We start from the raw sequence: 72089 nt of genomic DNA on the forward strand, positions 1-72089 counted from the left end.
TTCGAGGTCTGTAACACCTTTACATTTTTAGTTCGAGGTCTGTAACACTTTTACATTTTTAGTTCGAGGTCTGTAACACCTTTACATTTTTAGTTCGAGGTCTGTAACACTTTTACATTTTTAGTTCGAGGTCTGTAACACCTTTACATTTTTAGTTCGAGGTCTGTAACACTTTTACATTTTTAGTTCGAGGTCTGTAACACCTTTACATTTTTAGTTCGAGGTCTGTAACACTTTTACATTTTTAGTTCGAGGTCTGTAACACCTTTACATTTTTAGTTCGAGGTCTGTAACACTTTTACATTTTTAGTTCGAGGTCTGTAACACCTTTACATTTTTAGTTCGAGGTCTGTAACACCTTTACATTTTTAGTTCGAGGTCTGTAACACTTTTACATTTTTAGTTCGAGGTCTGTAACACCTTTACATTTTTAGTTCGAGGTCTGTAACACCTTTACATTTTTAGTTCGAGGTCTGTAACACTTTTACATTTTTAGTTCGAGGTCTGTAACACCTTTACATTTTTAGTTCGAGGTCTGTAACACCTTTACATTTTTAGTTCGAGGTCTGTAACACTTTTACATTTTTAGTTCGAGGTCTGTAACACCTTTACATTTTTAGTTCGAGGTCTGTAACACCTTTACATTTTTAGTTCGAGGTCTGTAACACTTTTACATTTTTAGTTCGAGGTTTGTAACACCTTTACATTTATAGTTCGAGGTCTGTAACACTTTTACATTTTTAGTTCTAGGTCTGTAACACCTTAACATTTTTAGTTCGAGGTCTGTAACACCTTTACATTTTTAGTTCGAGGTCTGTAACACTTTTACATTTTTAGTTCGAGGTCTGTAACACCTTTACATTTTTAGTTCGAGGTCTGTAACACCTTTACATTTTTAGTTCGAGGTCTGTAACACTTTTACATTTTTAGTTCGAGGTCTGTAACTCTTTCTATTCAAAGAACGAGATATGTTACAGATAAACAGACCGATCACATGACATCGCTCCTCCGAACCGCACAAGCTAGTCATACAATCAGATCTGATATTGAGTTTTAATAAGTAGAACCAAGGCAATATGTACAGGGATACCCTTAAAGAAGTCAACAGGGACTAAAAAATGTGTTCAGCTAATAGAGGACACGGGGAGCAATAGCTCAGGGATAAATTTCCAGAAACGTCAATGCCTGCAAATCGCAGATCGAAACATAAAAAAATAAAGCAATCAGTAATAAGCTTCTACAATCGAAACATGCTAAGGTTAAGTCATTGACTTATCACACATACTAGACAGTGTCCTGCGGGTCAAATGTGATGTACGCCCGATCACTTGTGCCACGTGCCAAATGCCTTGTAGGACCCTCACAACTAAATCAGTCAATCAGCAAGTGTTTCATACGTTTGTAGTTCCTATATAAAATCAGATAAATTACTGGGCCATTGATAGAGTTTAATGATGAACTGATGACAGAGTTTTAGATGAATGAAATGTACAGGTATTTAACTTTTGAAAAATGTTTACTATTGATATATTTCCATGTCTGTGTGCGGTTTTCCACAGGGGCAAAATGAAATGTCTGGGGGCGTTTCTGTTTTGTGTCATCGGTTTTGCTTGTAAACGTCAGGTTGTCAACTTCTTGACGCTATGACACTCCAATATGTAACTTAACCTACCCAAAAAGTCACTGTGCAGTCCTTTAGGGTATGCATCTATGAATATAGACAGTTGTCACTGGTGATGAACTTCAAATGTTAAAGTTATTAGGTGAACTAATAACCATATCGCCGCATATTCTCACGATTTGCAGTTACAGTTGCTTCACCGAGCAAAGTTCTAAATGCCAGGAGAAGGACTCTTTCAACAAGAAATGCCATGGACGAAAGATGGTCCCTCCAGATTTCATTCCCGACTGGATCTGCTATGTTTTTGTACACCTCATCAATATCGTTCACTGCTTCTCTTGAAAAGTTGCATTATTGCGTTTCAAGCTAAATGAAGTTGCTGCTTTTTATTATATTTTTTTACTTTAATTATGATTAACTTATTAGTTTCGTTTGCCATTATCAATAGCTATTGCCCATTGTCGGTGTTTTTGATAATTATTCATTGGTCATTAAGGTTACATTGGACTAATTTCCAGGGACGACTAAAACGAGTGAATTATCTAATTCTCTGTGAACGTATTTCTATGTGGACGATTCTTCATCGCCAACTCGACCGTGTTTTATCATGTCAAATTCTTTGATAGTTGATCGCAATGACAGACTGATTTATGTTCATTACCAGTATTTTTATTTTAACGATTAATTATCATAAAATTCCATTTTGCACTATCTTTGTATTGTTTTAGCAACTGTTTGAACGTTAGGTCACCTCCTGCCCGTTCTAGTTATGCCGCGGCCCTGGTTTTGTGAAGTTAAAATATCGTTCCAATACCATCAAAAATACCGCAATCACAGTCGTTATCTTGCTGCTATTTTTTCCGTTGTTGTACCTATCTTTGAAAGAAAGCTAGGCCCTACAGGTTAAAGCTGCAATGCTAAGTTTGAATAATAGTCAATTAGTTTACTCTATATTAATTTATATTTATTTTGATGTTTATTTTTATGTCATGTACTTATTTTCTGATGTTTGTGTCTTGATATGATGGTAAATGTTCTCGGAGGTTTGATTAAGAGTTTAACAACATGTATCTTGTCCGCACTGTCGGTATTAATCTCTTTTTATGACTTATATTGGAAACACAATATAATAGATGGCCGGAAATAATTTCAAATCATTAGATAGCATGCTCATCCACGTCTTTATTTTCTGTAACCGTGGTCTTATGCTTAAGGCTGGATGGAGATACTTAACGACATTCGAAGCAAAATGTTAGTGAGTATTTCTTTATCAAACACGAGTAAGTCAACCATCTCAAATCGTTATAAATTGTAGCCGCAAGGCCACTCCGATGACGGGCATAATCAATTAAATTGATGTTTTGTCTTTCAAGTGTTCCACGAGATGCACCTTCGAGTAACATACCAAAGTTCGCGTGCTTTCATATTGGAACTTGAGAAGAATTGGGTCGTGAAGGAATATTATGTGACAATTGAGAAGCATATTACAAGAACTACAACATATCGCTACTGCTATGACTTAACCAAATGGTAAACATATACAGTAGGCTAAAATCATTGAAATTTAGTCGTAAAACAGTACATCCTCGTCCGAAGGTGACATTTGAATTTGCGCTTATATAAGCGTAAGCAAAATCATTCCCTGAGGCCAAAAATGAAAAATGAAAATATCGCTTTTACGACAAACCACGCTTTAGTGTCATTCTGGAGAGATAGTTGAGACAACAAGTAGGCGGTAAGTCGTACATTTAATAGTGGTTTATTTCTATGTACTGTTAAGAAGGTCAATATCGTGTGTTTGGCTGAAACATCGACCAATTGATGGACAGACTTTCTTCAAGGTAGTTTCATAGCGACTATAATGGTTTACGTTATTAATGTTATGTTTCAATGATAACGTTTAAATATGCGTCTTCGTCTGCTCAGGAAGGTCATTGCGCGGTCATGGCGTCAGATGTATTGCAATAGAATGAATGGTCACTGTTTTGTTGTAATAGCTACAGACAATGACTGTTGTCAATTCAGATGTTTTCTGTATATTGTAATCCGTTCAAAAACTTTGCTGATCTTAAAGATATAGGGTAGTTAAAGCATGCGCAGATTATACTTTCATTGACTTTGAACATTGTAAAGTGAAGGTAAATATCGAAGTTAGCGTACATTATCTACACAGTATGGATTACAATCATTTCAGGGTATCGATACAATATTCATGTATGTATGAAGTTAAAGAATTTCATTTGCAGACAGTAAAGAAAAAACAAAACAAAAAACAAAAGATAATACTGAATTGTCAACAAAACCTTAATCGATCTCAAATTTGATTAAACTAGGGTGAGCTATGAACAAAGGAACGATAACATCAGACAAATATAAGTTGAGTCAGACCAGGTGTTCCGGAAGGTAAGTGCGCAAGGGTAGATTTATATATTTGCGACAGAAGAAAACCCAGAATTAACTATACATGTAATTCTTTAACTGACATATGAACATATCAGACGGTTGTACCGATATACTGATTGATCTATGGGTCTGCTGGGTTGCTGTTCGGGTGAAAGTATGTTTCAGACGAAGTGAACATTTCAAAAAGTTACAATAAGTCATAAATTCCAATCTCTTTATAAATTATAGATTCCTGCTTGTACCATAAACGAAGAATGTATATCATAGCATATCATCTACACTGAAACAAATATATAAAGGGAAGCAGTCAACAGCGACTCAATTCAAAAGGAAAATAAAGACATACATACACAATGCTATGTAATCCTATGGTGTACACTGTGTTATCACGCACAATGTGCGTACACAATCCAATCACGTGCATTGTGTTATCACGCACAATGTGCGTACACAATCCAATCACGTGCATTGTGTATGTTCATCATGTTATCACATCTCTAATCATATATGTACACTAGGTAATCTCATATGTACACAATTTTGTCAAATATGTGCAAAATAAGAATCACATATGTACACAATCCATTTACGTATGTATATAATATAATCACATACGCACACACTCTTATAACAAATGTACAGAATCTAATAAAAAAATGTTTACTATGTAATCTCATATGCATACAATCTTATCACATATGTACACAATTGTATCGCATATGTTCACCATGTCATCACATATGTACCTAGGCAATAACAAATATAACTAAATATAACTCAAATCCATTACGTATCCAGAATTGTAACCTATTATTACCTCTTTATCAACATTATGATAACATAAGTAATGGTGTTGGCCTTTCCATCGCTGACGTTAAAAGATACTACATTGTACATTAAAAGATGAGTTCACTTGACTATTTATGGAATCGTTATTATAATACTTCGAGATAAGTAATTAGCTCCGGAGTCGAGAATATTAACAAATTTCTGTTTCTATTAAAGATCCGGAATCAGGAGTGGACTGGCAGACGTCACGAGACAAACAATGACCGGCGCTGTGTGACAGCTTCTTCCGTTTTCTTCAAACTTTCCCGACTGACGCATCAACACACAGGACAGTTATCGATCGCCATTTTCATAGCGTCTTCTATTAATAGCAAATATTTAATCATGATTTTATAGAAAAAAACACATAGATAAGACAGGCGGTATTATAAAAGTAACCTACTTTTATATTAAATATAGATACGATATATAATAAATTAAAATACTTGGATTTTCATCTAATCATGATAATGAAAAATAGCAGGGTCTCCCCTTTTCTAAACGCCGTTTCTGGTAAGACCAGGCATATTTTTGCTAACACAACTTATTGAAGTTCTAATATATAAAATTTAGTTACTTTCTCAACAGCTCACTGAATACCTATATAAGATTCAGATCGAATATTTGGTCTAGCTTGTATAAAACTGGAACGCAAGCTAATTGATGAAAAAGGTTGAAGTTGGTGATATTGCCAGATATCTTTATATTATTACAGCGGCTAGAATATCAACAGTTAATAAATTCATTATATACAATGATACAAACTACAATTTCAGCGTTCCTCTATGAATATACACATATGATATACACATTGCCAGCTGCATGTTTGTACAAGATTGTATGTTACCTAATATAACAATAATCATTTTGAATAGAGTTTTTCTGGTTTCTTTATGCTTTAGAGTTTGATTATTTGAGGCTGAATTTGTCTCGTGTTAAGGATTAAGGTGCATTTATCTTCTGCTTGATATTTTGAATATGTAATTGTCAGGGGTTTTTGGCTCTTAGCTTTATGTTTGTTTCTCAAGTCTCGGAGTTTGTATATTTCTTGCACATAGATTGTTGAGCGTGGGTTTGTCTTGTGTGATTTGTTTTTGTTTTTAATATGAACATTTCTCTTGTGCTAAGGTTCAAAGTATTGCCATTTCCCTTTTGATCTTAGTTTCCGAAGTTTGTATTCGTTGCTTAGGATTCGGAGTGTTTATTTGTCGGGCCCAGTTTTTTTTTTTTTTTTGCCTGATACTTAGTTACCGAAGTTTGTAGTTCGGTCCTATTGGTTTGGGGTGTGTTTTCTTCTAGACCATAAGTTTTGGAGATTTTCATTCTATTGTGCTAATTCGTTGGGATGTGCATAAGTATGGTGCTAATGTCCTGGGGATTGCATTTATCTGCTTCTTTTATATGGATTTTGTGATTGTCCGGTGCTTATATTTTTAAGGAATGATTTTCATTTTTTCAACATTTATGAGGTCATAACAACAATGGGTTTATGGACATATTGAATGAATCGCGTTAGCGATTCATGTAAAATATGTCCAAAAACCCATTGTTGTTATGACCTCATAAATGTTGAAAAAATAAATATCATTCCTTATATTTACATTGACGAATCCTTTCAGTGGATCGATATAACAACGAATAAAACAAATAAACAGGGTTTGTTCCTGCTTATACACGGGTGCAACGCAGTGGCGAGAACAGTGTTTTTTCGCGGGGAAATGTGACACTATCGTGAGAGATCTTAGCAACCGTCAACAACAATAACACAACAAAATGTAGTTCCATATTCAATGTTTATTTGTAGCACAGGACACGTGAATACGTGGATATTTCACAAAGCACAGTTCAATAATATTTTAAGATGTAAGAATTAAGCATCTAGGTCGGTCGTTCCGAGTGAGTAGTTTTTGTAGTGTATTACTACGCAGTGTGATCAGGTTACTATCAGTTCCCACGTGCTGAGATTCTATGAACACCTGTGTTATGCATTTATGAATGTAATTTTTGTCAATGGGTCTAAGCACACAGAATGTAAATATTTTGGAATGTGCGCTTTGTTACCTGTTTCGTTACAATTACAACCATCAACCCGCGGCTTTTCACATCTTCTACACAAAACGGGACTTCAGAATTCCCAAGCAAGACCTAATTCGTGATAGTATCGTGGTGGAAAATATGCGTCGCGGTGTCTATATTATGAAAAATATAAGCATGTCGTATCGTCATTTGGAAGATTCAGCATACGACGGTTCATACAAATAACTGCGATCTAGTACATAAGAATATTGACCTTCGTGACATGATCGATGGCTTTGAATGTATCTGGAATTTCAGAGTAACCTTCCGAGCAACCTTCAAAAGCACCACTTAAAGTACCATCGATCTGTCCCCAGGGGACACAAAACGGGCTGTCCAGTAACCAATAATGAAAAAGCCAATTCATAACTTATTTAGATCTAAATCCAGCTAAAAGCCATAGCATGTGTCGGTAACAGGCCGTATGAGGTTAAACAGCGTATGACACACGGAAACGCGTATTTTGACACTGGACGGTAAACATCCATATTGAATGTATTTAACTCAACGCAGATCGCAGCAACCAACTGCGATATCAACAACATTTACAAGGCCCCTGCATATTCGGGGCATACATATATAGCCCTACATACTGTAACTCATAATAAGCAGGGAATACAAACCACCAGTTTACGGACTTTGATATGTCCGGCCTGAGGACAGAACTCATTGCTTTCCTCACTTAGGCGAACGTTCAACATTAGCCAAAAGAGAGGTATTGCAAGAGAAAGTAAAGGTAGGTAGAAGTAATGAGAAATATAAAGATTCCAAATATCTCAATGGGTGCAGCATGTTTATTGTGGTTACTTTTGTTTCACCAAGTAGATGGTACAAAAGCAAATCCCCAATTCTGCAGGGGTTCAACTCATTAGTCACCTCCTAATTCTGCAGGGGTTCAACTCATTAGTCACCTCCTCCGATATATGTATTGGATAGCAGCAGGCGTATTCTTTCCATTTCTCGAACCCCAACCTGCCGGTGTGTTGTTCTTAGGGATAAAACGTTGATTTGTTTCCACTGTTTCAACACCAGGAATATAGATAAATTTTCTAACGACCTTATTGCGAGAACATGGAACTCTGAACAAGCAAATGAATTCAGGTTGACTTTGTGAGTTATTATTGTGCAAGTATAGATATTTAAAATACATACATTCACATATACAGAAGAAATATTGACGTTTACATTCTCAGAATACAAATTTATTGTGTAACAGTTTTCATTGTTGTGTATTTATTTATTCTCAGATGCATTTAGATCAATCCTTTGTCCAGGTTTTTTTCTCTCTTTTTAAACATTTTAAAACGTGCTCTTTACATTTTGTAAAACTCAAAAATAGAATATGACAGCACGGTATTGGTTTTGATTAACTAATGTGCTGCGATTTGGGCATGGCCGTGCTCAAGTTCTTTATTAACTTTAAGTCTTGCGACTTATCAGTGTAAACATATATTAAACAGGATATTTACATATGTACAAAAAGCCACATTGACTCGCACATTTAACGGTCTGGTATTTCAACTAATGAGGTTTCGGAACTTCAAAGTAGATGGCATGTCTGCACTGAGTGAGTCAACAAAATATCTTGGTTTATAACCAAAGGCAGAACACGTCTTCAAACATAACAGAACACGGACCACAGCAGTTATTATATACATGTAACAAAACAAATAATACCTTTTTAAGTTGACGAAAAACGATAAAAAAAAACCCATCACAAGGCAAAGAAAACAGCCGACGGGGATTTCTAGTAGTTTGTAAATTAAAGAACAAAGATCTGTACATGATAATTTCCTTTACTCATTTTATAGATATGTCAGCAGATCGTGTAATCATTCAAACGAATGTATGGGTGCATGTAAGCATAACACTAACGATAAGGGAATGTATAGGTGAATGTAAGCATAACACTTACGATAAGGGAATGTATGGGTGCATGTAAGCATAATACTAACGATATGGAAATGTATGGGTGCATGTAACACTAACGATAAGGGAATGTATGGGTGCATGTAATCATAACACTAACGATAAGGGATATGTGGGTTGATGTAAGCATAACATTAACGATAAGGGAATGTATGGGTGGATGTAAGCATAACACTAACGACAAGGGATATGTGGGTTGCTGTAAGCATAACATTAACGATACGGGAATGTATGGGTGCAAAGCATTACACTAACGATAAGGGATATCATGTAAGCATTACACTGACGATAAGGGAATGTATTGTTGCATGTAAGCTTAACATCAACGATAAGGGAATGAATGCATTACACTAACAATAAGGGAAGTTATGGGTGCATGTAACACTAACGTTAAGGGAATGCATGGGTGCATGTAAGCATAACAGTTGATGTAAGCATAACACTAACGGTAAGGGAATGTATGGGTTCATGCAACACTAACGATAAGGGACTGTATGGGTGCATGTAAGAATAACACTAACGATAAGTGAATGTATTAACATTAACGATAAGGGTATGTATGGGTGGATGTAAGCATTACACTAACGATAAGGGATATCATGTAAGCATTACACTAACGATAAGGGAATTACTAACGATATGGAAATGTATGGGTGCATGTAAGCCTAACAATAACGATAAGGGAATGTCTGGGTGCATGTAAGCATTACAATAACGATAAGGGAATGTCTGGGTGCATGTAAGCATTACAATAACGATAAGGGAATGCATGGGTGCTGGGTGCATGTAAGCATGACACTAACGATAAGGGATATCATGTAAGCATTACACTAACAATAAGGGAACGTCTGGGTGCATGTAACCCTAACGATACGGGAATGCATGGGTGCATGTAATCATAACACTAACGATAAGTGAATGTATTAACATTAACGATAAGGGTATGTATGGGTGGATGTAAGCATTACACTAACGATAAGGGATATCATGTAAGCATTACACTGACGATAAGGGAATGTATAGGTGAATGTAAGCATAACAATCACGATAAGGGAATGGATGGGTGCATGTAACACAAACGATAAGGAATATGTGGGTTGATGTAGGTTGATGTAAGCATAACATATGTGGGTTGATGTAGGTTGATGTAAGCATAACACTAACGGTAAGGGAATGTATGGGTTCATGCAACACTAACGATAAGGGAGTGTATGGGTGCATGTAATCATAACACTAACGATAAGAGAATGTATGGGTGGATGTAAGCATAACACTATCGATAAGGGAATGTATGAGTGCATGTTAGCATTACATTAACGATAAGGTAATGATGGGTGCATGTAAGCATTACAATAACGATAAGGGAATGTGTGGGTGCATGTAACACAAACGATAAGGGATATGTGTGTTGATGTAAGCATAACACTATCGATAAGGGAATGTAGGGGTGCATGTAACACTAATGTATGGGTGCATGTTAGCATTACGTTAACGATAAGGGAATGTCTGGGTGCATGTAAGCATAACAGTTGATGTAAGCATAACACTATCGATAAGGGAATGTAGGGGTGCATGTAACACTAATGTATGGGTGCATGTAACATGTATGGGTGCATGTAATCATCACACTAACGATAAGGGATATCATGTAAGCATTACACTGACGATAAGGGAATGTATGTGTGCATGTAACACTAACGATTAGGGAATATATGGGTGGATGTAAGCATTACACTAACGATAAGGGAAAATATGGGTGGATGTAAGCATTACACTAACGATAAGGGAGTGTATGGGTGCATGTAAGCCTAACAATAACGATAAGGGAATGCATGGTTGCATGTTAGCATTACATTAACGATAATGGAATGATGGTTGCATGTAAGCATAACACTCACGATAAGGGAATGTATTAACATTAACGATAAGGGAATGTCTGGGTTGATGTAAGCATAAAATTAACGATAAGGGAATATATGGGTGGATGTAAGCATAACCCTAACGATAAGGTAATGTATGGGCGCATTTAAGCATAGCACTAACGATAAGGGAATTACTAACGATATGGAAATGTATGGGTGCATGTTAGCATTACGTTAACGATAAGGGAATGGATGGGTGCATGTAAGCATGACACTAACGATAAGGGACTGTATGGGTGCATGTAAGAATAACACTAACGATAAGAGATATGTGGGTTGATGTAGGTTGATGTAAGCATAAAATTAACGATAAGGGAATGAATGCATTACACTAACAATAAGGGAACGTCTGGGTGCATGTAACCCTAACGATACGGGAATGTATGGGGGCATGTAACACTAACGATTAGGGAATGTATGGGTGCAAAGCATTACACTAACGATAAGGGAGTGTATGGGGGCATGTAACACAAACGATAAGGAATATGTGGGTTGATGTAATCATAACACTAGCGATAAGGGAATGTATGTGTGCATGTAAGCATAACACCAACGATAAGGGAATGCATGGTTGCATGTTAGCATTACATTAACGATAATGGAATGATGGTTGCATGTAAGCATAACATTAACGATACGGGAATGTATGGGGGCATGTAAGCATTACACTGACGATAAGGGAATGTATGGCTGCATGTAAGCATAACACCAACGATAAGGGAATGAATGGGCGGATGTAAGCATAACACTAGCGATAAGGGAATGTATGAGTGCATGTTAGCATTACATTAACGATAATGGAATGATGGTTGCATGTAAGCATAACATTAACGATAAGGGTATGTATGGGTGGATGTAAGCATAACACGAACGATAAGGGAATGTATAGGTGAATGTAAGCATAACAATCACGATAAGGGAATGGATGGGTGCATGTAAGCATACCACTAACGATAAGGGAATTACTAACGATATGGAAATGTATGGGTGCATGTAACACAAACGATAAGGGATATGTGTGTTGATGTAAGCATAACACTAGCGATAAGGGAATGTATGGGTGCATGTAAGCATTACACTAACAATAAGGGAAGGTATGGGTGCATGTAACACTAACGATACGGGAATGTATGGGTGCATGTAAGCATAACACTAACGATAAGGGATATGTGGGTTGACGTAAGCATAACACTAATGATAAGGGAATGTATGGGTGGATGTAAGCATAACACTAACGATAAGGGGATGTATGGGTGCATGTTAGCATTACGTTAACGATAAGGGAATGATGGGTGCATGTAAGCATAACACTAACGATAAGGGAATGCATAACACTAGCGATAAGGGAATGTATGGGTGCATGTAACACTAACGATAAGGGAATGCATGGGTGCATGTAAGCATAACACTAACGATGAGGGAATGTATGGGTGCATGCAACCCTAACGATAAGGGAATGTATGGGTGCATGTAAGCATAACACTAACGATAAGGGAATGTATGGGTGCATGTACCACTAACGATAAGGGAATGTATGGGTTGATGTAAGCATAACACTAACGATAAGGAAATGTATGGGTGCATGTAAGCATAACACTAACGATAAGGGAATGTTTGGGTGCATGTAACACTAGCGATAAGGGAATGTATTAGTGCATGTAAACATAACATTAACGATAAGGGAATATATGGGAGGATGTAAGCATAACTCTAACGATTAGGGAATATATGGGTGCATGTAAGTATAGCACTAACGATAAGGGAAAGAATGGGGGCATGTTAGCATTACATTAACGATAAGGGAATGTATTAGTGCATGTAAGTATAGCACTAACGATAAGGGAATGCATAACACTAGCGATAAGGGAATGTATGGGTGCATGTAAGCATTACACTAACGATAAGGGATTGTATGTGTGCATGTAAGCATAACACTAACGATAAGGGAATGCATGGGTGCATGTAACACTAACGATAAGGGAATGTATGGGTTGATGTAAGCATAACACTAACGATAAGGGAATGAATGAAAGAAACGTAGTACAAATGAATTGTTTAGAGAATCAATCCCCTCCTGTGCGTAGACACTATTTTGTTGAAAATCTGAATCAAGGGCCCTGGGGTTAAATTACCCCTCTTCAAGTTTTCTTTTGCAGTAAAGTAGCAAAGTACATTTATTTGTTGTATAAACGTAAGTATTCAGATGTATGTTTTGTTTTAGTTCAAATATATCCAAATGCCAAATGCATGTCAAAACGAAAAAATCTCTTTGACCACGTTTCCTGAGATTTGGTTAAGATACTTGAAAAAATAAATCGGTAAGATCCTCCAGTGGTTCTTATTTGTATTCAGGTACATAATTGAACGGATATATAACAAGTCCCTCTGACCTACTACACTCTATGTACGGTTATTTTTCGATAATTCTTATCATTTGCAGCTTTTATACTAAACAAAACGTTAAAATTGTGACGAAAAAAAATAGCATGCAGTTTTATCAAAAAATGACCATTTGTGATTTTGGTCCCCCTATTTTTTCTTCATATCTTGGAATGATCTCCATGCTGACCTGAATTGCACGTCATATTATGACAGCATAGCCCTGAGGTATGCATATGCAAAACGTAAAACGTATCGGTGACAGACAGCAGTAATACCTAAGTGGCACTCCGTCTTTCTAGCTTGGACGACATCACATCAGTCGGGGAAATCCAAACCTGATATTCTGATCCCAGTGCAAAACTACATGCCTCGGATTTCTTTTTCCGTTCTATTTTCAGACTCCCTGGATAATGTGACCAGATGGAGTATCATGCTTCGGTAATAAGGTTATGAGTATGGCACATCAGTGAGATGATACACAGATTCGGCCTTGTAATGAATGACCCAGTCAGTTGCCAATGCAGTTTTCATACCACCTTTAGGAACGCTGTTGTGGGGAGGCATAACGCTAACCCCCTGGCGTGTAGTCTACATATGTAATATACTGACAGCAGAGAAGTTTGCAGAACATCTTTTTTGGTTACAGTACCAATATCTGTAAAACCATATTAAAACCAGAGGGCTAGACTACACTGCAAGAGGACCTAAGTAATTGCAATAGTTGTAAAGACACGTGGGTGCTCAGAATTCCTCCTGATAAGTGTAACAGAAACCATACAAGATATGTACATGTTAACAGCGTACCAGTCAACAAGATGTGGAAAACTAACATCGAAATTAAGTAAAAAACCAGAAAGGCAATGTATATGGCAGCAGATATCAGATGGACATTCCAATACTAAGATAATCCAACATCTAAACCCTTGTGCAGGAGATTGGTAAAAACTGATATAGGTTGCTCATATTCCTTGTGCTCCCACAATTCACATACATACAAACAAATACATCGGGTACAGAGAAGAGACTCAGAGTAGCTGAGGACACACTTTAGAATATTACATGTACCTGTAGCAGAGACTTTTACACCTAATGGAGATATTCTAATTAGTAAGACATACAATATTTCTTATTCTGATCTTTCTGTTCGGAAAAGGTTATCCAGATGATTTGGAAATAAAAGTATTTTGTGACCTTCTATGATATGATGCTATCAATGCCCCTTTTCTTGAAACAAAAACTTTCAGTTATAGTGTTACTAATCTGCAAAATATATATTGAACCATCGACACAGATCATGTTGACATGGTGATCAAGGTCTCATTGGTAAATGTTAAGCAGAGATATCTCTGATTGGTTGTTTCAACCACATTGATAATTGTCCGTTGCCCTGCTTGAATTTTTTTTATCCTTTCTCACATGATTTATGCAACGTACATTAAATTAATCGCGTTCCTTTACACGTATATGCTGTATTTCATTTACAATGTTCACATAGGGCTATTCGCAGTAAAGTACTCACGTTTATGTCTAGCTGTCAGGATCACTTTAACTGTATTTTTTTTTTTTTTTTTTTTTTTTTTGAGGAATGCATAAAATAATAAAAAAAAGTTATACATCAAAATCGTACAGAAGCATCTACACGAATTGTGAGTTGCACTGATTTTTTAAAGTACCAGCTACATGTACGTGTTGGTTTATCTAAAAACAACAGGAATTTGATTATAAGTAGACAGCCATTGCTGTGTTACATATATATATATTTATTATGTAATCGAACCGTTAGTCAGGTGTTCCTCCCACAGCTAAAGGTGCGATTTGGGACACATTTTACTGGTGGTTTTGACTTGTGTGTACTTCTTTCGCTTCAGAGATTCATATAAAACAGCATACCTATATCAGCTGTTGAAGTGACAGTAGGCCCTCTTGGTCGGTAAGAGTCACACTCAGGTGCGACAGTCGAATCTAATCAACTTGTCAACGAGGAGTGCAAATAGGTCTTGTTCTACTAGCGACGTATATTATAATATCTGTCAATGTGTATGTTTTGCGTTTAACTGTGTGCACTTCCACGTTGCTTAAGTGCTCAACGTTTTGTCCAGTGGTGAACGTGGTGCGGGAGATTTGGCTAACGGTCGTGAAGTCGAACATTGGATTGTTGATCAAGGTGCCTACTGGTAATCATCGCTATCAATTGCCTCTGTGTTATCATTTTGTTTTTTGTGTTTTGCGATATTTTATCATTTTCAAATTAGGTGAAATCATGTAATCGAGCTACGTTGTGTAAGTTAACTGCTATGAAACGACTCCAGGTGATATAAATAGGATCTTACATGAGTTTGCATTTCATCTAAGAAACATTTTAGTCTTTATTTTTACATATGCACACACATATGTATAAATACTTATATACTCAGCGAAAACAGAAGATAAACATAATAATAAGCTCCAAAGAGGGACTGTTGTTCAGTAATTGAATGAATTACATTATATGGAACCGAATATCATAAACAGCTATTCGTGACAACTTACTATGCGAGTTACCGCCCTTTAAACGGTGGTCGTCAGTGAACAGACGATTTAAATACTTCATAGGTAAAATAAGTTACTTGTTATACAAATGAGGAAAAGTGTGTGTTAGTGTAAAACTGACCTTACTACACATATATTTTGGGTTGTAAAAAGTGAATTTCAGTGTAGAAGACGTAATTATTCGATATTACCAAACACTATAAAATGCATTGAGGAATGCGCTTCTGGAGATAAGCACTATCGACGATGACTCGTTATCTCAGCGTAACGCGGCTAGGTTTGTGAACAACGCCAACGTCATTTCGATTTTTTTCAACATGAATGCCCCCCTGTTATCCAAAGTTTCTAATATAGAGGCGTTCATGGAACAAGTACTGACACACACTCACATACAATTAAGTAATCTACTGAAAATTGATAACTGGCAAAGCTGACGCAAAAACAAAGGAGACAAAAACAGCCAGCATTCAATATCAAAATGTATATCGCCTTCTAAACTTCCAAAGCAAGAGACTCCCGCAGATACTTATATGACGCGCGGATAACTATCATCATTAAGGTTCTCAGGAAAAAAAACCACATGACAAAATTACGTCAATATATTGTCAGCATGCATACAAAAGCATTTCTGTAAAAATATACATTCGAAAATGCAAGGATAATGATGAGATGTGGAAGTTGAAGTTGGTAACAGTGCAAGTTGTAAACATAAGGAAATAAAGAACCTGAATCACACCGCATATCAAAAGTTTGTAAAGTTATAAAATACATTCACCTTGATGATGTAGATTTCTGTCGTGTCATTCTAATGCTCAGTACGATTTATAGTGTTAATTATCATTACGACAGGTCGGATGTGACCCAGTGTTTATTATATAAACAGCTGCCACGTTGCTATACGGAAGCTAACTACGGGCGATGATTAACATCTTCACTAGTATGCATTTACATTGCGTGTTGCGTATTTACTGGTCGAGATTATTTTGGCAAAAGTGCATATGTATTTCGCGCCAAGAACACTTATTCATCAGGTCCTAGAAGAATAATTCAACAAACACAATTATCACATACATGTACTTGTCAGTGGTATAAGTTGTTGCACATGTGCGTGCGATAAAGCGAGATGTGCATGTCATATTACGGAAAGTTTCATATCCACCTAGCAAGCGCCATACCTCTCCGGTACGCGTCAAGTCGATTTCACCATCCGGCTCAAAACATTTCACTCTAAATGAAACGCCCCGATTACACCAGGTTTCGTTTTTGTTTCGTTTTCTAAATGTTAATTTTATTTTGTCATGTAAATATGCATTAAATTCTTCTGTTTGTAAGTGTGGCTAATGTATATATGGCAGCAAGCAAACAACAAAAAATAAAAATAAATACTTTCATTTAAAACGATTATATCCGAGTCTCTTCCTTCTCAAAACATGTCATAATAGTTCATTATAATTAATTTATATACATTGTCAAAAACTATCAATTATACATATGTACATAAAACAGCATTGCACATACTCATATTTCACAGCGGTTGTGGTTTGGGTTTGTGTACTTCCTGCACACGCCTGGTGACGTCACCCAATGTATGTTGTTAAAAAATGAAAAACAACGAGTAAAGACAGTTGAGCTGTGCAGAACAAATGCAAAATCTGAAGAATGCTTTTTTCCAATAGTAAGGGACAGTAAGAAAGATGACATAAAATACAGTATGGCGGCGGAAAATGGACTCTAAGCCGGATTAAATGATAAACGGTTGCAAATGTTAAAAAATTCGTTTACCTAAATTTTTATCTGAACATATTTTATTTGTAACTTCTTTAAGAATATCCGTTTGACCAACCCTAAAAAAACAAAAAAAATATTGTTTACCTTTTAATTATTATTTCGAACTCTTATATTGGACTTTATACCTTTACATCGCTGTACTTATGTAGAGTCAACCTATAACGGGTCTGTTCTCCGAACTAATTAATTTGGTTTAAGGTTTTGCATGTTTATAAATATTTAAATGTTTAGCATGTAATTACATGAAACAATCTTTAAAAAAAGGGGGGACTATGTTTAAAAACTTGCATATGATTAAGGTTTTTATGTTAAATGTTGACGATTATTTAAAGAATGTATGTACAAGTTTTAACCGATTTTATATCCTGTTATGTGGAGTTAGGTACGGTTTAGTGTTTAAGATATATATGTAATATCGTTAGTTATGGTAAAGATTAAGGTTAATTTAAGTACACATGTTTGAGATGTATTATGCCTTCAGCACTTCTATTAAAGATTTTAATCATATTTGAGTTTCTCAATGAAATGTTTAGGTACGATTCCATTGCCTACATATCTATGTGGATGAATTCAGTATGATTTCAGTATGATATTACAGGTTTTGGTCAGTATGATATTACAGGTTTTGCTCAGTATGATATTACAGGTTTTGGTCAGTATGCTATTACAGGTTTTGGTCAGTATGATATTACATGTTTTGGTCAGTATGATATTACAGGTTTTGGACAGTATGATATTACAGGTTTTGGTCAGTATGCTATTACAGGTTTTGGTCAGTATGATATTACAGGTTTTGGAAGTATGATATTACATGTTTTGGTCAGTATGATATTACAGGTTTTGGACAGTATGATATTACAGGTTTTGGTCAGTATGCTATTACAGGTTTTGGTCAGTATGATATTACAGGGTTTGGTCAGTATGATATTACAGGTTTTGGTCGTATGATACTACAGGTTTTGGTCAGTATGATATTACAGGTTTTCGTCAGTATGATATTACAGGTTTTGGTCAGTATTATATTACAGGTTTTGGTCAGTATGATATTACAGGATTTGGTAGTATGATATTACAGGTTTTGGTAGTATGATACTACAGGTTTTGGTCAGTATCATATTACAGGTTTTGGTAGTATGATATTACATGATTTGGTCAGTATGATATTACAGGTTTTGGTATTATGATATTACAGGTTTTGGTAGTATGATATCACATGTTTTGGTCAGTATGATATTACAGGTTTTGGACAGTATGATATTACAGGTTTTGGTCAGTATGATATTATAGGTTTTGGTCAGTATGATATTACAGGTTTTCGTCAGTATGATATTACAGGTTTTGGTCAGTATTATATTACAGGTTTTGGTCAGTATGATATTACAGGATTTGGTAGTATGATATTACAGGTTTTGGTAGTATGATATTGCAGGTTTTGGTAGTATGATATTACATGTTTTGGTCAGTATGATATTACAGGTTTTGGACAGTATGATATTACAGGTTTTGGTCAGTATGATATTTCAGGTTTTGGTAGTATGATATTACAGGTTTTGGTCAGTATGAGATTACAGGTTTTGGTCAGTATGATATTACAGGATTTGGTCAGTATGATATTACAGGTTTTGGTAGTGTGATACTACAGGTTTTGGTCAGTATGATATTACAGGTTTTCGTCAGTATGATATTACAGGTTTTGGTCAGTATTATATTACAGGTTTTGGTCAGTATGATATTACATGTTTTGGTCAGTATGATATTACAGGTTTTGGACAGTATGATATTACAGGTTTTGGTCAGTATGAAATTACAGGTTTTGGTCAGTATGATATTACAGGATTTGGTAGTATGATATTACAGGTTTTGGTAGTATGATACTACAGGTTTTGGTCAGTATCATATTACAGGTTTTGGTAGTATGATATTACAGGATTTGGTAGTATGATATTACAGGTTTTGGTAGTATGATATTGCAGGTTTTGGTAGTATGATATTACATGTTTTGGTCAGTATGATATTACAGGTTTTGGAAGTATGATATTACATGTTTTGGTCAGTATGATATTACAGGTTTTGGACAGTATGATATTACAGGTTTTGGTCAGTATGATATTGCAGGTTTTGGTAGTATGATATTACATGTTTTGGTCAGTATGATATTACAGGTTTTGGTAGTATGATATTACATGTTTTGGTCAGTATGATATTACAGGTTTTGGTAGTATGATGGTATTCAAGCCAAGCATTTATGCAGAAATATTTACATTATGTACACTTGGACCCATTGACGAAAATGACGTTAATTTTTGCATAACATAGGTGACCTCGTCACTGCGTATTGATACACTGCAATGACGTAACACACGGCGTACCTGGTCCACGTCCGCTGTGAAACAGCCATCTATGTTGTGTTGTTATGCTAATGTGATTAACATTAAACATATTAAGCTTGATTGTAAAGCTTAAATAAGGTGCGAAAAGTAAATGATAACATACGACTCTTTGTTTTGTTGTCATACTGTTACATTTTCCAGCGAAAACACGCTATTCTCTCAACTGCGTGGTCCCAATGTATACATAACGCGACTCGTGGAACATGTCCAGAAAGCCAATATTGTTATATTGTTAGGTCATGAATGTTGAAAATAAATTTCTTTCCTGAATTAATTCGTTCGTGTCAATGTTTATTTAAAAAATTTCAGCATTAATGCGTTAATATATAATCATCATTTCAGTACTTATATCAAGGTTCAGGTATTATTTCAGTAATAAACCATTATAATGTAGGTAACACAACTACGATTAATTATCGGGATCACACAAACAAGCATGACCAAACCCACTACGTACTTTTATAAACAACTAGGATATGTATTATTAATAATTACTTGGGATGACGAGGTCAATGATGCAAACTCGTTTTGTATTATAATACATGGTTTGCTTCAGAGTGTCGGACAGTGATAAACCAGGAAGATTCGCGAGTCAGTCGTTACTTTAAAGTATAAACTTTTCCAGCTGTATAATTAATGTTATATGCACATACAAGGAAATTACCGCGGGCCTCAATTAATATATGTGTATGCATAAAAGTCAATTATGCAGACGTTTAGCGTAATTGAATCAAATAAACTCCATGGTAATTTCTTTAAGTGTGAAATACATTTGACAACTACTAAACCAAAGTTTGCCCTTACTGTAAACTAATATCTAACTAATGAGTATATTGCTACTGTCGTGATGAAGTCATGACGTACTTAGCTTCGACGGAACACTAGCACATGATCACGTGGGCTGTCTACCACCAATCACACTGTGTATCTTACGGCCAGACATGCATTTATCAGAGTGACCGTTTTACGTTCGAGGACGTAGGTGTTAAGTAATGGCAGGCTGAGGAAGAACATCATGGACGATTCTTGGTAAGCGACACGGCGCAATGTTGCTGTTTCAAAGTTTGCTGTTTGGCTGTGTAGCTCTTCTTCACATTGCATCTGGCGCTGGATCCCTCTCTCATGTTTTCAAAAGGGTAAAAAAATCTCCGGTAAGTATTTAAGATGTATTTATGTTACGAGCAAAACTTACGTAGGTGGAGGGCGGGAGAAAGGTGTTTTAGTAGAAAGCTAAAATTAAGACGCATTTCATGTGTGTATCTGGTGGCAGTACGCCAGTGAGTAAACTGCTTGATGAATGTGTTAGTTCACCTTCGGCCACACTCTGAGACACCTAAATTTACACCGTTGTTAAAGACGCAATTCTAATTTACACAAATGTTGTAGACGTACATCTTTTGTAAGACAAGTGCAAAATGAAGTCCTTGGGATCTGTACCAGAACATTGGAGGAAGCTTGTAATCAACCACCATTCCAATCATAAACTTGATTGTGGCCATCATCATTCTCCTTAATCATTAAGATATGAACGTGTATACCTATAGGTGAATATTGCTCATAAGCTGAAACGAAAAAAAATTAAGTGATTAACAAAATACAATGTGTCTGTTCATGATATGTTTGTCTTGGAAGGTGTTGAAAAGTTACAAAATACTTCTGTATTATATCGTTGAGTTTTAAAAAGTAAACCAAAGCAAACAAAACACAAAAGAAAATATTTACGAAACAAAACAAGTAAGACAAAGAAAATAACAGATTACTACCTTATTTTCTGATGTGTTCATTGGTGACCTAGCACACGATGTAGCAACCAGTCGAACAGTTCCTCACTCTTGTGGGTAAATGATGAGTAATGCTTTATATATACCAAACATCACACCAAATATAACGTTAGGGCCTTCCAATACACCGAAACAGACGGCATGTACATGGACCACTCAATCATATTGTATCTATAAATGTATTCACTGCCATGCAGTTTCCATTTGTTGGTATTTAAACTATGCATAGTGTAAAATAGTATCATAACGTACGGACTATTTTCTTATTGAAAAACAATGTGCAACCACTTTGGTTAATTAACATTTTCATCGATACAATTTTAATCATTTTATTAAAACATTCTAACAATGTTAGTCTACACCGGCGGCTATTTTGTTATAGGTTTCGTTTAACGGTTTATATTGATGTGCACTGAAAAGAAACCTAAAAGAAGCATTGATTTTTTTTCCTATAATGTATAGTTGGTTAATATTCCTAAACTGTACACACAGTTATAAACACGAAGAGATGTTCCTGCAACATAGAATTTCAAGCAATGTAAAATAAATTACACCTTCATATACATTTTTTTTTTATCAAAAGCAAAGAATAATTCATCCGCACCACAAACTGCGGACAGTACCTCTAAACAATGTAGTACATCGATTTTGTTCATCTCTTTACAAACTGTATCACATTTACCTACAACGTTACGTCTATGGACACCGTACTAGCACAAGTCATTTGACTTGTGTGACCACTAGATTTCCTGTTTTCGATTTTTTTAACGAGAAACTGTGAGTAGAAAAAAATCAGTTCAATTAAGTTTTATTTCATTTTGAACCCAAGTAAGGTTACCTAGTGAGGAACTCAAATCGCGCAAAAGTTTTGGTTCTCCAAGCTTCTTTCGTGTTGATTTCGTATTCGCGATACATTAAAAATGAATGCATAAAAACAATGATTCCCGAGATAACTTTCAAGGTTTTTAAAACGGTATATGTTTTATCCAATACTCCAGAATCTCCTCCTTAGTATTGTATCAATCATTTATTGTAATGTTAATCTTTAAAGCTATAGTCATATGTCGACGAGAGTCTAACGCGGCAGTATTGAAAAAATAAATAAAGATACGAGATGAAAAGAAGAGTTCCAACATCTTTCGTTGGGGAAGCTGATGCTTTTATCCATATTTTGTTTTTGTTTCTTAGTTCCCGCTACAAATTAAAAAAAAATGAAAACAAAGAATAAAACACCCAATTCCACAGAGGGCCCAATATTAGTCACCTACTACATTAATATGCGATAAATTTATCAGGTATATCCCTATCCTGAACAGAGCAGGTATCCAATTAATTGATCAACTTAGCAAATAAAAGTATTAATAAGTACAACACTGGGTTGTTCTGTAAAAGTTGAAACACCCTCAACACTTATATCATTTGCAACATTTAAGAAGTCATGGACAACAGTATAATAACAAAAACAGTGAACGGACAACAGTATAATAACAAAAACAGTGAACGGACAACAGTGCAATTCAATGCAACATGACATAAAATCAACAAAGACCACCTAAACGTCACGACAAGAAGAAACCAGGGATTATTTCCGGTGCCTCATGTTGTACCAGGTGCCTGCTTTTTAATGTATTGCCCGCATTCTCAGATTATCATAAATATAATCTATCATTTCTTTGTGATGATCAACACGAGAGTAGGGTTATTATGATATTCATTATTGCCGAGTGCTAAACGTCAGATATCGTATCCTGTGATTCAAATTGCCCTGTCTGTATCACAATATTCATCATTGTAAAACACAATATGTATACGAAATAGTGAACCCAATACACAGTGTTATTATGACGGATGCATGAAATGTTACACAAATGATGACGCGACATTGTTAAACACCGCAATTATGACGTTTCCAGCATAATGTGAGCTATTTTAACTTAACTTGACAAACAATGGATTGTAAATCTGAGTTTAGGACACCTTAGAAAAATGTGTTTATTCATGGTAAACACTGAAATATACTAACTACAATCAGGACATGATACAAACCATACATATTATCCGCCTATCCATGTACCTAGCTGTATAGGACACTCTCACATCCAATCAAACAATGTGTCACATCTAACATTTCAACACGTAGAAACAAGGCTCTGGCAGAGTGAATCAAGGGCGAGGGACTCAGTAATATTGATATAATGATAGGCAAACCTTTACATAATCGCTTATCAAAGACTCAACCTATGTAATTATATTTTGTCTTTATCTTTGAGTTAGGATTTGTGATCTGATATTTACCTTAAAGTCCGTTTCTGATATCATTTAAAGGTATACAACTCAACATACCAGTAAGCAGCATGTCGTGGAGTGATTATTGATATTTATCTTATTCCTCCTACATATCTTATTTCCTTAATTTAAAAAAAAAAAAAAAAACGCGAATTACAAATTGCATAATAAGGTACAGTTCAACAAATACAGTTTTGTTCGTCCTTGCTGCTGTATATTTGACTACTACAGTGGCACATGTATAATGTTATATTTTATAATGTTGACCATGTGCCATTTACAAAGATGCAATGTATTCGTGTGTCATGTTGTATACATTATAAGGTGAATTTATGTCCCTGAAGCAGGGACGAACCCCTGACATTTAGTCTACAGTGTACACTTAAAATATTAAAGCTGCATGTGCACAGGTCTTATTAAAAATGATTTTGTATGCAGATGGCCTAAAGTCACAGCTGATTTAGAGACATTCAATGTTTGCTGTCTCCAAGTCGAATTGCAGGACCTGGTAACGACTGTGCAAACGTTTAAATATGTGAGTTGTTTTGATAGCCCTTTCCATAGGGCGTTCAATCACACAATTCAGGTCCGATACAGAACGCTGTATTTTAAGGCGGATAATGTCTGCAAAACAACTTGTTCTGTCAAATTTTCACAATTGAAATATGAGCTTTTACTGTGAAAATATTGTTGGTTATTTTTTTCAATTGTGACATATAGCATAGTTTTGTTATTGTCAATCGTTCGACCAATCAGAGAACAGGATTAATTGTAAAATCAGTAGTTATAATGATATTAAACATTACAGGTTCTCATATACCGCTTTATCACAACCTAGTTCGTAGGTCGTCTCAAAGCGGTTCACAAATTTACAAAATCCGTGGTTATAGGGTCAATATCTTTCTCAACTCCCGTGGAGCATACAGCCGATGCTGCCATTTCGGATCTCATAGCTAGCATTCGACAATTCTAGCACTGTCTAAACACTCATTTACAGCTGATTAGACTGGCACAAGCGAAGTAAAGTATCTTGTTCATAAATACAACACCGTGCTGTGACGTGACTCGAACCTGCAACCATTCGGTCACGAGCCTGGCGTCGCTAGATTACCGTGCCTCCGTGTATCTAAATAGTTATCACCATATCCGAATGACGTCATGTTTGACAATAAGGATGTGGACCATTTTGACACGGCTACGCAATTTTCTGTTTCCATCAAGCAAGAATTGTGTTACAAAAATGTTGTCTATTTTCTAGCTAGGTACATTATTGTGTTATATACCATATCTGCAACTGTTAATGCAGTGAGTTGAAAGTACAGTGTACCGTTCTTACCGTTCCATATCAAAATGAAGCCTCATCTTTGATTATCACATGACATTATGAAGATATATTATTGTGTACATCAGTGAAGATTGAGTCTTTACTTAATCAATGTCTTGTTTATATTCCACTCATGGAATGTAACAAAACAGAGAGCCTAATGTGCATTGCAACCTTCACGCTTCCTTCACGAGAAGGTTGTTGTGGTGTTTAGGTTAAAGTAACTGATATTACTTGGCCAGAGAATATAAATGGTGTATATCTCGGAGATCCTGAATTCGACGCCTAGATATGGCACTGGTCTTGATAATCACTGAAAGTCGTTATTTACATTGGATGTAAGGTACCAGCGTAATGAGTGCTTCGTATCATGTCAGCTTGTGTGTTTATATTAATGTTCAAGATATAGACTTCCTATTGTTTTTGTGCTTGTCACCATTGTAAAGTACTAGCCGCTTCCTACCGACTGTGCTAGGGAATCCTTCTCCTCAGCTCATGCGTTAGAGTATAAAACTAGTAAACGAGAGGTCCCTACGTGGTCGCCAATATAACAGAAGTCATGTTTTTCCCAGTGCGTCCACAAGGAGTCGAACCTGAGCAATCTAGATTACTAGCCTTATGCTCTACCGAATGAGCTATAGAAAAAATCTTCCTAGTCGAGTTGGTAGGAAGCGGTTAGTATTTTGCCACGGTGGTATACTCCCCCGCCAGGAGGGAACTCTTGCAAGTATTATATATAAAATGTGTCGGGTGTTAACAAGGTGTCTTCATATATGTGTAAACATTACAAAGTCTTATACAAATTAACTTGTATATATTAATATACAATGTGTCAAATCGTACTTGTCAGTGATGTCGTGAGCACCTGATCATGCTTACCATTGTATGTCCCTGACCTATTAAATGTTTATGGAGATAAAGCTGTAAAATAGAATCATTAGGACAAATAATCATTTCGAAGTAAAACAAAAACGAAATAACTTGGTAGTAGGCCTAAATGCGTGTGTTATTGTCGTTTATTAGATTTTTGTTTTATTTCAGGTATCTCGGTTCCCTGCATCGGAGCGCGCAAGCTACCATGGAGGCGATTTAGGGTTCAATCTGGGATCAGTTGAGGTATATTGAAAATGTAGTGAGCTTGCATTGACAATAGATGTGATGGCTATAGCCAGGTGTCATAGTACACACGCTGTATGTTTTAAATGTTTCGATTTAAGGACCCCGTCCCATAGTAAACAATGGTACTAATCGTTGGAATCTGTATTATCCGACACAATTACAGATTTGATAAATCATGTCTTAAAAGAAAGACATGCCTTGCGGGACCTGAGCAAAAAAAAAAAAAAAAAAAAAAAAAAAAAAAAAAAAATTNTCTGAGTATAAATAATTACATCATGGTTAGATGAGGATTCGAACCTTGGTCCTCAGATGATCGCTACGCTGTCGTTCTTATGAACCGACTAACCTGGTCAACGGAAGTATCTTGTAAACTGTAGGAGAGGTTACTTCTTAGCGAAAACATACATTAATGTCACTTTTCATGATCCAGATATTGAGGTCAATTTCAATGTGCCATCAGTAGAACACCTAACATACATTCCCACCTGCTATCTTCTTTTTAATTCCTAGATTAGTATCAGCATAACAATGAGTTTTTCACCTTGTTTGCTTTACATTTTCTCTAGTTTCTATCATTAACATTCAGGTTCCTGTAATTATTTATTTTCTTGATGTCTCTTGTTACCATAAAACAAATTTAGGAATAAGACATTTCCATATATACTCGAACATTAAAAAACCTGTTGGAGAAAGAGTGTATCTCTTCAGATATATGATCTTTATTTTAATACATATCAAACAAAAAAAGTCTATTGTTGTAAGGGAATTTAACATTTATCTTTATCTTGGTCGTCAAATACTTTTGTGATATTTTCTGTTTTGTATAACTCATACATTAGACGAGTTCATCATTTTCTATTATACATTACTCATACGTTAAACGATTTTATATTTTTTGTTGTACATCACTCATACGTTTGACGATTTCATGTTTTCTGTTTTACATTACTCATACCTTCGACGATTTCATTATTTTCTGTTTTACATTAATCATAAGTTAGATGATTTATGTATTCTGTTATACATTACTCGTACGTTATATGAGTTACTGTTTTCTGTATCTCATTACTCAAACGTTAAACGAGTTCGTGTTTTCTGTTTTACATTACTCATACGTTAGACGATGTCATGTATTCTGTTGTACATTACTCATACGTTTGTCGATTTCTTTTTTTCTGTTTTATATTACTCGTACGTTAGACGATTTTATTATTTTCTATTTTACATTACCCATACGTTAGAGGGTTTCATGTTTTCTGTTTAAATTACCCATGCTTTAGACGGGCTCATGGCTTCTGTTGTATATCAACCATACGTCAGACGATTTCTTTTTTCTGTTTTACATTACCCATACGTAAGATGAGGTACTGTTTTTTCTGTATCTCATTACTCATACGTCAGACGATTTCATGTTTTCTGCTTTATATCAATCATACATAAAATAATTGTATGTTTTCTGTTGTACATAACCCATACGTTATATGAGGTAATGTTTTCTGTATCTCATTACTCAAACGTTAGACGATTTCATGTATTCTGTTGTACATTACTCATTCGTTAGACTATTTCATGTTTTCTGTTTTACATTACGCATACTAAGATGATTTTATGTTTCCGCTTGTACATCAATCATCCGTTAGACGATTTCATGTTTTCTGTTGTTTATCAATTTTACGTTAGACGAGTTCATGTTTTCTGTTTACATTACTCATACGTTAGACGATTTCATGTTTTCTGTTGTACATCAATTTTCCGTTAGACGAGTTCATGTTTTCTGTTTTACATTACTCACACGTTAGACGATTTCATGTTTTCTGTTGTACATCAATTTTGCGTTAGACGAGTTCATGTTTTCTGTTTTACATTACTCACACGTTAGACGATTTCATGTTTTCTGTTGTACATCAATTTTCCGTTAGACGAGTTCATGTTTTCTGTTTTACATTACTCATACGTTATATGAGTTACTGTTTTCTGTATCTCATTACTCAAACGTTAGACGATTTCGTGTTTTCTGTTTTACATTACTCATACGTTAGACGAGTTCTTGTTTTCTGTTTTAAATTACTCATACGTTATATGAGTTACTGTTTTCTGTATCTCATTACTCAAACGTTAGACGATTTCGTGTTTTCTGTTTTACATTACTCACACGTTAGACGATTTCATGTTTTCTGTTGTACATCAATTTTACGTTAGACGAGGTCATGTTTTCTGGTTTGCATTACTCATACGTTAGACGGTTTTATTATTTTCTGTTGTACATTACCCATACGTTAGACGATTTCATGTTTTCTGTTGTACATCAATTTTGCGTTAGACGAGTTCATGTTTTCTGTTTTACATTACTCACACGTTAGACGATTTCATGTTTTCTGTTGTACATTACTCAAACGTTATATGAGTTACTGTTTTCTGTTGTACATTACTCACACGTTATATGAGTTACTGTTTTCTATATCTCATTACTCAAATGCTAGACGATCTCATGTTGTCTGTTTTACATCAATCTTACGTTATACGATTTCATGTTTTCTGTTTTACATTAGTAATACGTTAGACGATTTCATGTTTTCTGTTGTTCCTTACTCATACGTTAGTCGATTTCTTGTTTTCTGTTTTACATTACATATACTTAGACGATTTTATGTTTTCGTTTGTACATCAAACATCCGTTAGACGATTTCATGTTTTCTGTTGTACATCAATTTTGCGTTAGACGAGTTCATGTTTTCTGTTTTACATTACTCATACGTTATATGAGTTACTGTTTTCTGTATCTCATTACTCAAACGTTAGACGATTTCGTGTTTTCTGTTTTACATTACTCACACGTTAGACGATTTCATGTTTTCTGTTGTACATTACTCAAACGTTATATGAGTTACTGTTTTCTGTTGTACATTACTCACACGTTATATGAGTTACTGTTTTCTGTATCTCATTACTCAAACGTTAGACGATTTCGTGTTTTCTGTTTTACATTACTCATACGTTAGACGATTTCATGTTTTCTGTTGTACATTACTCATACGTTAGACGAATTCATATATTCTGATTTACATTACCCATACGTTAGACGAGTTCATATTTTCTGTTTTAAATTACTCATACGTTAGACGATTTTATTATTTTCTGTTGTACATTACCCATACGTTAGATGATTCATGTATTCTGTTGTACATTACTCACACGTTATATGAGTTAATGTTTTCTGTTTTACATTACTCATACGTTAGACGATTTCATTTTTGTTTTGTTTTACATTACTCACACGTTAGATGGTTTTATGTTTTCTGTTTTACCTTACTCATACATTAGACGATTTCATTATTTTCTGTTTTACATTACCCATACGTTAGATGGTTTCATGTTTTCTTTTTTACCTTACTCATACGTTAGACGATTTCCTTATTTTCTGTTTTACATTACCCAATCGTTAGATGGTTTTGTTTTCTGTTACACATTACTCATACGTTATATGAGTTACTGTTTTCTGTATCTCATTACCCATACGTTAGACGATTTTATGTATTCTGTTGTACATTACTCATACGTCAGACGATTTCATGTTTTCTGATTTATATCAATCATACATAAAATAATTTCATGTTTTCTGTTGTGCATTACCCAAACGTAGGACGATTTCCTGTTTTCTGTTGTAAATTACTCAAACGTTAGACGATCTCATGTTGTCTGTTGTACATTACTCATACGTTAGACGATTTTATTATTTTCTGTTGTACATTACTCATACGTCAGACGATTTCATGTATTCTGTTGTACATTACTCATACGTCAGACGATTTCATTATTTTCTGTTCTACATTACCCATACGTCAGACGTTTTCATGTATTCTGTTGTACATTACCCATACATACGATTTCATGTTTTCTGTTGCACATTACTCAAACGTTAGACGATTTCCTGTTTTCTGTTGTAAATTACTCAAACGTTAGACGATTTAATGTTTTCTGTTATACTTTATCCATACGTTAGACGGTTTCATGTATTCTGTTGAACATTACTCAAACGTTAGACGATTTCATGTATTATTTTGTACATTACTCATACGTCAGACGAGTTCATGTTTTCTGTTGCACATCAGTCATACGTTAGACGATTTTATTATTTTCTGTTTTACATTACCCATACGTTAGACGAGTTCATGTTTTCTGTTTTACATTACTCATACGTTAGACGAGTTCTTGTTTTCTGTTTTAAATTACTCATACGTCAGACGAGTTCATGTTATCTGTTGCACATCAGCCATACGTTAGACGATTTCGTGTTTTCTGTTTTACACCACTCATACGTTAGACGAATTAATTATTTTCTGTTGTACATTACTTATACGTTAGACGATTTCGTTATTTCCTGTTTTACATTACCCAATCGTTAGATGGTTTTGTTTTCTGTTACACATCAGTCATACGGTAGACGATTTCAAGTTTGGGTTGTACATTTACCATACGGCAGACGAGTTCATGTTATCTGTTGCACATCAGTCATTTCATGTATTCTGTTGAACATTACTCAAACGTTAAACGATTTCGTGTTTTCTGTTTTACCTAACTCATACATTAGACGATTTCATTATTTTTTGTTTTACATTACCCATACATACGATTTCATGTTTTCTGTTGTGCATTACTCATACGTTTGTCGAGTTCTTTTTTTCTGTTTTAAATTACTCATACGTTAGCCGAGTTCTTGTTTTCTGTTTTACATTCCCCATACGTAAGATGAGTTCCTGTTTTCTGTATCTCATCACTCATACGTCAGACGATTTCCTGTTTTCTGTTGTACATTACTTATACGTCAGACGATTTCTTTTTTCTGTTTTACATTATTACCCATACATACGATTTCATGTTTTCTGATTTATATCAATCTCATACGTTAGACGAATTAATTATTTTCTGTTGTACATTACTCCTACGTCAGACGAGCTCATGTTTTCTGTTTACCTTACTCATACGTTAGCCGAGTTCTTGTTTTCTGTTTTAAATTACTCATACGTCAGACCAGTTCATGTTTTCTGTTGCACATCAGCCATACGTTAGACGATTTTATTATTTTCTGTTGTACATTACCGATACGTTAGATGATTCATGTATTCTGTTGTTCATTACTCATACGTCAGACCAGTTCATGTTTTCTGTTACACATCAGTCATACGGTAGACGATTTCAAGTTTGGGTTGTACATTTACCATACGTCAGACGATCTCATGTTGTCTGTTGTACGTTACTCATACGTTAGACGAATTAATTATTTTCTGTTGTACATCAATTTTACGTTAGACGAGTTCTTGTTTTCTGTTTTACCTTACTCATACATCAGACGATTTCTTGTTTTCTGATCTATATCAATCATACATAAAATAATTTCATGTTTTGTTTCATGTATTCTGTTGTGCATTCCCCATACATACGATTTCATGTTTTCTGTTACACATCAGTCATACGTTATACGATTTAATGTTTTCTGTTATATTTTATCCATACGTTAGACGGTTTCATTTTTTTTTTTTTTTTACATTACCCACACGTTAGATGGTTTCACGTTTTCTGTTTTACCTAACTCATACATTAGACGATTTCATTATTCCCTGTTTTACATTACCCATACGGGAGACGCTTTCATGTTGATTGTTATACTTTACCCGTACTTTAGACGATTTAATGGTTTCTGTTATACATTCCCCATACGTAAGATGAGGTACTGTTTCTTCTGTATCTCATTACCCATACGTTAGACGATGTCATGTATTCTGCTGTACATTACTCATACCTCAGTCGAGTTCATGTTTTCTGTTACACATCAGTCATACGGTAGACGATTTCAAGTTTGTGTTCTACATTTACCATACGTCAGACGAGGTCATGTTTTCTGTTGCGCATCAGTCATACGTTATACGATTTAATGTTTTATGTTATACATTACCCATAGGGTAGACGCTTTCATGTTTAGTTTTACATTACCCATACGCAAGATGAGGTACTGTTTTTTCTGCATCTCATTACTCATACGACAGACGATTTCATGTTTTCTGTCGCACATTACTCAAACGTTATATGAGTTACTATTTTCTGTTTTTCATTACTCATACGTCAGACCAGTTCATGTTTTCTGTTTTTCCTTACTCATACATTAGACGATTTCATTTTTTTTTTTTTTTCATTTCCCACAAATTAGATGGCTTCATGTTTTCTGTTTTACCTAACTCATACATTAGACGATTTCATTTTTTTTTTTTTTTTTTTCCTCTTTGTTAGGAGGTTTTTTTTTTTTTTTCCTCTTTGTTAGGAGGTTTTTTTTTTTTCTGTTTTAAATTACTCATACGTTAGACGATTTAATGTTTTCTGTTATACATTACCCATACGGTAGACGATTTCAAGTTTGTGTTGTACATTTACCATACGTCAGACGAGTTCATGTTTTCTGTTGCACATCAGTCATACGTTAGACGATTTAATGTTTTCTGTTATACATTACCCATACGGTAGACGCTTTCATGTTTATTGTTATACTTTACCCATATGTTAGACGTTTTCATGTTTTCTATTTCGCTTTAGGCAACTCTTAGTCAGGTTACAATATTGTCTTGTATTCAGTTATCATTGTTATTATTAAAACTATCTATCTTACGAGAGACAGACACGAGGACCAATCAAAATAAACCCCGTCTCTCATTTTGTTTGGTAAGAAGAAACTTATTTACAAATTATTTCTCCAGCACGAGGAAAATCATGGGCAGAAATATTACGTGATAATAACTATGTTATTATTAGAACGTCATAAAACAGTGTGACGTTGCATTTTGGTACGTACAAAGTGCAGGTGAAGACCACGAGCTTTACATTAACCAATAAGCCACTTCCGTATAGACAACGTTGATCTTCAACGCTATAAGACTGAAAGTTGGAAAACTGATAGTAATGATGAAAACTTGTATCTCAATCAATATGTTGATGAAAATAACAGGCCATGTGATTCCGTAGGTTCAAAGACCTTCCTTGTAGCATTTGACTTTTGTTTGTTACACCATATTATAATAAAGAAATCAAAATTAATAACATACACGTAGGCCCATCAGAAGCTTACACTGAAATACAAAATGTACTTTATTCAAACAAAAGGCTTTAATTATCAAGTGGAAACACAGCTTACCATATCTGACAAAGAACATGGGCTGTAATAACGAACCGGAAACTAAAGCAAATTGAAAATATGCAAATATGTTCAAAGTACGTATATTAATAAAGAGTTGTTGGCATGTTTTGGACATTAATCCAAATAGCATCAAGGTTTGGTACAACATATACAGCAAGGTTACACTTGTTAATTTTAAATTTGCATTTTAATATATAACGTAGAAAAAAATATCAATGCGGTAAACATTGTATTCAGTGGTTTTCTTTAATTAAACAATGCTTTGTAAATAAATGCAAGAGAAAATTAACCTTATATATCACGTATTTCGTATCTTCATTTCAGCACATTTACAAATATTAATAAAGACGCTTACGTAAATGTAGGCAAGCATTCTTACTGTGTCTGTATACTTTATTTGTATACAGGCCCAACCCAGTGGAGACAAAACGCTGACTGGAGCTGGCGAGACGGGATCGGGGGCTAAACGTAAAGGATCAAAGATGAGTAAGGCAGAAGTTACAAATTATATCGGGGTCTTAAAGAAAAAGTTCGAGGTTTTAGGAATATCGTTAGATAATTATTTCACGAATAATAATGATATACCGACGATTCCGCCGACGGATGAAGACGACTGCCTGACAACTGAACCAGAAAAGGTTGAGAAACCCGCATCAAACATCCAAGCCATACTTGCACGACTCAGGGAGTTTATAACTATCGACAGTCCGTTAGCCCACCCAATGAGCGCAGGTGAGAATCTGTGAATCTACACATTTGTGCACCAATATGTTTTGTACATCAATATAGTATTGATGCTTTGGTATTCCTACACCAATTTTGAATATGCAGCACACGTCTCAGTGTAAATAGTATAACAGCACGAAACAAAAGCATTTTTTTCTGTTGGCAACAATCTGCATTACTAATGTTTTTGTTTAGCATGGTCTGTTGACGTAAGTTTTAAGAAATTACATCGGATGTGTAGATTCAACGATTCTTATCAAACTGCATATACATTGCAATCTTTTATATATGAGTAATACGATTAATTCCCAATTAAAAAAGTTGTCAGGCAGCACAATTGAAAATATCATCAATGTTAACACCATATGCATGATCTAAGGTGTATACTCTATGCGACTGTTATTTATTGCAGATATTCCACAAGCTAGTGACCAGGCCGCTGCAGACAATCTATCAGAAATGGATAAATTAAAACTTGAAGTACTCAAGTTCTTCCAGAACAACCCGTCGGTAGAAGACATGTTCAAGGAAGACGGTACATATTAAAATTTTCTTTATCTGAAATTTCATGAAGATACAGTTTATGTGAAATAAAAACGCCTTTTCAATTTATTTTGAAAGAAAATGATCAACGAATATTGCCATTGCGTGCATGGCCCTTTTCAGATCTTGCAGCTATATTACAAATACTGAGGTAGCACTATAAAGTCGGAAATGACCATAGCTGTTGATAGGAAGTTAAACAATACTAAACCAAATCAAACGTTACAAATACCCTCAGAATATAGGTTCAAATATTTCCAGGTTCAAACTAACACAGCTATAACGAAAAGAAAGTGTTCTATACATTAAATTGATTTATCATTTTCTTTTAGAGTCTGCTGCTAAGGTTGATGCTACATTAGCAGGTAAATATTACACGCGTTGAATTAAGATATAACATAACAAACATATTGTTTTGCACTGTTAACTGTTTTGAGGAGAGTTCAGCTACTTCGGGATGCATGAAGTGCACCAATATTTTAGAAAATATTTACTTATCGCACCATCTTTAACGCTGATCTGAACTTATTTGAGTACCTGCCTCCGTTATTCCATTCCGCAGCGCTTTGGGAGATTGCTTATCTTGATCTGGCCCGCTGTATTTTGCCACGCCTGTTGTGTGCATACATGTTGCTACCTGTGACACAATTAGTAAATCTATCTCCTCCAAATTCTCAGGTCAGGAAACAGAAAGTAAGGACAATGCCGACAGCATGTCTACCCCTACACCAGATATCGTAATGTCCAGCTTGGCAGGTGAGACAGGTGAGACAGGTGAGACAGGTTATGAGATACGTGCTGCCAACCCAAACGAGGTCGCACAAGATTACGCTTACTTTGAAGCTCCATCTCGATATAGGCACAAAAGAAGACGGTACAAAGCAAGGCGTCGAAAATCCAGAGCAAGGTCAACCGTGGTCTACAAGTCAAGGTCGAAAACTGTGTACAAAGTCAACAAGTCCTCAAGGCCTCGTCAACAGGAGAGGCCGTCACCTAGGTCTAGGAAACGTAATTCCAGCAGACGAAGGATAAGAAAGAATAGGTTGAGTGAGTGCTTTATATACGTTAAATAGTTTAGAGATATGGCATATACATCCAATGTTTGAACATGTATTCTCCTGTGGTGTCATGTTAATATGCAAGTCTAATTATGAATAGTTAAACATAATGAAATACTTAACATATATTTGATAGTCATTTTATCGTCTTTATGATATCAATATTGATCACGAAAATCAATATATTGACCAAACTATTAAACAATTACTATAAATTTAACCCATTTTAATTTCATTTTCAACATATTCTATTGACTTTGTATATGTCAATTTGATTGGACATCAGGCTAGGCCCGTTTAAGTCCTAGTTTAACCCATATAAAATAGATATTCATTTTAAATTGATGATAAACCTGATATGTTAGCATTTAAATCTTGAACATTTTTTTTCCGGTTTTAACGTAGGGACAAATAGAAGAATTAAAGGTAAGAGAAACAAACCTAAAGGGAAAACGAAGGAAAAAGAAACGAAAGAAAAGGAAACGAAGGAAAAAGAAACGAAAGAAAAGGAAACGAAAGAAAATGAAACTAAGAAGAAGCAATGCCTAACCAAGAAAGAAAAGGCTAAGGCCAAGGACAGTTCAAATAGCGACGAGAGCAAGGACGAAGAGACCAATGACAGTAACAAGAACAATGTAAAGACTGACAGTAGCAGAAGTGAGAGTATTAGTATAAGCAGTGAAGATAGTAGTAGTAGTAGCAGTAGTGAAGAAGACGATAAAGCTGCCAGTCAAAGAAGACCTCCTCCTAAGTTTCGTCGACAATATCGATACTATGAAAAATATTTGCAATATCACGAGAAATATCTCAAATACAAACTGAAATACATACAATGTTATAGATCCTCAAAACGAAACAAGAATAAGTCACCAAAATTAGATGACGATGGCGAGGACGATGACGACGAAGATGTAAATGGAAAAGGAAATGACGACACTGACATTAGAAAGTGGCGGGCCTCTAAATCAAGTAATAATAAAAAGGACAGTACCAAGGATGATGATGAGGGTAATAGTAACAAGACGGGTAGTAGGAAAGATGACACCGACGACGACAACAAAGACTTGTACGACTATTCCGACGAGAACGATATGGGGTATGATGATTACCTATTCCATACCGATTATGGTGGCATGGACTTTGACTATGGCGATGAAAGCGGATATTCGGATGAAAGTAGCCAGGACTATAGTAGCAGTGAAGAAGAGGAAAGCGGCGCCGACGTAAGTAAGGAATCTGATTCAGGAGAAGAATTGTCATCGAAAAGTGAGGAGAATATTAGTAAAGAGGATGATGATGATGATATTGATGATGATGACGCTTCCAGTAAAAGTACAGATGAGGAGTCGGATCACAGTGACGTTTAAGATTCCGGAAACTGTCGATATTTTCTTAAATTTTAGATCACCAAAATCTTAGCGTGTTTTCAAAGTTACACTCTGTCATCGACCCACTGCGTTCAGTTTCTATAGCATGAAGGAAAGAAGAGAGAACACCCTGGACGGCAAATACAAGCGTTAAGGTTACACGTCTCAGTTGTCCACAGTTACACTCTGAAATGATTCAATGTACTGTATTTGCTTTAAAATATTTTGACTACGTAAAATGTTATATCAACATTTCCCAAGCTAAATCTAGGCTATGTATCTTCGTGTTTTAGCCAGGGTACGCATTGTTCCATTGGTCCGCAGTCGGGAGGTCATTTGCGACGCTCTAGTAGCCCTTTCGCTTAACCGATACTTAGATCGGTTTGACATTTATTAAAATCTTGAAGTAACTGATAGTGATCTTTTCTTATTCATCGACATTATCTCATAAGCGGCATGCATTGTACTATTATCGACAACTTAAAAAAAAATGTTGTTTTTATCAAAAGGAGAGGCATGATATGGTTTACAGCTTTGTAGTATTCAAGAGGTATGGCACTTTGAATGAACAATTGTAAATAAACACGTATAACATATAGATCATATACCTGTATACACACCCAGGTTAAAATGATATATAATATAACTTAGTTATTGGCAGTTTCTGATAATATTCTTACACCCCAAGATGTAAACGCATGTAAGTACGATGTATTGCGTTATAAACTCGTTAAATGATTAACGGTAACGTTGTAAATTGTTTGTTTCTCATCTAGTCTAAAACTAAATTTGACCTCAAAACGCCGCAGATTCCTCTTGGCAGCTTAATGACACTGAAGGACACCCTAACCGTCTATGATATCCTGGAGGCGAAAACAGATTATCCTTAACAAATATCAGTACATATACGACATGGAATTAGGAATGGTGAATAAGAAGGACAATTGAATTTGTTTATTTTGTTTCTTGGTTTTTGTATCGCTTAACGGCCTATCACAAATATGAGTCATTTAGGGCGAATTAACACCGTGGAAATAGACATTCACAAAAACGAACATATCAAACTAAAACAAAATAGGTGAGATCATGAAAAGGCAATTAAAATACACCAGTGGCCAACGAATTGGTTATACAATACATAATATGTTATCGTAAAATTTAATGGAATGTAAATAGTCATATATATTAATTGCACAGAAATTGTATCACTTTTCAAAGACGGTACATTATAGGATATGTCACATGCGTGTTGGAAATCAGCTCATTCAATCATAAAACGTGTTTTTTCTGTAAATTTTGATAACATGCATGGCAATAAAGCTGGTCTCCAATACGTATAATCTAACTATGTGTGATGTATGCATAGTCTCCAGAGGAATTTCCTCCATGCGATCAGCTCTACTTGTTGCACATGAGCCCACATAAGGTTGAATTTTTATATATTTCTTAAGGTTTATTTCTTCAGACCATTTATTTTGCCAAATCGTTTTAATTAAATTTACTGTGGTAGCTTTAAATTTCGAAAAAGGCAATTTGTCTATATTTCGGTTCTGGGGCAGTTGAATACGTGCCTGTAGCGTGATATACAAAGCATATAATCATAACCGATTCGCTGTCAAAGACAGACAACTGCATACAGAGTCTGTCGTCCATACCCCATTTAGTTATTTCATTTACTAAATGAAAGTAATATCAATCGAGTAAAGTAAAAGTATAAGATACGGTTCACGTACTATCAGTAACAATTCGCAAATTCATCTTATTTTCACCGTTGAATACCATATAATTAATAATCTGACATTAATAATTTAGAAAAAAATGTATTGAACAAACTAAAGGTACTAATTGCAATTTTCCATTTGAGTGTTACATGCTTAACAATTAAATAATGGAGTGTTTCATAAGTAAATCAACTTAAGTCACAAGTTGTTTATATGTAACAACTTTCAATTAACATCTGTTTTTCATTTTATGTGGTCATTTCAAACAAGAAATCGAAATCTCTTAACAATGTTGAATTGAACAATTGTAGATATGAATGCCGCGTCAATTAGATACATTGTACGATTAACATGACCCTTAGAGAGTTTGTTTAAACAATAAGGTCATAGGTCATAACTTGGTATTTATGGTACATGATTTGACACAAATACAGTACAGGGTTATAAGTCGAAGCCATACTTGTCGCCAACAGTTTAACGATAAATAATATCCCAGTTTGTATTAGGGTCACCATTCAGAGCCGCGCTGCATCAAAAGGAGGTATCCCTCTCAATTGTTATTATATGTCTGTCTGTTAATGTGTATAGGGTTTGACAATAACGTCCTCGCCACAGCTAAGGTGATTTGAAGACAGGTGCCAAGTGAGACATTGCCGAAAGGAGAGGGTAGGTAAGATAGAAAACAACAAATGTTGATCCCGAGTGTTTAAATTGGCGCAACAGGTCGATTTTGGTGTCTTCAAGGTACTGTTAGTAACCGGTACAGAAGACATACCATGTTGTCAGTTCGTGTTTGTGTATGTGACACAATATTCTCCCATCCTTCACATGTGTGTCTCACGTTTTTAGCCGGTAAAGATCAGTTTGTCACCCATCTAGAGGGATATAGCCTCGTGCTGATTATCACATGTCCAATGGTGACGTCATTAAAATGCATCATCTGTAATTGTGACGGCATCAAAAGTGAATGACGATATACATACCCCACATGTGTTTTTTGTTTACAACGTGGCAGACTAGTGTCGGGGTGGTTCATTTGGTTGTCTAACCCTCGGCAGAACCTCGGGTTAGATAATCAAAAAACATCACCCCTCGGGTTGGTGATTTCTCTGTCACACCCTCAAGGCAGGGGAAGTTTATATTAGTCTCCTCGTTTGGCATGAAGTAAGATACAGCAGGTCTTTTCGTTACCTTATCGAGGAAGCGTCTCTGTTACCTTGGTTATTAACGATTAACGGAGGAATAATTATTGTATTATATTATATAATGCATACCATATATATTTACGGCAACAGCAGCAAGAGCAGTTGAACGTTCTAAAATGACATTTCCATCTAACAGAGCTTTTGTTAAAAATGTATTCTATTGTCGTTTATATATTTAATTTGTGTTGTCACTTATAAAGTCCAAATAACATTACATTCATTAACAACTACATATTTGTTTTTAATATACAGCAACAGTTTAGGTTAGTCGGCAACATTGTATTATCTCCTTTAGCTAAATAGTAAGAAAAGCATTCATATTAATTGCAGAACAATATCATCAAACGAATAGATAAGGAAAACCTATAGAAAACCATCATTTATATAATAGTCAGTAACGTGCTAGTAAAGCATTCTCTCTCCTAAACGGATGAGGCAAGGTATGTACATGTACCTTTACGATGTTACAGTCAGAAAATTGACAAAAACTAATTTTTATGCGATGTTTATTTACTTTAGATGATTTCAGTTTGCGCTTGTATTTTAAGAGTTGCCTATTTTCTCGCAGACGTTAAAATGACACATAACGACGTTATGTTTACTATCTTAGCCATTACGGAACTCAATATTTTGAAATCAAACCATTTGCTTATTTAGTCCCTAGTCGGGCATTAAAAAACCAAAAAGGCAGTTCCTATACGGAGATCACCAGATGCATCTACAGTACGTATATGAGATTAACATAAACTAACTCTCTTACTCTATTGAATCTATCATATGTAAAGCGGAATGTTGGAGAGGCTTCAAGCAAAAGACCGTTTTAGATGTAAACAACTGATATTTTGATTTTGCATTACTGGGTTAAAGCTAGTTCCAAGAAAAAGGCAGACGTAATTTTACAAGATGTATTTTGCTCAAACACACAACCACAAATCGTTGTCGACGGGATCCAGTATCCTTCTCAGGTAAATAGAATATTCAGTGAAATACTGACATATAAAACTACAAAGTGATTCCCCGATATATACTCTGTATTTATTGAAACGTTATCATCCCCATCTGCTGTCAACTCGTCCTCATACAGTCCATAGTGGTGAGTCTATAGGTGAGTAATAAACGGCTTTTTATTTTATTATATTTTATGTTCGGTAGATTTTAAGACAGCATGAATTATTAAATAATCTTTACGATCTAACGAAATATCATTTAAAACTAATAACGTAAGGTAGTTAATTTTCTCTCATTCCCCTGTGTGTAAAATAGAGCTGTCCAGGGTAAGAAAAGGAAAACGTGCCGTGCCGTTATAATGGATCAACAATGACGAGACGTCACCACTTTGTAAAGGCGACGTGATGAAATTAAAACATTTTACAATATATTTAACGCACAAATTACAACGATGAGTTTGACTTTTCAGTGCAAACACAGCAAATATGGGGTATGCTTAATCTGGCTGACTGATTCGTTTTCGTTCATGGGAAAATTGATATTTTCAAAATGGTAGCCAGTCCAAACGCATTTTCAGTTTTTGGGCTTTTTCTGGTAGTTGGAATGAGAGAAAAAAAAGCGCGTGCCCAACGTTGTAAGATCGTTAAATTCCACCCTCGGGATTTTTCAAATTTGGAAAGCCTCGGGTTTGAAAACCCCTTCAGTGGGAGTGAAAGAGTCTTATAACATTACTTACCGTAGTGAGGGATAATCATCCCGTGAAATATGAACAATTTCTGTGTAGTAACGTGTTCTTAAAAAACCTTAAGATCGTTCCAGCGTAAAATGTTCATGTAAAGATAAACTGTTTTATTAAATTGTTGATATTTTGTTATATATGGATTGAAAGGTTGTTTTCAATTTTCATGCCGGTATGAACACAAATCTGTTACATACATATTGCTTGAAGCGTGCTAGTAACCGATTTGCGTTCATACTGGCATGATAATTAAAACAATGCCGTTCAATGCATATCTAAACACTTTTTTTCTATAGAAAATATTGTTTACTTTTGTTTATTTATTCTTAAATTATTTACTGTATTTTGTTTATGCGTCGTGCTTTAAACGACAATGGCGCAACAGCCCGATTAAACTGAAATTGGGGCCAATAATTAACCGTAGTCATTTTAGTGTTTGACGCAGGGGCATTCTCCATGTTACTAGAAGCGAAAGGACAAGACTCTCACTGAACAAGGTTAATCTATAGCTTCATAAGTAAACCACGTGTCACGTCACGATAGTTTTTGCTTTCAAACTCAAATGATATGCATTTCTAGTGGTAATGTTCATATAGAAGGTTTCAGCGCAAATGTAAATATAAATATATAATGTCCAGATTGAGTTGTGCACATTTTCTCCCATGCTTCGCATTCCCGAAATACATGTCTTACTGGACTCTTAAGACGACTTCCCTCCACACTTTTGAAAACTTCCCATTGCGTTAACTTTGTATGTAGTAGAACTAGCGCATCGTCATGCGCTCTTGGTGATGAACCGCAGCGTTGGGTTCACCATTGCAACACTAATCAATCACTTCTTTTTAAATCAGACAGATACATCTCAACTCTTGGGCTAAGATTAACACATGGTTAAACATCACGTTTTGCTTGAAACATTCTTACCCGTGTTTCTGATTACTTTTTCTACATCATAAACGTTCGATATTTTCTATTACATTGTACATGCAATGTGAAACCGGCTTGGGCTAATGAAATATTGTTTCCTTAAACAGTGTCACACAACGGGGAAATGGTGAAAAACATAGACGATTACAAAGTCAACGGTTCTGAGTGCGAGTCAGTTCCATTTAATGAAAGTGCTAACGAGGATGGAAAAGAGGAATGCCAGACGAAGGCCCCTATCACAGAATATCGATCATTTCTACACGAGATTCTTCATAACGATGCCACTAGATTTAAGACACTCCTGAGTGTATGCGCCGCTTCAGGTTTCTGCATACTGGTTTGTTATATTGTCTTTGTTTGTATTAAATATGAGGATTTCATGTCTTCCATAGTGATTAAAATTTCCCGTTTCGTATTCCGGTCAACACTGGCCCATATCTTTTCGAGTTTTTCTGTGGGCAACAGCAGATATTCATAAATAAGTATATTTCATGATAGCCGTACCAGATTGAATTGTAGCTACAGTAGGTTAAGTGATATATATCTTCATGAATGTGTTTGATTCATATTCTACGAAACTGAGTTTGATACAAAAAAAACATGTTTTTAAATGACAACGTCTATATATTTCCAGGGATGGACAAAAGACCAATTCGGACCTGCATTCTTAGATATTCTGCTCATCTGTGGTACAACCCTTGAAGAAGGGTCTATGTTCATGACGTCATATTTTATAGGAGGGTGCTGGGTTCTATTCTTGGAGGAGCTATTTATTCCAGACTTAACAGATACCTTATTCTTGTAGTCGCCCTGACCTCTAATAGTGTCATGTTTGCCGTCATACCATGGTGTGCAGTATATGAAATGATGGTACATGGTATTTCCGGTGGAGTGATGTCTGTTTGTATTTTACATTATCCTGGTTTATTGTACATTTGCTTTAAAAAAATGAAAAAGGGAGCAGTTCTTGTTTCTCTATTTATTAACATATACATAGTATTATCATCTCTAATGCATTTTTGAAGAACAGTGTGAATTTAAGCAAAAATATCCAAATGTAAAATCTGTATTAAGGATATTTTCTTTTCATATTGATTACAATATAATTTTACCGTAATCTGAATTACTGACCATTGAAATACTGTACGTCAAGGTTTCATCAGTTTCGTTGATGCATGGATTTTTTATGTGCAGAAAAAAAAAATTTAATATGTATTTAAATAGGTTATTTATTCATGTCAATGGACTACTTTATGTATCATTTCAGCTTTAATATCGATAGCAGCGTCAATCTGGGGAACTTCGGCGAGGGGTAGGGTGTATATGAACATCTTCTACGCTGCTTATGCTATCTTTGGATTCCTCTCGCCGATTGTGACGTCACCGTTCTTGATTCCAACAACGACAGATGTCACGATATACAATGCATCTCTGAACGTATCTAACGAAATGTTCGATGACGTCAATGGAAACGGCTCATACATCCGATCTATTCCGCAGTTAAATGCGACTCATACATAATCACCCGAGTCCAGATTTTAAATAGCTTTTTCAATTTCAGCTGGATTGGCATTTTTGGTCACAATTTCATTCGTTGTGATATTTTTCAAATCACCACAACAATCAGAAAATAAAGTCAGGATCGACGAGCTACATTTCATTGGCGATCTTCCAATATTGATAAAGATACTTCAATTTGTAAATGTTGGAATAGTTTCAGCTGTGTTCGTTGCAATGAATTATTCATTTAGCGGCTTTCTGACAGTGTTTTGTGTTCAACATTTGCAATGGACAAAGACAGCCGGTTCCATGTTAACATCCGTGGCATTTTTTGCTTTGCTTTCCGGTAGGATCTTTGGAGCGGTACTGACAAACTTCCTCAAACCAGTCCCTATGCTATTGCTTTCCATCATGTCGTGTACCGTAGGATTTGTTGGACTTTCAGTCAGCGCCATTTTTCTGGCTGATGTAGGAATATGGATATCTGTATGTGTTATAGGAACACCTTTGGGTGTCGTTTGGCCAAGTTTTCTGTGTTGGATCAACGATAATTTAATTCCACTTCGAGGTAAAGTGACTGCATATCTAATGATAACTGCCTTTGTTGGGGCGCTACTGAGTCCGATGTTGTTCGGATATATGATGGAAGAGGTATCGCCAATATGGTTCTGTTTTTTAAGCTTAGGAAAGGCTATAGTTACTATCATCAACGTGACATTTATTTCTCTGTACACGAGGTTCTCGCACAAATGAAAATAAAGCAGAACAGTAAACATGTAGACAGATGAACATTTGAAAAGGAAAATAGACGAACATGAGACAGAGAGGTATTTTAAACGGGTAAATTAAATGCCCTTATACATCTTTAGAAGTGTTTAATGGATTCATAGGTTTCTGATTTACAATTTACTTTCCTTGGAGTAGATATATGTAATGAAATATACACGACAACTTTTTCTGTTGCTACAAAATTAATACCTCGTATGTCCACCGTTAGCCAGAATGCAAGCCTGGCAACGTCGACGCTTTTAGCCTATCAAACGGTTCAAGAATGTTTGTGGGATGGCATTCAAGATCTGTACCAACGCTGCAGCCAAATCAGCCAACGTCATCGGTTAAGGTAATGCCCGTCATCTGCGCTTCATTTCATCCCAGACGTGTTCATTAGGCCACAGATCGTGGGATACAGCAGGCCAGTGCAACACGTCAACGTTCTGCTGGGCCAGAAAGTCCATAGCGATACGAGCTGTGTGTGGCCTTGCGTTGTCCTGCTGTCGCGTAATGTGACGTTGCTGTCCTTGCACGAATGGAACGATGTGGGTCCGGAGGATTTCGTCACGGTAACGTAACGCGTTCAAATTCCCGTTAACAACCACCAGAAGCGACGTTCTCTCGTTGGCTGTGATGCCGCCCCAAATCATAACGCTGCCTCCGCCGAAAGAACGTCGTTTTATCACACAAGCGTCACTAAAACGTTCTCCAACGCGACGATACACTCTGCAACGGCAGTCACTTCTATCCAGATGGACTCGCGACTCGTTCGTAAACATAATGCCTGCCCAATCCCGTCGAGTAAATCGCAGATACCTTCTGCACCAGCCCAGACGTGATGCACGATGGCGTGGCAGAAGAACTGGGCGGATTGCAGCACGTCGCGGATGGATAGCTCGTTCACGCAACCGGTTCCGTACAGTTCTCGGGCTTATTGGTAGCAACACAGGGATTGTCCGTGCAGTCAAAACTTGCCGTTTGGAAGCGATTTCTCAAATGGACAAGCCGACTATGGTTGTCCTGTTGACTTGACGTCACACGTGGACGTCCCGCACGGGGTCGATCGCCTACGTGGCCAAACTGTTGATGTCGTCCACAAATCCCGGATTGTGTTTCGATGGACATGAAAACGTGAACGGCTTTGCACATACCAGCTTGAAGCATTCCAATAATCCGGAGGCGGTAATTTCATTGAGTCTGGCATAGCATTAATCACAAATTAAAACGTTATAATGCTATTTTTACTGTTCACTGGTCTCAACCGAGTGACCCAATAGTTGAAAAATAAACTTTCATCGTCGAATTGGATGGCTGGACGAGAAAAACGTGCAAACTGGTCAACGCCAATAGAGAGCAAACTGCGCGGGCAAAAACTGTCAATGACACACGGATAGTGTGTATGTGTCATACTCGGTAATGTGTGTTAATTTGCATGTACAACTCTTGATATAAAACTGATATGTGCCCCATTCAGACATCGAGTCGGTCAGTTTTGGTTCAGTTTGGTTTTGTTTGTTTAATTGAGTTTAGAGTCATATTAACAGCTAGTGTCAATCAAGTGAAGCGCTTCCATGTGTGAAATGTATGCGTTGTAATGGGGGTATGTTGCTGGTGTAGATATCTCATTGTAATAGCGTGGATTGAATGCCGATTTTAGAGTGCTACCTTGTTAAAATACCATGCCTCAGGTACGTAGCACAAACGTCAAAATAGTCGTATTCTACTAACAACGAGTACATCAGTCAATATCGCTATCAATGCAAAGCTAGCATCAAACGCAGACCAGTAAATGCCAATTGCAAAGACTTGCAAAGGTTTGGTTTGGCCAATTAAAGGAACCAATCACCCCCTCTCTTGGCCAAGTGTAGGGTTTTCAAGAAAGGCGTTAGGGATAAAACGGGAAATAGATAGAAAAGAAAATATATAAAAAAATACGATTCACACAGCAGTCTCATTATGGTCTCTGCTGTGTCATCAACGAGAAGGTTCAATTGCAGTATTACTGAATATATTGATATTAAAACTTGCAAAAGTCTTAAAACGCAAATTAAAATATCAATGTACTCGTTAACTAATCATGTATTCACTGATAAATCACCTGACTGTCAAACTTGAATTCTTCGAGCATATTCACTGAGAGGACTTTGCTCTATCAAAAGACTTATTCTTCTTTAATTTATTCGTCATTTATTCATACTTAAATCTGTTATTAAAGCTAAAGAATTACTTTTATTATGTTATACAATGTATGTATTCATGTATATCAATTTAACAAACGTCAACGAAAAACTCGCATAAACAAATGTCAATACAATTATTTCGAGTTTGTAAAACTCACTACTGTTACTTGCTGTTCACAGAAAGTTTGTTGTTGCAAGTATCATTTTACTTTTTATACTTTAGTAACTGATTTATGTTTTCTAACGCCTGTTTTGGGTGCCTGGTGTAGCGTATGTTGGTAGCCTTTTGAAGTTTGTTGTTGCGAGTATCATTTTACTTTTTATACTTTAGTAACTGATTTATGTTTTCTAACGCCTGTTTTGGGTGCCTGGTGAAGCGTATGTTGGTAGCCTTTTGAAGTTTGTTGTTGCGAGTATCTTTTTACTTTCTATACTTTAGTAACTGATTTATGTTTTCTAACGCCTAATTTGGGTGCCTGGTGAAGCGTATGTTGGTAGCCTTTTGAAGTTTGTTGTTGCGAGTATCTTTTTACTTTTTTATAGTTTAGTAACTGATTTATGTTTTCTAACGCCTGCTTGGTCTCTGTAGCTTCTTTTGAAAGCCTCTTGTTCTCTGTAGCTTCTTTTTATAGCCTCTTAGTCTCTTTAGCTTCTTTTGATATCTGCTTGGTCTCTGTAGCTTCTTTTGATAGCCTCTTAGTCTCTCTGTAGTTTCTGTTGATATCCTCTTAGTCTCTGTAGCTTCTTTTGATAGCCTCTTGGCCTCTGTAGCTTCTTTTGATAGCCTGTTAGTCTCTGTAGCTTATTGTGATATTCTCTTAGTCTCTCTGTAGTTTCTTTTGATATCCTCTTAGTCTCTCTGTAGCTTCTTTTTATAGCCTCTTAGTCTCTTTAGCTTCTTTTGATATCTGCTTGGTCTCTGTAGCTTCTTTTGATAGCCTCTTAGTCTCTCTGTAGTTTCTGTTGATATCCTCTTAGTCTCTGTAGCTTCTTTTGATAGCCTCTTGGCCTCTGTAGCTTCTTTTGATAGCCTGTTAGTCTCGGTAGCTTATTGTGATATTCTCTTCGTCTCTCTTTAGTTTCTTTTGATAGCCCCTTAGTCTCTCTGAAGTTTCTTTTGATAGCCTCTTAGTCTCTCTGTAGCTTCTGTTGATAACCTCTTAGTCTCTGTAGCTTCTTTTGATATCCTCTTGGTCTCTGTAGCTTCTTTTGATAGCCTCTTAGTCTCTGTAGCTTCTTTTGATATCCTATTGGTCTCTGTAGCTTCTTTTGATGGACTCTTAGCCTTTGTAGCTTCTTTTGATAGCCTCTTGGTCTCTCTGTAGTTTCGTTTGATTTTCTCTTAGTCTCTGTAGCTTCTTTTGATAGCCTCTTGGCCTCTGTAGCTTCTTTTGATAGCTTCTTAGTCTCTCTGTAGCTTCTGTTGATAACCTCTTAGTCTCTGTAGCTTATTGTGATATCCTCTTATTCTCTTTGTAGTTTCTTTTGATAGCCTCTTGGTCTCTCTGTAGCTTCTTTTGATATCCTCTTGGTCTCTGTAGCTTCTTTTGCTGGACTCTTAGCCTTTGTAGCTTCTTTTGATAGCCTCTTAGTCTCTCTGTAGTTTCGTTTGATTTTCTCTTAGTCTCTGTAGCTTCTTTTAATATCCTCTTGGCCTCTGTAGCTTCTTTTGATAGCTTCTTAGTCTTTCTGTAGCTTCTGTTGATAACCTTTTAGTCTCTGTAGTTTATTGTGATATCCTCTTATTCTCTCTGTAGTTTCTTTTGATAGCCCCTTAGTCTCACTGAAGTTTCTTTTGATAGCCTCTTAGTCTCTATGTAGCTTCTGTTGATAACCTCTTAGTCTCTGTAGCTTCTTTTGAAAGCCTCTTGGTCTCTCTGTAGCTTCTTTTGATATCCTCTTGGTCTCTGTAGCTTCTTTTGCTGGACTCTTAGCCTTTGTAGCTTCTTTTGATAGCCTCTTAGTCTCTCTGTAGCTTCTGTTGATAGCCTTTTAGTCTATGTAGCTTCTTTTGGTAGCCTCTTAGCCTCTGTAGCTTCTTTTGATGGCCTTTTAGTCTCTGTAGCTTATTGTGATATCCTCTTATTCTCTCTGTAGTTTCTTTTGATAACCCCTTAGTCTCACTGAAGTTTCTTTTGATAGCCTCTTAATCTCTGTAGCTTCTTTTGGTAGCCCCTTAGTCTCTGTAGCTTGTTTTGATAGTCTCTTAGTCTCTGTAGCTTCTTTTGGTAGACTTTTAGTCTCGCTGTAGCTTATATTGATAGCCTTCTAGTCTCTGTAGCTTCTTTTTATAGCCTCTTAGTCTCTTTAGCTTCTTTTGATATCTGCTTGGTCTCTGTAGCTTCTTTTGATAGTCTCTTAGTCTCTGTAGATTCTTTCGATAGCCTCTTAGTCTCTGTAGCTTCTTTTGATAGGCTCCTTTAACTTTTGTTAGCATCCTCATGAAGCTTGCTTTCGTAACCTCTTGTGTCCTTGTTTGTATAAGCTCTGTATATATTCTTTGACATAGCTTGTTTTGATAGCCAATAGAGCTTGTTTTCCTAGCGTTATAGAGTTTTGTTTCGGTGTAGCTTTGTTCGATAACATAATGCAATTTTGTTTTATTAGCCAGTCATAGTTTTCTTTGGGTAGCCTCTGTGATGTGTTCTGGTCTTGATTTCAGCATACGTTTGTAATGATAATTCACATAAAAAAAGGAGTCAAAAATAGATCACTACCTGTTTTATGAACCATATTATGTACTCGTATCTTGCCGTTGTGGTAACTTATTAAATAATAATATGCATAATTTAAATAAGTTGAGGTTCGTTAATTCCCTGAAAGTGTTGTTGTCTCAGTAACCAGTGTTGTATATGGAGGACATGATTGCGTTTTTCCAGTTATATATTTTTTTGTAGGTGTCGCTGTCATACTTATATCATACATTTTTTATAACGTTCGTAAAAATACATAAACTTGTTTATTGCAATGAAATATGGATTTTTTTCTATTTGGAATATTTTTGTAGAACTAGAGTATTTTTTTATGAGTGGTCTACCTTTTTAGACCACCAAGTTACCAGTTCTCTGTGCTACTAGATCCCAGGGGTCTGATTCAACATGTGGCTGAAGCTACACACACCCAAAGCTACACACTGGATGTGGTCATAACAAGGGACGATAACTCAGTCATTCTTGAAGTCATTTCAGGGATTGATCCATGTCTAAGTGATGTAAAGGGGAACCAATCTGGTGATTATCTTGCTGTCCACGCAACACTGAATTGTAGTAAGCCAGATCATGCAAGGAAATAAGTTAGCTTCCGGAAATTCCGCGAAATGTCATTACCAGATTTCAACAATGACATTGAGTCTTCTCCGCCCTTCAATCTACTAAAGGCGGGGTTGATGATCTCGTTGAAGCATACACATCTGGTATAGAAGCCTTTATAGAGGAACACGCACCACTTCAGAATAAGGTGATTACTGTTAGACCCAATGCCCCTCTGTATAATAAAAATCTCCGCGTAGAAAAACAATACCGTAGACAAGAAGAGAACCGTTGCGAAGGAACAAATTAAACGGTCACCACCAAATTTATGGGGAACAATGTCGGCTAGTTGGTTCTTCATTCAGTCAAAGAAGACTTATAATTAAAAAAAAATCGAAGAATGTGGTAATGACCATAGACAGCTTTTTAGACTCACCAAAAACCCTATGGATCAGAAAGGTGAAATTATCTTACCAAGCTGTAATTCTGAAAAAGACAAGGTCAGTGATTACTTTCTGAATAAAATCAGCTCGATCAAGAAAAAAATATTCCGAAGTGAACTCTACTGCTGACAATGATATCTCTGTCATGACTGCCGACATTAAATTTGATGGGGAACCATTGACAAAGCTCTACTCCACAACCGCGGAAGAGTTGTGCAATATCATCATGACAATCGAAATCCTGTGTGCTTGATCCACTGCCTTCAGACCTATTAAAGCAATTTCTTGAAGAACTGCTTCCTTTGATTACCTCAATCATGAACAAATCATTGGTTAAGTCAAAGGTTCCATTGTGTAGAAGGCACATGTAATGCCATTTTTGTAGAAGCCTGGAATAAACAAGGAGGCGTTGAAGAACTACCACCAAGTATCAACTCTGCCTCTCTGTTTAGAGGTTCATCTCTATGAAAACAGTCTCCATGACAATCTGCATTCGGCCTACCGCATGGGACACTCTACTGAGTCCATCTAATCACTTTAAACTGCTACCCGAATAATTAGAACAAGGTGTAATATATCGTCAATACACCAGACTTTATCTAAACTCGAAGACGACAATCGTTATTTCAAATCTACACAACCTGTTGCTAGGTCTACGCAGAGTTTTTCATTAAAACTTCACACAATCAAATTGCATGTATTGCGCAGCTGTTACAGTAATGCTCTCGCGGATATGAAAGATCATGTAAACAGTAAAATATCCACACTACAAAAAGAGGAGAGAGTATTTACTATTGGCTTTGAAACACAACTATAATTATAAGGTGAGTTTTATCGTTGATTTATGTTCATTTCTGTTGTATGCCTTGAGGCAAATAGTCTAAAATGCTAGAATCAAGCGGAATTAGGAAACCTGGAAATGTCGTTTTCAAATGTTAGGGTCATGATTATGGTTATCAAAAAAAAATCATTAACTGTTACCAATTAATTGTTAACCATTAATGAATGCAATGATATGAGAATTAAACAATATAATGTTCATGTAGTTAAAACATATGTAGAGAATCAGTATAATTTGGAGCCAAACCCTTTCTTGACAGCCTAACGGTCGCTGTAATACTGTGTAACACGCATTGTGAAATTGTATAATCTTGATTATTGTGATGAGAAATCACAGATATATACACAGTTTACATTATCGCATACAAGCCTTCCGTATTTTTGTCATTCCGTAATTTTGATCTACAAATGATACCAAATCGCACAGTTGTGCGGAGAAAAGCGCACAACGGGGCGAACGATTGCTAAATCGCACAGTTGTGCGCACCATGTGTGGACGATGTGCGGACGGTGTGTGAACGATGTATGCACGGTGTGCGCACGCTATTTTTGGTGCGTTGTGCGGTCCCACAACTGTATATCTTATTAATCTGACATTTACAATGTATAGCTTATTAATCTGACATTTACAATGTATAGCTTATTAATCTGACATTTAACATGTATAGCTTATTAATCTGACATTTAAAATGTATAGCTTATTAAAAGTGACATTCAAAATGTATAGCTTATTAATCTGACATTTAAGGTGTATAGCTTATTAATCTGACATTTAAAATTTTGTAAAAAATGTATTGAACAAACATGCGACTCACATGGCATTCTCCCAAAGTTATTTATAGCAATATTCCAGTTGCGAGTTAAATGCTATAATAGTGGAGAGCTCCATAAGTAAATCAACTTTAGTCAATCGTAGTTTATATGTAACAATTAAAATGGTCCAATTAAGATTTGTTTCCCCTTTTATGGGGTCATTTCAAACAAGAAATCTCTTTACAAGGTGGAATAAAACAATTATAGATATGAAAGCATGACATTTTACAGAGTTTGTTTAATCAATATGGTCATAGGTCATGACTCCTGGTGTTTATGAAACATAAACTGACACAAATAAAGTACAGGGTTATAAGTCGAAGCCATACTTATCGCCAACAGTTTAACGATAGATATTATATCAGTTTGTAGTAGGTTCACCCTGAGTGGAACATACACGAATACGATCAATGCAAACAGCCCATACATATCTAAAGGGTTGATAATGTATATCAGGAGAAATCAAGAAACACTTACTATCGGAAAGCATTGGTTTTGCTAAGAGGTGTTATAAATATTTTCACTTGGAGACAACGCTGAGGATGATATAGTATATGAGTGCTACTCCAAAAAGACCTTATAACTAAACAGCCACCATTCAGAGCCGAGCTGCGCCAAAAGGAGGTAGCTTTCTCAATTATCATTATATGTCTGTCTGGTATGTGTATGGGGTTTAAAAATAACGTCCTTGCAACAGCTAAGGTCATTTGAAGACATGTGCCAAGAGAGACAGGAGAGAGTAGGTAAGATAGAAAACAACATATGTTGATCCCCAGGATTTTTATTGGCGCAACAGGTCGATTTCGGTGTTGTCAAGGTACTGTTAGTAACCGGTAGAGAAGAAACACCTTGTTGTCAGTTCCTGTTAGTAACCGGTACAGAAGAAACACCTTGTTGTCAGTTCGTGTTTGTGTGTGTGACACAATAGTCTCGTCGTACGACATGAAGTGAGATACAGCAGGTGTTTTCGTTACCTTATCGAGGAAGCGTCTCTGTTACCTTGGTTATTAACGATTAACGGATGAATAGCTATTTTATTATATATATCATAAAATGCATATCATTTTACTCATACTTTATTTCGCAATAGCATATTTATTTACGTTACAAAGAAATCGGCAACAGCAGCAACATCAGTTGAACTTTCTAAAATGAAATTTCCATCTAATAGAACTTTTGTAGAAAAATGTATTCTATTGTCGTTTATATATTTAATTTTATTGTTACTAATAAAGTCCAAATATCATGTCATTAATTAAACATTTCAAACTGCACATTTGTTTTTAATATAAAGAAGCATTTTAGGTTAGTCGGCAACATTTGACTATTTCAATAATTTCAATTATATATATATTTAAAGTCCGCGTGCTAGTTATATTTGAAATGCATACTATTTATGTTTGTTTATATATGTTTTATGAGAATAAGTGACAACAAGACCTAGTCGTATATCACACCATTAACACAATAACATATTGTAAACCAAAGACTACATTAGCAAAAAGTAAAAATGTTGTTCACTCCTTTTGCTAAATAGTGAGAAAATCATTCATAGTAATTGCAAAACAATATCAGAAAACGAATAGATATGAGAAACCTGTAGAAAACCATCATTAATATAATAGTCAGTAACGATATACAAATGAGAGCTATCCTCTGTTTAGTAGAATCATTCAATTCTTTTTCACTCTTTTTTCCTATCAGTAGGATAACACTGGCATTCCTTATTTTGTTACATAGCACAAGTGATTACCTACGTTATTACCACACGCAGGGTGTCAATGATATTTTCGTACGTGCCGTAAAGAATTGGATGATATATCTAATTTCTCGCTACCCCAATGGGTCCCTTTACATTAACAATCTTCCTGTTCAAATTTTGACACGCTTCTCCTGTTTAACAGTAGTTAACACTACTTCATAGGTGAAGTGACGTTATAGATCTTGTTCAATTAAAAATGAAGTGACGTTATAGATCTTTTTCAATTAAAAATGAAAACACGTTAATTGTGTAAATGTTACCTCTGACCCGTCGAAAATATTGTTGCAGTAATTGTATGTTGTGTTGACTTCTGCTCTCATGACATCTTGTGAAATCGCTTATGCATGATGATAAAGTAAACATGGATTAAACTCTGCACCTTTTGAGATAAGAACCAGTCGTGAAAAAAGGCTTTGCACGATTATACTGGACACAAATATTAGTCAATGGAGTTTTATATCTTTTAATACCAATATGCATTTCATATTTATTTATTAACTTCAATTTTAGCAGTATTTTTTTTCGGCAGTTAACGGAACGGTAACTTAAACAACATGTACTAGTCAAAAAATTTGAATTATTGCTAAAAGTTGTCAGTTACATATGTTAACTCTCTCACGAAAATACGGGGGAATAGGGAATGTATCCTTAGCTGAATTATACTGTCCAGCCAACCTGAAATGGGGTATATTCTTCGTTTTTAAATTGATAATAGGTATATGTTACATGCACCAGCGAGGGTAATAATTTGATCTTTCGTACGAAAGCACACTGCTAGTTATGCATTTCCTCTCCTAAACGGGTGTAGGCAGGGTATGTTCCTTTACGATGTCACGGTCAGAAAATGGACAAAAACTAATGCTCATGCGATGTTTATTTCATTTAGATAATTTTAATTTGCGGTTGTATTTTAAGAGTTGCTTATTTTCTCGCAGGCGCTAACATTTAATGACGTTATATTTAACGTATAAGCCATTACGGAATCCAATATTTTGAAATTAAAGCATTTGCTTATTTAGTCCCTAGTCGGACATTAGAAAACAAAAATGCAGTTCCAAAACGGAGGTCACCAGATGCATCTACAGTATGTATGTGAGATTAACATAAACTTACTCTATTACTCTGTTAAATCTATCATATATAAAGCGGAATGGTTAAGAGCCTTCAGACCGAAGACCGTTTTAGATGTAAACAGCTGACATTTCGATTTTGCGTTACTGGGTTAAAGCTAGTTCCAAAAAAAGGCAGACGTAATTTTACAAGATGTTTCAAGTATTTTGCTGAAACACACAACCACAAATCGTTGTCGATGCGATCCAGTATCCGTCTCAGGTAAATAGAATATTCAGTAAAATACTGACATATAAAACTAAAAAGTGATTCCCTGATATATACTCTGATAAGACTGTGTATTTATTGTGACGAGATCATCACCATCTGCTGTCATCTCGTCCTCATACAGTCCATAGTGGTGAGTCTATAGGTGAGTAATAAACTGCTTTTTATTTTATTATATTTTATATTCAGTAGATTTTAAGACAGCATGCATTTTTAAAAAGTTTTCACGATCTGACGAAACATCATTTAAAACTAATAACGTAAGGTAGATAATTTTCTCTCATTTCCCTGTGTGTAAAATAGAGCTGTCCAGGGTAAGAAAAAGGAAAACGTGACGTGATGTTATAATGGCTCAACAATAACGAGACGTCACGACGTGATGAAATTAAAACATTTTACAATATATTTACCGTACAAATTAGAACGATAAGATTAACTTTTCAGTACAAACAGAGGAAATATAGGGTATGCTTAATCTGGCTGACTGATTCGTTTTCGTTCAGGGGAAAATTGATATTTTCAAAATGGTAGTCAGTCCAAACGCATTTTCAGTTTTTTTGGCTTTTTAGTGTAGTTGGAATGAGAGAAAAAAAAAAAATCTCATGCCCAACGGTGTAAAATCGGTAAATTCCACCCTCGGGATTTTTCAAATTTGGCAAAACCCTCGGCAAAGCCTCGGGTTTGACCAGATTTGAAAACACCATCTGTGGAAGTTCCCTGTCATACACCCGTGGGAGTGTAGTAACGTGTGCTTAAAAAAACTGAAGATCGTTTCGGCGTAAAATGCTCATGTAAAGATAAAATGTTTTATTAAATTGTTGATATTTTGTTATATATGGATTGAACGTTTTTGTTTTCAATTTTCATGCCGGTATGAACACAAATCAGTTACAAACATATTGCGTGAAGCCTGCTAGGGTTTCATGTTTGATATGGATATAACCGATTTGCGTTCATACCGGTATGAAAATTAAAACAATGCCGTTCAATGTATATATTTAAAAAAAAATCTATAGAAAATATTGTTCCCTTTTATTTATTTATTCTTAAATCATTTATTTATTTACTGCGTTTCGTTTATGCGTCGTGCTTTAAACGACATTGGCGCAACAGCCCTATTAAACTAAATTGGGGCCAATAATTAACCGTAGTCATTTAAGTGTTTGACACAGGGGCATTCTCCATGTTACCAGAAGCGAAGCGACAAGACTCTCACTGAATAAGATTAATCTATAGCGTCATAAGTAAACCACGTGTCACGTAACGAGAGTTTGTGCTTTCAAACTCAAATGAAATGCATTTCTACTGGTAATGTTCATATAGAGGGTTGCAGCGCAAATGCATATACAAATATATAATGTCCAGATTGAGGTGTGCACATTTTCTCCCATGCTTCGCATTCCCGATAAACATGTCTTACTGGACTCTTAAGACGACTTAGGAACAAAGCTTCCCGTGTCTGTTACTACAACGCTTGATAGAATACTGATATGTGCCCAATTCAAACATCGAGTCGGTCAGTTTTAGTTCAGTTTGGTTTTGTTTGTTTAATTGAATTTAGAGTCATATTAACAGCTAGGGTCAATTAAGTGAAGCGCTTCCATGTGTGAAATGTATGCGGTGTAATGGGGGTATGTTGCTGGTGTATTTATCTCCTTGTAATAGTGTGGATTGAAGGTTAATCTATAGCGTCATAAGTAAACCACGTGTCACGTCACGAGAGTTTTTGCTTTCAAACTCAAATGAAATGCATTTCTACTGGAAATGTTCATATAAAGGGTTGCAGCGCAAATGCAAATACAGATATATAATGTCCAGATTGAGGTGTGCACATTTGCTCCCATGCTTCGCATTCCCGATATACATGTCTTACTGGACTCTTAGGACGACTTCCCTCCACACTTTTGAAAACTTTCCATTGCGTTAACTTTGTATGTAGCAGAACTAGCGCATCGTCATGCGCTCTTGGTGATGAACCGAAGCGTTGGGTTCACCATTGCAACACTTCTCAATCACTTCTTTTTAAAGCAGACAGATGAATCTCAACTCTTGGGCTAAGATAAACACATGGTAAAACATCACGTTTTGCTTGAAACATTCTTACCCGTGTTTCTGATTACTTTTTCTACATCATAAACGCTCGATATATTCTATAACATTGTACATGCAATGTGAAACCGGCTTGTGCTAATGAGATATGGTTTCCTTAAACAGTGTCACACAACGGGGAAATGGCGAAAAACATAGAGGATTACAAAGTCAACGGATGTGATTGCGAATCAGTTCCATTTAATGAAAGTGCTAACGAGGATGGAAAAGAGGAATGCCAGACGAAGGCCCCTATCAAAGAATATCGATCATTTCTACACGAGATTCTTCATAACGATGCCACTAGATTCAAGACCTTGCTGAGTGTATGCGCCGCTTCAGGTTTCTGCATACTGGTTTGTTATATTTTCTTTGTTTGTATGGTTGAATTATATTAAAGATGATGATCTCATGTAGTGATTACAATTTCCCGTTTCGTATTCTGGTCAACACTGGCCCATATCTTTTCTAGTTTTCCTTTGGGCAACAGCAGATATTCTTAAATAAGTATATTTCATGATAGCCGTAACAGATTGAATTGCAGCTACAGTAGGTTTAGTGATATACATCTTTATGAATGTGTTTGATTCATATTCTACGAAACTGAGTTTGATACACAAATAAAACATGTTTTTAAATGACAACGTCTATATATTGCCAGGGATGGACAAAAGGCCAGTTCGGACCTGCATTCTTAGATATTCTGCTCATCTGTAGCACAAGCCTTGAAGAAGGATCTTTGTTCATGACGTCGTATTTTATAGGAAGGGTGATGGGTTCTATTCTAGGAGGAGCTATTTATTCCAGACTAAACAGATACCTTATTCTTGTAGTCGCCATGACTACCAACAGTCTCATGTTTGCCGTCATACCATGGTGTACAGTATATGAAATGATGATTGCTGCGCATGTTCTACATGGTATTTCCGGTGGAGTGATGTCTGTTTGTAAGTTACATTATCCTGGTTTATTGTACATTTGCTTTAAACAAAAATTAAAAAGGGAGCAGTCTCTTGTTTCTCTATTTATTCACATATACATAGTATTATCATCTCTAATGCATTATTGAAGAACAGTGTGAATTTAAGCAAATATACCCAATTGTTAAATATATTTAAGGATATTTTCTTTTCATGTTGATTACAATATAATTTTACTGTAATCTAAATTACTGACCATTGAAATACTGTACGTCAAGGTTTCATCAGTATCGTTGATGCATGTATTTTTTATGTACAAAAAAATGTTCATTTAATATGTATCTAAATAGGTTATTTATTCATATCAATGGAACACTTTATGTATCATTTCAGCTTTAATATCGATAGCAGCGTCAATCTGGGGAACTTCGGCGAGGGGTAGGGTGTATATGAACATCTTCTACGCTGCTTATGCTATCTTTGGATTCCTCTCGCCCATTGTGACGTCACCGTTCTTGATTCCAACAACGACAGATGTCACGATATACAATGCATCTCTGAACGTATCTAACGAAATGTTCGATGACGTCAATGGAAACGGCTCTTACATCCAATCTGTTCCGAAGTTAAATGCGACTCATACAGAATCACCCGAATCCAGACTTTATATAGCTTTTTCAATTTCAGCTGGATTTGCATTTTTGGTCACAATTCCATTTGTTGTATTATTTTTCAAATCACCACAACAATCAGAGAATAAAGTCAGGATCGACGAGTTACGTTTCATTGGCGATCTTCCAATATTGATAAAGATACTTCAATTTGTAAATGTTGGAATATTTTCAGCTGTGTTCGTTGCAATGAATTATTCATTTAGCGGCTTTCTGACAGTGTTTTGTGTTCAACATTTGTAATGGACAAAGACAGCCGGTTCCATGTTAACATCCGTGGCGTTTTTTGCTTTACTTTCCGGTAGGATCTTTGGAGCGGTACTGACAAACTTCCTCAAACCAGTCCCTATGCTATTGCTATCCATCATATCGTGTACCGTAGGATTTGTTGGACTTTCAGTAAGCGCCGTTTTTCTGGCTGATGTAGGAATATGGATATCTGTATGTGTTATAGGAACACCTTTGGGTGTTGTTTGGCCAAGTTTTCTGAGTTGGATCAACGAGAATTTAATTCCCCTTCGAGGTAAAGTGACTGCATACCTAATGATAACTGCCTTTGCTGGGGCGCTCCTGAGTCCGATGTTGTTCGGATATATGATGGAAGAGGTATCGCCAATATGGTTCTGTTTTTTAAGCTTAGGGAAGGCTATAGTTACTATCATCAACGTGACATTGTTTTCTCTGTATACGAGGTTCTTTCACAAATGAAATAAAAAGTAGAACAGTAAACATGTAGACACATGAACATTTTAAAAGAAAAATAGGCAAACATGAGACAGGGAGGTACTTTAAATGGGTAAAACAAATGCCCTCATGCATCTTTAGAAGTGTTTAATCCAATTACGACATCACTGCGAGACATCTATTCGAACCATTACCTGTCAGAATAAAGCTCATGCGCCAAATGTATGAGGATTGCTTCGATGATTATTTAACCATAATAGCTTTTTTTTTGGTTATTACTGACTATAACTACATGCAGTATATCAAAGCTGCCTGTGTCTGTTGATAAATGGATTGATAGGTTTCTGATTTACAATATATTTTCCTTGGGGTAGATATATGTAATGAAATATATACATGACAATCTTTTCTGTTGCTACGGTGCTTGATAGAATACTGATATGTACCCCATTCAGACATCGGGTCGGTCAGTTTGGTTCAGTTCAGTTTTGTTTGATGAATTGAGCTTAGAGTCATATCAACAGCTATGGTCAATTAAGTGAAGCACTTCCATGTGTGAAATGTATGCGGTGTAATGGGGGCATGTTACTGGTGTATATGTGAATGCCGATTTAAGAGTACTACCTTGTAAAAATACCATGCCTCAGATACGTATCACAAGCGTCAAAATAGTCATATTCTACTAACAACGAGTACATTAGTCAATATCGCTTTCAATATAAAGCTTACTTCAATTAATCCAATTAACAGAACCAATCACCACCCTTTCTTGGCCAAGTGCAGGGTTTTTAAGAAAGGCGTTAGGGATAAAACAGGTAATAGATAGAAAAGGACATATAAAAAAAACTTTGAGATTCGCAAACCAGTTTTATTATGGCCTCTGCTGTGTCACCAACGAGAAGGTTCAATTGCGAATACATAATACTACAAGGGGGTTACTTTATAAATCGTCTTTTACGAATCATTCAGAGAATAAAACATGTTCGGTTTTTGCTTTGCTTTCCGGTAAGATCTTTGGAGGGGTACTGACAAACTTTCTCAAACCAGTCCCTATGCTAGTCCTATCCTGTCGTGTATCGTAGGATTTGCGAATCATTCGGAGAATAAAACATGTTCGGTTTTTGCTTTATTTGTGGTTGTTTTTTAAACATTATTTTATAAACCATACTTATTCTATGGTTTATGTTTTTCTCATTTTTTTATCACCTCCTACCAATACTTGTTTTCTGTATTTTTATATTCTTCATATGTTTTGTTATAAATATATATATAGAAATCTGCCTATATGTAGACATGGACTTCAAACGAAGAAATGCAATTTACCAATTTAAATGCAATATCCCATTTACTTTTGTATGTAAATGTCAATAACATAATACGATAACATATTTCTGCATTCTCCGTCAGTATTACTGAATGGGTAGATATTTAAACTTGCAAAAGTCTTCAAACACAAATTAAAATATCCATTTACTCGTTAAGTAATCATGTATTCACTGATAAATTCACCTGTGAGTCAAACTTGAATTCATCGAGCAAATTCACTGAGAGACTTTGCTCTATCAAAAGACGTATTCTTCTTTAATTTATTCGTCATTTATTTATGATTAAATCTGTTATTAAAGCTAAATAATTACTTTTTATGTTATATGAATGCATGTATATCAATTTAACAAACGTCAATGAAAAACTCGCATAAACAAATGTCAAAACAATTATTTCCAGTTTGTAAAACTCACTACTGTTACTTGCTGTTCACAGACATTTTGTTGTTGCGAGTACCTTTTTACTTTCTATACTTAAGTAACTGATTTATGTTTTCTAACGCCTGTTTTGGGTGCCTGGTGTAGCGTATGTTGGTAGCCTTTTGACGTTTGTCGTAGCCTCCTTCAACCCAATCAGTATAAGCATTCTGTATATTATTTTGGCAGACTCACACTGCTCACTTTGGTAGCAACGTGAAGCCTTGTTGTTTGCCTCTGTAACTTCTTTTGGTAGCCTCTTAGTCTCTGTAGATTCTTTTGATAGCCCCTTAGTCTCTGTAGCTTCTTTTGCTAGCTCCTTAGTCTCTGTAGCTTCTTTTTATAGCCTCTTAGTCTCTGTAGATTCTTTTGATAGCCCCTTAGTCACTGTAGATTCTTTTGATAACCACATAGTCTCTGTAGCTTTTTGTGATAGCCTCTTAGTCTCTGTATCTTCTTTTGATAGCCTCTTAGTCTCTGTAGATTCTTTTGATAGCCCCTTAGTCTCTGTAGCTTCTTTTGATATACTCTTTGATTCTGTAGCTTCTTTGATAGACTCTTATTATCTGTAACTTCTTTTGATAGCCTCTTAGTCTCTGTAGCTTCTTTTGGTAGCCACCTTATTCTCTTTAACTTCTTTTGATAGCCTCCTAGTCTCTGTATCTTCTTTTGATAACTCCTTACTCTCTGTAGCTTCTTTTGATAGCCTCTTAGTCGCTGTAGCTTCTTTTGATAGCCTCTTAGTCTCTGTAGCTTCTTTTGATAGCCCGTTAGTCTCTGTAGCTTCTTTTGATATACTCTTAGTCTCTGTATCTTCTTTTGGTAGCCCCTTACCCTCTGTAGCTTCTTTTGATAGCCTCTTAGTCTCTGTAGCTTCTTTTGATAGCCCCTTAGTCTCTGTATCTTCTTTTGATAGACTCTTAGTCTCTGTATCTTCTTTTGGTAGCCCCTTAGTCTCTGTAGCTTCTTTTGATAGCTTCTTAGTCTCTGTATCTTCTTTTGATAGCCCCTTAGTCTCTGTAGCTTCTTTTGGTAGACTCTTAGTCTCTGTATCTTCTTTTGATAGCCCCTTAGTCTCTGTAGCTTCTTTTGATAGACTCTTAGTCTCTGTAGCTTCTTTTGATAGCCTCTTAGTCTCTGTATCTTCCTTTGGTAGCCCCTTAGTCTCTGTAGCTTCTTTTGATAGCCTCTTAGTCTCTGTAGCTTCTTTTGATAGCCCCTTAGTCTTTGTAGCTTCTTTTGATAGACTCTTAGTCTCTGTAGCTTCTTTTGATAGCCTCTTAGTCTCTGTAGCTTCTTTTGATAGCCCCTTAGTCTCTGTAGCTTCTTTTGATAGACTCTTAGTCTCTGTAGCTTCTTTTGATAGCCTCTTAGTCTCTGTATCTTCTTTTGATAGCCCCTTAGTCTCTGTAGCTTCTTTTGATAGCCTCTTAGTCTCTGTAGCTTCTTTTGATAGCCCCTTAGTCTCTGTAGCTTCTTTTGATAGACTCTTAGTCTCTGTAGCTTCTTTTGATAGCCCCTTAGTCTCTGTAGCTTCTTTTGATATACTCTTTGATTCTTTAGCTTCTTTTGATAGCCACCTTATTATCTTTAACTTCTTTTGATAGCCCCCTTAATCTCTGTTGCTTCTGTTGATAGCCTCTTGTAACTTATGTTAGCAACCTCATGAAGTTTGTATAATATGTATTGAAACGAGTGATTTCAGTTATGCTCTACTAATTTGTAGCTTAATTTAAATAAGTTGAGGCTCATTAATAGAGTCCCTTCAAGTTTTGTTGTGTCCTTAACCATTGTTATATATGGACGGCATGATGTCGTTTTTCCAGTTCAATATGTAGCTCTCTTACCTATAACATGCTGATATTAGAACTCAGATGATCTTGTGTAACCATCCTGCCAGATCGGTATTTTTCACATATATATACTACTCACATTTTGCTAAGGATCACCTATATTTTGAAAACAAAATCAAAATCAAAGAATGTAATATTTTCCTTCCGTACTGTTTTTGGCGAATATGTTAGTCTTCCGAATCGTCCTGTGTGGATGTGTTCAGTCAACCATAAAGGCGCTTGCACGCTTTTAAACGTGTACACCCCCTTCAAAAGCTAAGATAGGCTAGGAAAGGTGTTGTTCAAATTGTTAAGGAAATCAATTTGATGAATATTCTTTGCGTGTTTTTGTTTTAATATGGCACAAAGACGAACCAGACTACGGTTAAATGAATAGGGGCATCGGAATAATGCAAGCTAGCATGTCTCAACGTCAGGTTGCAGCTTGGAGTGTCTGTACGTGTTGTAGCAAGAATGTGGAATCGTTTCCAAACTAAAGGAAACCCTTCCAGGCGTCATGCTGGAGGTCGTTCAAGGGCTACAATGCAGCGCCAATATCAACTAATGCTCATACAGGTTCCAGACTGCCACAGCTTTACTGAATGGCCACCTAAATGCTTCTGGTACCCGGGTTGCCACTCAGACAGTTAGAAACCTTCTTCATGATGCTGGTTTAAGTTCATGTAGACCAGAAATTCGAGTTCCCTTAACCGCCTGCCATGTTAGGGGCCGATTAGATTGGGCCACAGCTCATAGCACTTGGACTCTTTGGGAATGGCAACCGGTTCTTTTTACTGACGAGTCCAGACTCTGTTTCGACTTCATCGGCAGGCATGTAAGAGTAATGAGACAACCTGAGGAGAGGTTCCACGCTGGTAACGTTGTGGAACATAACCGATATGACGGAGGTTCAGTGATGGTGTGGGGAGGCATAAGCCTTAGTGGGAAAACCGAACTCCTATTAACGTACACCAGCGGCGAGCTTTTGGTCAAGTATGCATATTATTAGTTATAATGAGCCAGAAGACCCATCCTACTACAGAGATAACGAATGTGTCACCCTGACATTTTTTTTATTCATTATTGTTCTGCAAAATTATAAGTCGCTTTGTGAGATTGAGTTGTACTTGACTGCTACAAAAATAGCCCCTACCGGTTACCTTTTCGGCAATATTTCGGACAAAACACTACCATCTTTGTAATTAGCACCCTAGAGGCCCCCTCATTGCCTGTTTCGTTGAATTTGCTGTCAATAAAGTAGGCTATTTCATCATGAGAAGAATTGGCATCTTTGTTGTTCTAAAGACAGATTTTAGTTTGAGTTATCTCCCCTTGCACATGCTTCCCTGATATCCAATCAGAAAAAGTGCTACAAATTAGAAGGGTGACAATTTCTACTAGCGGAAAAAAGAAACTGTGCATGCCTAATATGTGTTATAAAAATAAATGTTTATCACGTAGAACAACAAGGTTTTCAGGGACAATTTATTTGTTATTTATTAACAGTTGCATTTCATTTTCCACGTTATGGAATCAATAAGTTCCGCTCAGGAGTGACGTAAACACAGCAGGGGTCAATACTGAGTTCACAAAATTAATACCTCGTATGTCCACCGTTCGCCTGAATGCAAGCCTGGCAACGTCGACGCCTTTAGCCTATCAAACGGTTCAAGAATGCTTGTGGGATGGCATTCCAGATCTGTTCCAACGCTGCAGCCAAATCAGCCAACGTCACCGGTTGATTAGGTAAGCCCGTCATCTGCGATGCGATGCCGCCCCAAATCATAACGCTGCCTCCGCCGAAAGAACGTCGTTGTACCACACAGTTGTCACTAAAACGTTCTCTTACGCGACGATACACTCTGGAATGGCCGTCACTACTATCCAGGTGGACTCGCGACTCGTTCGTAAACAAAATGTCTGCCCAATCCCGTCGAGTAAATCGCAGATGCCTTCTGCACCAGCCCAGACGTGATGCACGATGACGTGGCAGAAGAACTGGGCGGATTGTAGAACGTGGCGGACGGATAGCTGGTTCACGCAATCGGTTCCGTACAGTTCTCGGACTTATTGGTATTAACACAAGGATTGCCCGTGTAGTCAAAACTTACCGTTTGGAAGCGATTTCTCAAATTGACAAGCCGAATATGGTTGTCCTATTGACGTGACGTTACACGTGGACGTCCCGCACGAGGTCGACCGCCGACGTGGCCAAACTTTTTATGTCGTCTCCACAAATGCCGGATTGTGTTGCGATGGACATGAAAACGTGAACGGCTTGGCACATACCAGCTTGAAGCATTCCAATAATGCGGAGGCGGTAATTTTATTGAGCCTTGGCATAGCATTAATCACAAATTAAAATGTTATAATGCTATTTTTACTGAGAGCAAACTGCGCGAGAAAAACCGTCAATGACACACGGATAGTGTGTATGTGTCATACTCGGTCATGTGTGTTAATTTTCATGTATATACAATTGGTACTACATGTTCTATAACAATTCTCCGCAAAGCACAGTTTTTTTTCCCGCTAGTATACAATGAAGGAAGAGTATCGGTACTTTTATAATAATTGTGTTTTAGGTAAAGATAGGAGTATTTGATAGAACACTAATGTTGTGTTTATATTTGATAAGACGCTATTACAATATGTGTATATATTGATTTTGTGTTTATATTTTGTAAGATGACAGTGCAATATGTGTATATATTGATTTTGTGTTTTATGTGTTGTAAGATGACAGTGCTCCGGGTCTATAAAAACCAGACGGGGTCTATGAGCCTGTAGACCCCTCCTAACCCAGAGATATAACTAATATTGTATCTTATTAAATGACTGGTGCTAATTCCCAGCCCTGATTGGAGGAGCGACGTCACGTGACGAGTCTGTAAATATGTTACAGACCTCGTTCTATAAATAGAAAAGTGTTACAGACATCGACCTTTATATAGAAAAGTGTTACAGACCGCTACTAAAAATAGACCGAGGTAATTTCCCAGACAGTCTTTAAATCTGTTACCATTCACACTACTGAATTCAACTACAGTTCAAATAATTTTTCAAATAATATTTATTTGAAATTAAATATCACATGAATTGAATCTAAAATTCAATTTTTGTGTATGTTATTTTGTATTTAAAGTCCTTCACTCTGTGATTCTAAAATGGTCCATGCCATCCATGTGTTTATGACATGAAAAATTATTAATCTTATTGTAAAATGTCATATAATAAAACAATTGTGGACTTCAGTTTCGGTCTATCCCTGATTTACGGACCTGGTCTGAACAATATTCACCTCGGCCTTCGGCCTCTGTGAATATTGTTCAGACCAGGTCCGTAAATCAGGGATAGACCTCACCTGAAGTCCATAATTGTATAATGTTCCATTCTTATATGTACATGTATGTTCAATTCATATGTCATTTATATCGCTGTAATACATTCTATGTTGGTGAATAGTTTCCTAAATATTTTGTATTGTTTGTCTTTTAGATGTCCACTGGCTGTTTATGTTATGATAAAAGCATAGACTACTTCTGCGTGTCTGGATGTATTCCACTCTACTACATAAAGGTAAGGTAGCATTCCAAAGGTTAAATAGCATGAATGAAAGTTACTGCTTTTGGCAGACGCCCCTTGTCATCACATTGACAATAGTGGTTTTTTAGGATTTTATCACTATTTTAGACAATTGCCTATTTATTTTCAAACTTCAAATAAAAGTGAATTATCAAAATGCTTGAAATGAGTTTGCGCATCAAAATATTTCTGTCAAAATTGAGATCAATATTAGTATGTAATGGAAATCGCCACCTCTATCGGGACCTTCAAAAATATGAAAAACTACATTTAGGACCATACTTATGTTGATTAAGATAACTATACATATGGTCTCTACTACACGTTTTAATCTTATCGGACTGTAAGTCGTACACAAACACTACACAATATACTCGTGTATAGGCTACTATGTCAAGCATGTAGCGTCAATGAAGAGTGCTGTAATAGTTGTGCTACTATCTGATCTACGATGGCGTTAACACACCAAACGGACAAGTTGTGTACGCATGTTAGTACATTGCATCACGTTATAAACTCGTTGAGCAATTAACGGAAACTTTGGAAGTTGTTTGTTTCTCATCTATTCAAAAACTTATTTGAACATAATACGCCATAGATTCCTCTTGGCAGCGAAATTAAACTAAAGGACATCCAAACCATCCATGATATATTGAAGGCAAAAATACATTCTCCTTAACAAATATAATTTCATATACGATATGGAACTAGGAATGGTGAATGAGAAGGACAATTGAATATGTTTGCTTTGCTTCTTGTATTGCTTACCGGCCCTTCCAAAATATGAGTAATCTAGGGCGAAATAACACTTTGAAATAGACATTTACAAAAATGATTACATCAAACTAAAACAAAATAGGTGAGAATATGTTTAGGATGTTAAAATACACCAGTATCCAACAAATCGGTTATAAAATAAAAATGTTATCGTAAAGTTCAATGGAATGTAAATAGTCATATATATTAATTGCACAGAAACTGTAGCAAATCATCTTTTCAAAGACGGTGCGTTATAGAATATGTCACATATTTATTTGAAATCAGCTCATTCTATCATAAAATGTTTGACTATAAATTTTGATAACATTAATGGCAATAAAGCTGGTCTCCAATACGTACCTATACATAGTCCCTGCGATCTGCTCTACTTGTTGCATATGGACCCTTATAAGTTGTATTTTTAATATCTCGCTGTTTATTTCTTCAGACCCTTTAGTTTGCCAAATAGTTTTAATACAGTTTGCTATAGTAGCTTTAAATTTAGAAAAAGACAATTTATCTACATTTCGGTTCTAGGACAGTTAAATACGTGTATGTAGCGTGATATACAAAGCATAACATTATAACTGATGTGCTGTCAAAGACAGACAACTGCATACAGAGTCTGTCCTCTGTTCTCCATTTAGTTATTTTATTTACTAAATGAAAGTTATTATTCAATATCAATCGTGTATATTAAAGGTTACGGTTCACGTACTATCAGCAACAATTCATCTTATTACCTCCGTTGAATACCATATAAATGTATAGCTTATTAATCTGACATTTAAAAAAAGAAAAATGTATTGAACAAACCAAACATATTAATTGCATTTTTCCATTTGAGTGTTACATGCTATACAAATAAATTATGGAGAGTTTCATAAGTAAATCAACTTAAGTCAAATGTTGTTTATATGTAACAATTTCCAATTGTTCAATTACGATTTGTTTCCTTTTATATGGTCATTTGAAACAGGAAGTATATTTACAAGGTTAAATAAAACAATTACACATATGAATGCCGCGTCGATTAAATACATTGTAGAATTAGCGTGACCTTTTTCAGAGTTTATTTAAACAATAAGGTCATTAGGCATGACTTGGTGATTATGGTACATAGACTGACTACAAATAAAGTAAATGGTTATTAGACGACACCAACAGTTTATCGATAAATAATATATCAGTTTGTGGTAGGTTCCCCCTGAGTGGGACAGACATGAATACGATCAATGAAAACAGCCCATAAATATTCAAAGGGATGCTAATGTATATCAGGAGAAATCAAGAAACACTTATTATCGGAGAACAAAACTGGTTTTGCTGACAGGTGTTATTATAATTATTTCCACTAGGAAACAACGCTGAGGATAACACAGTATATGAATACGTATGGGGTTTCAAAATAACTGCATACTGCTAAGGTCATTTGAAGACGGGTGCTAAGGGAGACACCGGCAAGGGGATAGGGTAAGTAAGATAGAAAACAACAGATGTTGATCCCGAATGTTTTAGTTGGCGCAACAGGTCGATTTTGATGTCCTCGATAGTACTGTTAGTAGACGGTACAGGAGAAATATCCTGTTGCCGGTTTGTGTTTGTGTGTGTTTGACACAATAGTCTCCTGGTTTGGCATGAAGTGAGATACAGCAAGTCTTTTTGTTACCTTATCGAGGAAGCGTTTCTGTTACCTTGGCTAACGGCGATTAACGGAGGAATAGTTATTTTATTTGTTATAAAATGCATACCGTATTAGAGATACTTTTTTCGCAAAATCGTCATTTATTTACGTTACAAAGAATTCGGCAACAGCACCAAGATCAGTCGAACGTTCTAAAATGACATTTCCATCTAATAGAGCTTTTGTTTAAAATATATTTGTTTTGGTTTATATATTTATTTTGTATTGTTACTACATGTAGTAAAGTCCGAATATCATGTCATTCATTAACAATTTAAAACCTGCATACTTGTTTTAGATATAAAGAAGTATTTTAGGTTGATCGGCAACATTTTACTGTTTTAATTATTCCAATAATATATATTTAAAGTCCGCGTGTTAGTTATATTTTAATTGCATAATATTTATGTTTGTTTATATATTTGTTGTGGGCATAAGTGACGATAAGACTTAGTCGTATAACACACCATTAACACAATAAAACATATTACAACCCAAACACTACGTTAAAATGAAGTCAAAATGTTGTTTATCTCCTTTTGCTAAAAGGTGAAAATATAAAAACAAAAATACATTCATATTAATTGCGAAACAATATCATCAAACGAATAGATATTGTAATGCGGATTTACCTCCTCCGGAAATCGGGGTCCGGTCCCCGGATTTGATGTTAGACGCGGAAGCAGGTTATCCTGTGTTCGTTGAGTTTTACCGCCATTAAAAGGTTGCACTGAAAACTCGGACGATCTTTGTGTTGTTATTGAAGAACACAGCCAGCTATCCGGCATAACAAGTGGTGTCAGAAGTGGGATTTTGCTTATACGCCCTGCAGGGAGTCCAAAACCCGTTTCTTTTTGTGTAATGTATTGCAATTCGTACCTCAAAGTGGACAGAGGTCTGCTACAGGTAATCGCGCTGCATTTTGTGTTGTGGGTTGTTACTCGTCATTTAAATGATTATTTTGTAATTTGATTACTATAACTCATTTATAACTTTCACAAAGTAAGAGCACAATAACTAATTTACTTGGTTTGGGTAATTTGCTGTTTTGTGTGCCTATATTTAGCCTTTGGTCTTGTACTTTCGTTTTACATGTATTTTCGTATTGGTGTTCACTGCGAACACTGGAATTGCTTCCAAACGAATCGTTCACTGCGAACGGTCAAACATTATCTTTCAGAGGTCGGAGAAGGATCTCGTAGACTACCTTAAATCACACAACGTGACAATACCACCTCACGAGGCTGATTTGACCCCCCTGCTAGTATCCGACAGCAAAGGAAAGCGCCTTGCAGTGGTACACAGGGGCAGTAATCCAAAACTTCCGATACAGTTCTCATGTAAAGGTGGTGCAAACTCATCAACCCTAGTATCCCTACTAAAAGAACAAATTCCCATCCTCAAGCAGAAATTTGGTAAACCTGTTTATGTTTATTTCTGGGCTGGTACATGCGACATAACCTCAAAGCAAGGCTGTTATATAAACATTTCTGGTACCTGTGTTAACACTATACACAAAATTATCAACTGCTACAAAAGAGCGAGGGACTACACAATAAAACAGGGGTGCAAAATTCAATTTATTGGAGTACCTGTTTATTCGGTTAGCCTTTACAATGATATCCAAGGTCACCATAATCCGAGCAAGTTTCTAGAAACAGATGCTGAAGTTGCCAGCCAGGTACACTTCTTGAACTCTCAAATTGAACTTCTCAACACAGAACTTGGTACCACAACACTTAAATTCAATGCTGATCTTCGTGATTGTCGAAAAAAGGGAAAAGAGCGATATTTCATAGAATTATTGGAGGACGGTCTCCACCCTGGGGAACTCTTGGCGAGGAAGTGGTTTAGGCGACTTGAATTAAATATTGTGAAAACTTGTTTTGTGGACCAGGACATTTTGGAAGTCCACGTCGACCAACAGGAACTGTTACAGTTAGCATTTGAACAAAATGTGTGATAAAGAACAAGAAGTCACACCAGGGGAAGGAGAGTCTTCAGTTGACACTGCGTCAGCTGCGGCATATGATATGCTTCAATTCGTAATGAAAAGTTTTGATGAGCAGCGTGATACACAAATGAAGATGTTTCGGCAAACTATGGTGGAGTTTGAAGACGAAAAGAAACGAAGCTTCGAGGCACAAAGTGAAATGATGAAGTCCTTCATGCAAGAGACACGTCATGATATTCAAAATGCCATAGGACATCAAGCACCGCTTGCACAGAGTACATTTTCATCTATGGGTCCACAACAGGAATTTGGAAGGTCGACAGACAGAGGATCGTTTGGTGGTTTTGACGAAGAACTCCGGGTGATCCAGGATAGAGAACGCTCATATTCAAGTCCAAACTTAAATGGACAGAACTCTGCACTATCCAGTACCCCCTCATTGGAAAGACAGGATATGGGACGTATGCTGAACAGACATCAAGG

At 36.0% G+C, this 72089-nt stretch overlaps 4 protein-coding genes across 5 annotated transcripts in view; 3 read left to right on the top strand and 1 right to left on the bottom strand.

Moving 5' to 3' along the window:
* Positions 1 to 20703: 20703 nt before the first annotated feature.
* On the top strand, positions 20704 to 37668 carry LOC110463475 (protein starmaker-like). 2 transcript variants are annotated; one of them, XM_021518092.1, is made up of 7 exons: positions 20704 to 21019; positions 26301 to 26375; positions 33966 to 34290; positions 34697 to 34819; positions 35160 to 35192; positions 35506 to 35874; positions 36291 to 37668. In XM_021518092.1, the coding sequence occupies exons 1-7, from the start codon at positions 20915 to 20917 to the stop codon at positions 37250 to 37252; spliced, it is 1992 nt and encodes a 663-aa protein (XP_021373767.1). In that variant the 5' UTR covers positions 20704 to 20914; the 3' UTR covers positions 37253 to 37668. The 2 variants fall into 2 exon arrangements, with proteins under 2 accessions (XP_021373767.1, XP_021373768.1); XM_021518093.1 differs by having other exon boundaries at positions 20709 to 21019; positions 33966 to 34044.
* A 13409-nt stretch (positions 37669 to 51077) lies between these two features.
* Positions 51078 to 61200, top strand: LOC110463494 (sodium-dependent glucose transporter 1-like). The gene is made up of 4 exons (XM_021518123.1): positions 51078 to 51758; positions 57902 to 58131; positions 58437 to 58722; positions 59089 to 61200. Exons 2-4 carry the CDS (start codon positions 57919 to 57921, stop codon positions 59607 to 59609), a joined length of 1020 nt encoding a protein of 339 aa, XP_021373798.1. The 5' UTR covers positions 51078 to 51758; positions 57902 to 57918; the 3' UTR covers positions 59610 to 61200.
* Positions 61201 to 62176: 976 nt separating this feature from the next.
* Positions 62177 to 64516, bottom strand: LOC110463485. Its single transcript, XM_021518103.1, has 2 exons — positions 64424 to 64516; positions 62177 to 63358 (listed from the first exon to the last, which is right to left on the bottom strand). Exons 1-2 carry the CDS (start codon positions 64514 to 64516, stop codon positions 62177 to 62179), a joined length of 1275 nt encoding a protein of 424 aa, XP_021373778.1.
* Positions 64517 to 70444: 5928 nt separating this feature from the next.
* LOC110463496 overlaps positions 70445 to 72089 on the top strand; it is a 6589-nt gene continuing 4944 nt past the window's right edge. Inside the window, exons 1-2 of the mRNA XM_021518126.1 lie at positions 70445 to 70558; positions 70833 to 72089. The exon at positions 70833 to 72089 is cut by the window's right edge and continues 4944 nt beyond it. Coding sequence (XP_021373801.1) covers positions 71608 to 72089 — 482 coding nt within the window. The 5' untranslated portion in view covers positions 70445 to 70558; positions 70833 to 71607. The remainder of the gene's footprint in view (positions 70559 to 70832) is intronic.

The sequence above is a fragment of the Mizuhopecten yessoensis genome, unplaced genomic scaffold, assembly GCF_002113885.1.
Source record: "Mizuhopecten yessoensis strain PY_sf001 unplaced genomic scaffold, ASM211388v2 scaffold10911, whole genome shotgun sequence".
NCBI lineage: Eukaryota > Metazoa > Mollusca > Bivalvia > Pectinida > Pectinidae > Mizuhopecten > Mizuhopecten yessoensis.

Bases quoted from the DNA above. Each gene is read 5' to 3' on its own strand.
- LOC110463475 (XM_021518092.1), top strand. From the start codon at position 20,915: ATGTTGCTGTTTCAAAGTTTGCTGTTTGGCTGTGTAGCTCTTCTTCAC. The intron at 26,376-33,965 runs GTATATTGAAAA...ATTTGTATACAG, and splicing joins TCAATCTGGGATCAGTTGAG to GCCCAACCCAGTGGAGACAA. The intron at 35,193-35,505 runs GTAAATATTACA...CCAAATTCTCAG, and splicing joins GGTTGATGCTACATTAGCAG to GTCAGGAAACAGAAAGTAAG.
- LOC110463494 (XM_021518123.1), top strand. From the start codon at position 57,919: ATGGCGAAAAACATAGAGGATTACAAAGTCAACGGATGTGATTGCGAA. The intron at 58,132-58,436 runs GTTTGTTATATT...ATATATTGCCAG, and splicing joins CTTCAGGTTTCTGCATACTG to GGATGGACAAAAGGCCAGTT. The intron at 58,723-59,088 runs GTAAGTTACATT...GTATCATTTCAG, and splicing joins CGGTGGAGTGATGTCTGTTT to CTTTAATATCGATAGCAGCG.
- LOC110463485 (XM_021518103.1), bottom strand. From the start codon at position 64,516: ATGTTCCACAACGTTACCAGCGTGGAACCTCTCCTCAGGTTGTCTCAT. The intron at 63,359-64,423 runs GTCAGTAAAAAG...GGCTATCAAAAG, and splicing joins TCGAAACAGAGTCTGGACTC to AAGCTAAAGAATCAAAGAGT.